At 32.2% G+C, this 72,089-nt stretch overlaps 4 protein-coding genes across 7 annotated transcripts; 3 read left to right on the forward strand and 1 right to left on the reverse strand.

The window, feature by feature from the left end:
- The first annotated feature begins 1,980 nt into the window (after positions 1-1,980).
- LOC143045251 (uncharacterized) lies at positions 1,981-14,903 on the forward strand. 2 transcript variants are annotated; one of them, XM_076217628.1, is made up of 9 exons: positions 1,981-2,079; positions 4,338-4,385; positions 5,735-5,826; positions 6,840-6,911; positions 8,267-8,393; positions 9,576-10,191; positions 10,579-10,675; positions 11,516-11,680; positions 14,646-14,903. In XM_076217628.1, the coding sequence occupies exons 1-6, from the start codon at positions 2,073-2,075 to the stop codon at positions 9,707-9,709; spliced, it is 480 nt and encodes a 159-aa protein (XP_076073743.1). In that variant the 5' UTR covers positions 1,981-2,072; the 3' UTR covers positions 9,710-10,191; positions 10,579-10,675; positions 11,516-11,680; positions 14,646-14,903. The 2 variants fall into 2 exon arrangements, 1 of the variants encoding a protein (XP_076073743.1); XR_012968913.1 differs by lacking the exon at positions 4,338-4,385 and having other exon boundaries at positions 2,029-2,079.
- Positions 14,904-19,028: 4,125 nt separating this feature from the next.
- LOC143045250 (microfibril-associated glycoprotein 4-like) lies at positions 19,029-29,089 on the forward strand. Of its 2 annotated transcripts, none has more exons than XM_076217626.1 (9): positions 19,029-19,116; positions 20,245-20,292; positions 20,735-20,826; positions 22,018-22,089; positions 23,059-23,185; positions 25,500-25,639; positions 25,987-26,086; positions 27,697-27,861; positions 28,795-29,089. In XM_076217626.1, exons 1-9 carry the CDS (start codon positions 19,050-19,052, stop codon positions 29,070-29,072), a joined length of 1,089 nt encoding a protein of 362 aa, XP_076073741.1. In that variant the 5' UTR covers positions 19,029-19,049; the 3' UTR covers positions 29,073-29,089. The 2 variants fall into 2 exon arrangements, with proteins under 2 accessions (XP_076073741.1, XP_076073742.1); XM_076217627.1 differs by having other exon boundaries at positions 25,990-26,086.
- Positions 29,090-32,920: 3,831 nt separating this feature from the next.
- On the forward strand, positions 32,921-44,244 carry LOC143046968 (hairy/enhancer-of-split related with YRPW motif protein 2-like). 2 transcript variants are annotated; one of them, XM_076219997.1, is made up of 4 exons: positions 32,921-33,073; positions 41,050-41,151; positions 41,840-41,936; positions 43,314-44,244. In XM_076219997.1, the coding sequence occupies exons 1-4, from the start codon at positions 32,993-32,995 to the stop codon at positions 43,772-43,774; spliced, it is 741 nt and encodes a 246-aa protein (XP_076076112.1). In that variant the 5' UTR covers positions 32,921-32,992; the 3' UTR covers positions 43,775-44,244. The 2 variants fall into 2 exon arrangements, with proteins under 2 accessions (XP_076076112.1, XP_076076113.1); XM_076219998.1 differs by lacking the exon at positions 32,921-33,073 and adding an exon at positions 39,715-39,910.
- LOC143045252 (uncharacterized) lies at positions 35,728-37,713 on the reverse strand. Its single transcript, XM_076217629.1, has 2 exons — positions 37,595-37,713; positions 35,728-37,425 (listed from the first exon to the last, which is right to left on the reverse strand). Exon 2 carries the CDS (start codon positions 37,216-37,218, stop codon positions 35,905-35,907), a length of 1,314 nt encoding a protein of 437 aa, XP_076073744.1. The 5' UTR covers positions 37,219-37,425; positions 37,595-37,713; the 3' UTR covers positions 35,728-35,904.
- Positions 44,245-72,089: the final 27,845 nt, after the last annotated feature.

The raw sequence follows: 72,089 nt of genomic DNA on the forward strand, positions 1-72,089 counted from the left end.
ATTGATTAGTTGGTTGGTTGGCTGGTTTACTAATAAAACCCATTGATTGGTTGAAAGTCTGCATGGCACTCTCCCTCTCTTAGCGAGGCCTAGGACTTAAAGTCGATATTGTGACCGACGACGTGGCTGCGTACTTATACATCTTGCACTCTCAAACAGACAGCCTAAGGATATCCTAAAGAATAAAAGTCCTTACATCTTCTTTTATTTTAAATTTTACTCTATTTTATATTGGAACTCGTACTTCGTGGTTTCTTTGACATGCTGTTTGCATTTTGTTCGAACTTGTAGGAAAAAACTGAGTAACATTTTGTCTTGGAAGTTTCACATTCTATTTTTGGATATGGAATGTTTTATTCTAAATTTAGGTCCGCGCGCGCGAGGGTGTTTTGAAGTCACGTGATGTTCAAATATATATGTCTGGAGTCATTTATATTAATATTAATTTCTTTTCAGGGGAGACCGTTGAACAGAGCACATGTGTATTGATCGGAGAAACACGATCACTATTGGCTTTATTATTTACAGGTCATTGATGATGGATCATGCATGCATCTTACGTACACATGTTTACGGGAGCATAGGATAGAAATATATTTTACTGCATGTTTGGAAATTTGATTATGGGAATTCAGCTATATTTACGAATTTTGGAGCATTTTTTTACGTCATTGAATTTTATTTCTTAATCAAGCGCACCGCACCTAACGGGAACTTTTTTTCTTGATTCATTTTATATATTTTACAGGTTAACTATTGTCGTTCAATTCAATCATACAAACATACTGCTGTTATTTTAGTATTTTAACAAATCGTTCATCGATTAATTTCAGAAAACACATGAATTGGAGCAGATGTTTGCCGGGATGAATTTCTATTTTAGACGTTTGTTTATAAGAAGGATTGCATTTTTTAAATTAAAATGTACAGGACTGAACTTAAAGGCGAAATTGGATTCCTCCAAAAAGAAAGAAACCAAGAAAAAAAGGGGGGTGTTGGAGGATGGCGAACCTTGGTTGATAAATCACAATAAGATGCATGTATACATCATGATAGCTGCAAAGTTTGAGGCTAAACTTAGTTCATTTTGCTCATTTTGACGTTTCAGTGGCATGGAACCCCTTAAACAAGGACACGTACCATTTCGACAAAAACTTACCACTAATATCATGTTTTGACTAACATTTTGGTCCAATTTTTTTTTACATTTTACGTGTTTCAAAAATAATACTACAAATTTATTTGCTGAAGGCAGATAACTCATTTAAAATATCGACGAATCACTTCAAACCAAATTAGCCAAAAATTTCAGAGGATGTAAAGAATAATTTGTAAAAAGAAAAGTGGAAAGACATAATTACATTTAGAATGGTTTTACTTGATTTTCAACGTGCAACTCGCCGTGTAACTCCTGTAAAATATCATATAAGTCATAAATTCGTGCCGAAGTGAGGATTGTGGTTGCGAGCAGCAAAGATAATTCTCACTATTTACAACAAAGATACTGATACAAAGATATGTTTCTCTTGAGTTTTCTGTTGTTTCGTAGTTTTCCTCTTTATGGTTGATTTGTTTCCGTAGGTTTTAGTTTGTAACTCCGATTTGTTTTCTCTCAATCGATTTTTAACTTTTGAACAGCGATATACTTCTGATGCCTTTATTTACAGTCAACACAATAACGTTATATGCATGGGCCACTTGTCCCAATAGGTTAACCTTAAAGTATTTTCTAGATTTTGCGCGAATTTGAAACTACACCGGAGGCATCCTCTTATCGTATCTTCGAATGTCTTAACACACCTAGAAAAAATGTAAAGAATTTATGCCAGAAAATTCATGATTATATAGTAAGTTGTCTATTTCCTTAAATTGATACGTTTCATTGAATTTCTGTAAACCTCAATGCCAGTTAAAGCAATTATGAACACAAAAATTATAATTCTAATCTGATGATTTCTATCTTTTTGAACGACTTTTAAGCTTTAATGTTAATACGTGTTTACTTGAACAAGAATGCTTATCTTTCATAAGACGAAGATTTTTCGTACCACTATTAATCAATAGAACAAAGAATGTGTGGTAAGTCATGAACATTTATTTCCTTTTTTTGTGTTTCTTTGTTATATACTTGTTTGTTTGTTTTTCTATTGAGATTGTGACACGGTGATGATGGCTGTATCCCTATTTTGACAATTTTATCTGTAATGTCTGTTTTGTTCACGCATCGTTATAAATATAATGGAATTTGATGCGACTGTCATACAAGTGAGAGCTTTATAAAACCAGGTTCAATCCTCAATTTTCTACATTTGAGAATGCCTGTACCAAGTCAGGAGTATAACAGTTGTTTCCATTTGTGTGATGTGTTTTATTGTTTGATTTTGCCATTTGATTAATTAGGGACTTTCCGTTTTGAATTTTCCTCGGAGTTCAGTATTTTTGTTATTTTACTTTTTATATCACCTTGACGTATCTTTTTTAAAACATACATACATATATTCGCCTAATATAGAACAAACTGCCAAGGCTCTGTGTTGAATGCCGTACTTTACTTTGACATATTATGGTTTACTTGGACAGGGAGATGTCTCATTGGCACTGATTCCTTATCTTCCTATATCTATATTCTATTTAAACATTTCAAAATAAATTAAGATTTTGCGATCAATTTTCCATATTATACTTCTTTCATCACATATATTAGTGTACCGTGTTAGTCATATGTGAAATATACCAACTTTGATTTGTTTTTGTGCATTATAAAGTTAAAAGGTACCTACTGTAATGTACATTTTGAAAATCTGAAAATGGGAAGCAGGCAAGCAATGTACATTAACAAAAATATGCATCTATAGACTTCAATTGATGGAACGTATAAGATAAACAGTCGGTCCGTGTGTGATCTATAAGTCCATTTTAATGTCTACCACAATATATGGTTATCATTTAAAATCATAGGTCTAAATTAAGGTACTATTAACATTAGTTACATTGTTCAGATCTCATGAATCGATAAAAAAAAAATAGGGAGAGACAAATCAAGGTCACAATTAGAAATTAAGGGAATCACATGAATTGCAAAAGGAGCGAGACCGTGTGCGTTATCAGGGTAGGTGTTGGTGGCTATTCACGCATCACCGACATGCGAATTAACACTCATTAAAATATGTCATAATCAGATATAGGACACATTCCGTAAAGCTACAGATCAGACCACGTTACTTGTATCTAACGATTTAGAATCGCGATAAATGTTGGTAGTGAGTTTTAGACACCGAAACATTTTATCGGTCAACGAATTGGGGATGGTAATCGTGGACAAATGTAACGTCGGTATCATTCTTTCTTCCTCATAAATCTGTTGGTGCAGTTTGTGTTTATTGATCACATCATTTTTTTAATGAAGTCCGTATAGTTTGAACTTGCAAGATCGTAACGTGCTAACTAAGATATGTGAACGTCATCCGGTGGTACAGAGGGGTACGTTAATGATACGGTACTTTAAACAAATGTCATACAAATAGGAAGTTTATCTAGATACAAAATCTAGTGAAAACCCTCCATTTTCCTCGGAGAATACCTGTACCAAGTTAAGAACATAACAGTTGATTTCCATTACGTTGTTTGATGCAGTCTACCGTTTGATATGTTATCAATCTTCGGTTATTTCGATAATTTATTTTACTGCATAGTCTAGTTTTCGTTGTCCATCTGTGTCAATATCCAGGAAAACAGCAAGATATACAGCAGACCTTTTAATGTAATTATTATTCTTTATTTCAAGTCCACTGGGATATATGATATAAAAGCACACATAGAAATGTTGAATCTGGACATCGACAATATATCTGAACGACGTGAAACAAAAAAAAACTTGGAAAGTGTCTTTTCGTTTTGTCTTTAAAAAAGGTTTTATAGTATGAATTCTCCATTTGAGAACAAAAAGAAGTCGATTAGAAGTGGTGAGTAATCAGTACCCATTGGAATACCAACAGTCCACTGAATCATCATGCCTTCAAATTAACAAACATATTGTCGATCAAAAAGTCCAGCATTTAATTGATCCAGTGTGGTTCTTCACAAAGAAGAATGTTTCATTACCGAAAACGAAGAAGTTGGATCTACGTTCCCCATTTTTGTAGAGACAGCTTTGTTTATAGTAAAAACTCGCCTGTAATACTTATAACGATTGAACGGAGATGTCAGATATATGCAAAGACAGCAACTGAACTAACCAAGAGACATCAAAGTAATCTATGGTCAAAGTATATTTACACGTTTTCGAAATGATTCCTCATTTTTATATTATATCGTACATTCATTTATTTCATATTTAGGATTGGGTTTATTCATAATAGTATGCCTACTCGATACGTTTATTTCTCGTAAGTACGATTTTTGTTAATATTGTCATTTGTTGATTAAAAAAACCAACATAATTTCTGTTTAAAATATTCTTTGAGATTTGCTTTTGAATTTATACAATTATTGGAATTCAGACATCCTCGTTTAACCATTATGTTATTGACGTTGTCTTAACGTATAATGTTTGTTTGTATAGTTATATTTTGTTCAGAGATAACACGGTCGGTTTATGGAACATGTAGTCTGTGATGGATGGCTTAGTAAGCTATCACAATTCATGGGTAATTAACTGTTGTCTAGAAGACAATTTTAAGCATTTCAAAAGACAAAGGCGTCTTGAAATGTGGTAGATATTACAAATATTATAATAGATAAATGAGCTTTATTTAGAGTCGGTATGGATTATTAAAAAATGAATTAAAAATTAAAAAAAAACACAACATATATAAGTTCCTCTTAACTTTTATCCTTCAGTAAAAAAAAAACAATTTATGACATCAATAAAGGCAACAGTAGTATATCTCGATTGAGAGAAAACAAATCCGGGTTACAAACTAAAACCGATGGAAACACATCAACTTTAAGAGGAAAACAACGAAACAACAGAAACACTGAAGTACAACAAAAAAAAAAAACAAACGACAATGCAACACACACAGAAACGAACTATAAGATAACTTTCTTTTTGCTCACTTGGTACAAAATGAATTTCAAACAACAAGAAAAACACATTTCTCCTTAAAAGTGATAGACAGAAGATACTTAGGGACATTCAAAACTAAGAAGTCGGAGTGAAACTGATAAGGATATTTAGTGACTACAACAACCATTTTTGTAAAAATAAATATTGTAGTATTTGTTATAGGTGGACTGCTTCTTTTTATTTTTTTTATTAACGGCCAGTGTCAAATTTATTATGTTTTATCAGGACGAGGTTGTTTTAAGAATATGCTCTTTAAAATTTAGTAAAAGATTCCATTGTCATTGATTTACACTGCAATACATCTTACTTTCAAAAAAGAATAAATCTTGATTCTGATACGATAGTAAATATTTTATTAAGGTTTGTTTTTCTGGGTAAGAAAAATAATAAAATATCTTTTGTATTTTATCTCGCTATTTTAGTTACGTTTTCCTTGATGCATTCTTCATTTTCAAAGTATAAGATGAACTAGTATAATATATATATGAAGATGGGACATGAGTACCAATGAGACAACTCTCCATCCTAGTAACAATTTATAAAAGTAAACCATTATAGGTCAAGGTACGGCCTTCAACACGGAGCCTGGTCTCACACCGAACAGCAAGCTATACAGGGCTTGTTTGCCAGTAATATTGCAAATAATTTGAATATTTTTATACTTAGAAACTGATGGATACGGACAGACATGTGCATCATGTACAGGAGTTGAGGTAGCAGATGAATGTCAACATCATATTAAATGTGATGCCAATGAGGTAAATCCTAAGACAATAGATAATTTTTGATATCTATAAAGTTCATAATGACTATCGTGATAGGAAGAGAGACAACTCTCATTCATTAACGTATAGAGGTTGCAGTCTTGTAATTGACTGCTACATAGGCTTACATGCAAAAAATAAGAAAATAAAAAATACAAAGAAAAAAAATTTCATGTTCATATCATGTATATACTAATATAAAATTGTGATTTAATCGAAAAAAAGGGAGTCATGCTCTCGGTACTGGATGATGGTTCCTTCAAGTTACGATATTTCATCAGCAGCGGAACGGACCAAGTGTAGTGTATTTCTTTATGACAATAATTTCATATAAAAAAAAATCGCACCTGCACTACCTCAAAAACATGTTACAGTGTAATGTAATACTATTGGGACAAATCATATCAAAGTTATAGAAAAATCTACCAGCTCTAACTCAAATTATGGACAATTCTATGTTTAGGGGGTCTAAAATTCAGTTTGACAGTTTCAGGCATACTATATGTTGACCTTTTTTATCTGGACCAAATCAGTACTTAACATAAAAATTTAGCACCTAATTTTTTAACATGTAAATTCACCCGCGTACTTAATTTTTGCTGCATGAAATATCAAGAAAAAAATTGGGAAAGTGTATGATTTTTTTTTATTGGTTATACACTGTTTACTCTAGGGACTATATTCGTGAGAAAGATAAAACCACAGTAGTTTCCCGATGTTCAAATTTCATAAATCAAGTCAATGAAAGGTAGCAAACAAAAAACTTGGGGAATCCCTTTAACTCCAAAAGGACCGGGACCGGGTACGTCGACAGGGCGCCATCATGCAAATTGACACTAAGTCAAATTGTTACATTCGAGAAAAAATGTATTCAGTAAAATATAAGTACTGTTTCATGTTCTGTTTTCATTAGGTGCGTATTCATGTACATGTACTTTATTAATGTAATTAGATATTTCATATTATATTACAAATACATATCTATATAATCTATTTTAAACATACAGGTGTGTTCCATGCATCATTACATTACGGAATCAGGTGCCTCTCTCTTTGATTATGGCTGTGCATTTCCTCAGGTAAGGTCATGTCATTGTTATGAAAATGAGTAATACCTTCAATTTTAAATTGCGGTGCATAACAATTGTGCGCATTACCATTACAATTGCGCGCAAAAATCATTACGTTTGCGCACAGGTTTTGATAACATTTGCGCGCATTTATTTGACAGGTAAACTCTTGTAAACTCAGGTAAAAACAGGTAATAATACTTTTTTATTTATTTATCCATTCAATTATTTACAAGTGGGATTTCAAGCAGGATAAGTCTGTTTTATTATGCACAAGAATCGTGTAAAACAACACAAAACTAAATGGATATGCAGAGTAAAACCGCTCATTATAGTGAGCATTAAATGATTCTGAGCCGTTTGTAGTACGACTAAATTCTGCTGATGGTAGTAATGCACAAAGACTTGAGGGACATATGGTCTATGTTTGTGCATTGACGTACTTTACAAACTAAGTTAAATTGTTTACTTATCTAAACGCACCATTCGTTGAAACACTATTTACTAGCGCGATTTATCATGATCATTTTATATTTTGTTTTAGAATTCAATATAACAAAATATATTTTGAATAAGCAATTGTTTTTCAAAACTAATAATTCATAGTCATATGTATTATGAAAATTAACAAATTGCAGTCATATTTATATATTATAATTTTATTTATGTAATTTTATTTTTACCTGAGTTTACCTGTAAAAAAATGCGCGCAAATGTAATCAAAAGCTGCGCTCAAAAGTAAAACAATTTAATCCCCAAATGCGCACAAACATAATGGGCTCTTAAAAGTGAGGTATGACATTTTTTTAGTCAACAGATTTGTTGTCTATGTGTTGCTTACCTTTTTGAAGCTCTGTTTTGTTTTCCTACTGAATTCATTTATAATTGATGTATTCTAAGTAGAAAGGTCGTAAAATCGGTGAAAAACGCCATTAAAATTGTCTTACAGTCATAAAACCCTCTGATTTTCTTATATGATGATACGTTCATGATGTGTTTGCTACATAATTTTTTGCTTAAACATATGGTTACTGAATTTATTTTTATGCATTAACCAATCTCTTAATGGTAATGCAAATCAAATTTAAATGTTGATTTCGGAAGTATTTTCCACATACTTAACTGATATTCTAAACAAAAGTAATGCTTACTTTTTTTTATTGGTGTGTATTCAATTATGTTTTATAAAATATACATTGCAAGATTTTAATAAAGGATTTTTTTCGATTGTGAGTTTGAGTTTAAGGGGTCCAACTCATAAAAAATCTTTGACACGCCCTTGTTATTGTTCCTTGACTGTAGGAACAGCCTTTCCCTTATTATTCTAAACAATATAGCATTGGAATATTTTGTTTAATTTTCAGGCATGTCTCCAGTCTTTTGGGCTTATTTTTGGGAGAAGGTCAGATGGTCATCATGTGAAGTGCACCGTTTCTTGTAATGGCACAACAGTTTGCAACGAGGATTTAACCTGTCAAAGATATCCGCACAGTAAGATAACTCATATATTTGCAATTTTGACTGTGATATAGGACGTGTTTATGAACAGAAGGCTCACTTATCATTATAGGGCAATTATATAACAAAAGTCATGTAAATTAGGTACATGGTATTTTCCGTCGGTTCTCATTTTCTTAGCCCTACTCACTTCTAACTTTTTAACAGTCTGTTACCATTACAAAATAAAAAAAAAACTGTATAAGTCCTTTTTCATTGCATGTAAATGTAAGACGTCTATAAAACAAAATTGCCGTATATATAGTTCAGTGCAGAAAAAAAGGTAACACATTTTTATCAATTGTTGATCGCTTTAAAAAAGAATAAGGACATGTCTGCTGTGTGAAGTATTGGTATGGTTTGTTAGTACGACAGTACGACTTTTTCCTGGTTCTTTACCTTTGTACATACCAAGACACTCTACTTTTATTTTATTGTTGCATAATGTTACTGAACTCCGAGGAAAATTCAAAAAGGAAAGTCCTTAATCTAATAGCAAAATCAAAATCTCTAACACATCAGTCGAATGAAAAACAACTGTCATATTCCTAACTTGGTGCAGGCATTTTCTTATGTAGAAAATTGTGGATTAAACCTGGTGTTATAGCTAGCTCAACCACCCTCCCAAAAGCAACTCTTCTTTGTAAGTAAGTAAGTAAGTAAGTAAGTAAGAAAGTAAAATAAAAAAGATGGGGTATGAGGGACAATAATACAACCCTCCATCCAAGTCAAAATGTATAAAAAGTTAACAATTATAGGTTAAAGTACTGATTGAGTCACATGGAAAAACTAACTATAAAGGGTCCTTAAACATTTTTTTTTTATTATAGTTACATGTGTATTATTCTATTATTATGAGCGTCACTGAAGAGTTTTATGTAGACGAAACGCGCGTCTGGCGTACTAAATTATAATCCTGGTACCTTTGATAACTATCTGCATCAAAAACAATTAATTTCAAATAGAGTCATCACAACATTTAACTGGATTTACATAAACTGTCAAAAAATATGTAGTATCTATTGGCTTTTCGTTTATTCTATTTTATATGTTAACGTTAAAAAAATTCTTTACAAATAAAGAAATAGGAGAATGGTGTGCAAGTTATACTAGTCTAAGATTTTTTTTTCTTTTTTTATTAAATTAATTGTAATAATTATAATAGATGTATTACAGCTTTGTTATTTCCATCTGAATGTTCAGAAATAAAAGGTAATTATACCCCCGCTTTAAAAAAGGGGGGGTATACTGTTTTACCTCTGTCTGTCCGTCCATCAGTCCATCCGTCCGTCAGTCAGTCCGTCCCATGAAACTTTCGTCACATTTTTCTCAGGAACTACACATCCACCCTTTCTGTAATTTGGTATCAACATTTATATATGTCAGCCATACCGTGTGATGCGTTTTCAGATTCATCACTTGACAACTTCCTGTTTACCGAACACTTGTCTGATTTTACACATGATAGCCAAGTTGAAAATTTTCGTCACATTTTTCTCAGGAACTACAATACAAGGATTTCTGAAATTTGGTTTCAGGATTTATATAAGTCAGCTATACCGTGTGATGCGTTTTCAGATTCATCACTCGACAACTTCCTGTTTACCGAACACTTGCATATTTTTACACTATTAATATTATCCACTTGCGGCGGGGGTATCATCAGTGAGCAGTAGCTCGCAGTTTCACTTGTTATTTAAAAAGTGGTATCTACACTATATACCCAACCAGTAGACCAACACCGTTCGTGTCTGTATTCTGCGAAACTGATAGTAATGGAAGTTTATGGACGGTAAGTACACAATATGTATCGATGATAATCTCGCTTGAAGTCAGTTTCAATTTACAGAATTTCTTATTTAAATCAATTTAGTTGGTACCCAACACCTTGAATAATATTGATTTGGCTCGTTTAATATTCATAAAATTTTGACAAAATGTTTAGTTTGACCGTTTGACAAAAATAAAAAAAAATAAAAAAATTTGAACCAACCACTTTATAAGAAAAATTCCATTGATTATATAGCAGTTTGACATACACTAATTTTTATCATTGATAAGCTTAATATTTTATTAACAATATAACGTGATAAAAACGTGTACCTGATTTTTACAGAGGTATCTCTCTGTAGCGTTAGGTACCACCTTAAATGAAGAACATGATTTCTCTGTAATGTAGGTTATACAAAGGAGATACAATGGTTCCATAGATTTCTATAAAAACTGGGTAGACTATAAAAATGGTTTCGGAAGTCCAGCTGGCGAATATTGGATGGGTTTGTATTCGAGTTTCTAAGATTTAAAATTGTTCAAATGTTTATTTTTCACTTTTATGTCTTGCACTATTTTGTTTCACAGACAGAATCGGACATAAACTAATAATTGTGACAAAATATTATAGTAAGCTTTTAGTTCTTTGTTCAGCAATATCACAAAGCACCTATATATGAGGAACATATCTTCTACTAAAATGAGTGATATAGTATTTTTAAAACAGAGTGTATGCTTACAAGGAAGCTATTAAGATAAGTAGACCTTCTGTTATTGTGGTAATCTTTATTCCAGGTCTGAAATTAATCTTCATTTTCCCTGAATCTTTACAAATAAGTTGTGAGCTTGTACGATTTTTGATGAGTATGAAACGAGTGCCACCAGTGGAACAGGTATTAATAATCATTCCTATTCATCTGACTTAAAGACGTTGCTTTTCCTTTTAGTTTTCATTGTTAATTTTGTGTTACTTAATTTTTAATGTCTGTTCACTCTATTCCTTGACAAGAAAAACAGGGGGTTCTATTGCGAACATGTAAATTGAGCGATGTATAAGTGTGAGAATGCACATTTTGTTTATAATTTAAATTTTTAACAATGGAAATTCTTTACGGAATTTCATTGCAATGAGCAACTTGACAAGCTTTTAACTCGGGATTAAACAAAAGACTTCGCTCGTGTGTGGTGTATTATAATCAGAAACGTCTTATAAATATATGTTATTATATGTGTAGCAAGATGGAACTGCTGACTCCTCCGAAGTACCCTAGATATTCCCCGATTTACATTATGTTTATATTGTTCAATCTATGGTTTATGCTATTAAAAATGTGTTTTATTTCAAGGAAATGATTTAATACACCAAATAACATCAAATGGAGACCATAGTTTACAATTCATCATGACTGACTATGAAGACGTTACAAAGTATGCCAAATACCAAAGTTTCAGCATATCAAATGAGACGAGTGACTATAAACTATCTGTTGGAAATTTCTCTGGCAATGCAGGTATAAAATGAAACTTCTTGAATATCTACGTTCTACCTTTAATGGTTTAAGTGCGGATCAAATTGTATTGTCGAAACAAAAGACTTGAAAGTTGGTATGTGCTACTTTCCCAATTTTAATGACTGGTTGGCTTGGATTCCAATGTATTCTATTGCCATGCCATGTCAAGTGGCTATGTTTTCTAGTTGAGTTGAGTTGAGAATCTAGCTCAGTGTGTCCTGACATATATGCGATTCTTTTTCACTTAGTGTATAACACCAGTCCAGGTACCAGTCTTGTATTACAACTCCAGTTTCCGGTGCATGTCAAAACATGGAGGGAAACAAAATAGTGCATTTTTTCTGAATTTTTTTCTGAACTCAATTTTTTCTGTTTGATTATAGGTTTATGCTAAATTGAAACATATATATAGACTTTAAAAAAAATCTTGCATCTCTTGGGGATATCAATCCAGGAAAGTGGAAGGATATCATGTTTACTTGAAGTGGTGCGGCCTAGTAAAAATAGCAAACAGAAAGTAGAAAAAAAATGTTTTGACTTCAGGATTGCGTAACTTTTTATTCTTCGTGGCATGACTCCCTTTTTTTCGATTTAATCACAATTTCACATTAGTACATACATGATATGAACATGACATTTTTTTTCTATGTAGCATTTTTTATTGTTTTATTTTCAAAGATCAGCTGTTTTGCATGTAAGCCTATGGAGCAGTCAATTACAAGACTGAAGCCTGCATAGGGTAATTTTTTCATATGTTTACTGCAAGGAAGTAGCTCATGTGGACTTTTGTGTGCCCAGAATGATAAAACATCATGATTTAAGAACTTTTTGAGAGAAAAAAGTCGTGGGGTATCAAGTTACACTGAAAAAACTGAAATTATGTAATAATTATGCATTTTTATACTAGACACCATTCAAAAGTATTAATAGATATAAAGCACAACAGTTTGAGGCAAATTGAGATTTTGATGGTATTACATACATGATTTTCAATTAAAAAGAACATAGAAAGATTTTTTTTCTCAATGAAATCTTCTTATGATGAAAATTCTAGTTGCACAGTTTTATTGAAAATTAGAGCAAAGTTGAAGAGACAGCTACATACAAAAGTAATGTTTTTCTTTAGGGTTATTATTTTCATGGCTCAATTGTTGACATTTAGGTAGAATATGTATGAAATGAACTTTTGGTGAAAAGATTTTCACAAAATGTTCATTTTACATGAGTCTATACTTCTTTTCCTGTCTGCGGCACTGCATGGTTAATTGAAATTTCCATCTTTGGGTTAAAAATTTGTTTAAAAGCTAGATTTTTTCTAAAACTATCCATCATGACAAGGATTTTTGTGATTAGGTGTGACAAATAATCTATATTCTTACCAAAAACACCAACTTGAGTATTCATTTTGTTTTTTCTTGAATTTTATTTCAAATTGTATATGCATTGGTGGGTCAAGTACAGTCTAAACACCATGATATAGTAGGCATGTATAAAGACCAGTATAGTCAAAAAAGAGAAAGGTATGGTCTTTTTTGTGTCCAGATAGTTGTATTGTAGCATATTCTTCAATATGAAAAAGTTTTTGGTAGGTTTTCAATTTCGACTTGAACAAGAGGCCCACATGGGTAGATTTTATTGAAAAAAGGGGGAGGGGTAAACTATTGAATGTGGTTCAATTAAACAAGAGGGAAAAAATAAAAATAATAGATAAGAATACTCTTCTAGCTCCACAGTATTCAAATTATAGGAAAACATTCATAAAGATAGACTAGAATTAGATTTACAGATCATTTAGTAGACATGACTGATTTCCAAATTTTGCCTGTTTTCAGAAAGGGGTACTGCTTTAATAGTGGGGTTATTTTTTATTAAAACAGCCAAACAGTTCTTATAATGGCATTGTTTATGTTCAAATATGGCTACTTAATGAAACTATGTAAATAATTTATTTTTTTAAGACATGTCATTATTGTTATAGCTACCAGTCTTGTATTACAACTCCAGTTTCCGGTGCATGTCAAAACATGGAGGGAAACAAAATAGTGCATTTTTTTTCTGAATTTTTTTCTGAACTCAATTTTTTCTGTTTGATTATAGGTTTATGCTGAATTGAAACATATATATAAACTTTAAAAAAAATCTTGCATCTTTTGGGGATACCAATCCAGTAGAGTGGAAGGATATCATGTTTACTGGAAGTGGTGCGGCCTAGTAAAAATAGCAAACAGAAAGTAGAAAAAAAATGTTTTGACTTCAGGATTGCGTAACTTTTTATTCTTCGTGGCATGACCCCCTTTTTTTCGATTTACTCACAATTTCACATTAGTACATACATGATATGAACATGAAATTTTTTTCTATGTAGCATTTTTTATTTTTTTTATTTTCAAAGATCAGCTGTTTTGCATGTAAGCCTATGGAGCAGTCAATTACAAGACTGCAACCTGCACCACCCATCAAATTATTTATATTAAACATTCGAAACCTAATATTTTAGAATAAGATAGTACGTGTTCCGGTTGTATTAAACAGTTATATATACTTTACATTCTATACACTTGAGATGTTTGAATACACCAAATATGTAAATAGTTGTATATGACGAAACAATAGTTGAGACTACTTTCATGCGTTCCTTCATAATATTGTATAAAAGTATACTGAAAATAAAACAAAATATAAACTAATGATATCTTCATACAAAAAAAATCTATATAAAATTTTCGTTTTCCGTAGGAAAGGCAACCATTTAAAATAACGCAATAATGACGTCAATCCTGATTTCCCCCCGGATAAACTGCGTAGTATATAAAACATTCCATTTAGAAATATAAAAAATGTGGTTATTTACCTATACATATTGCATATATTAACCAGAGAAGATTGCAGAGCTGGTTGCATCTTGAAATCCATCTAATTAAATAGTATGCCAATAGTTACATTTTAAAAGCTGTTTGCATTTCAGGAGATTCTTTTACGGGACACAGCGGATATAAATTCACGACAAAAGACCGAGATAATGATCTGTATAGTGGAAACTGCGCAACTCTTTACATCGGGGCATGGTGGTACAGCAGTTGTCATTCATCCAATCTTAACGGGAAATATTATCACGTGTCCAATAGTTCGTATGCAAAAGGAATAGATTGGGTTACATGGCACGGTCATTACTACTCACTGAAGGCAACAACTATGATGATAAGAAAGAATACAAAATAGATTTTTTTTAAAAATAAAACGATAAAGTTTGAAAAAATAGGTTACTTCGTTCTATGTTTTCTGGTCTGCATACAATTTAAAAAAACAAATGTATATTCACAGTTCCTAAAACGTCACAACGGTGTAAAGTTGATAGCGGCTGATATACTAAAAGACTAAATTATGACATTTAATTCACATTTTCTCGTTTATTCATGATATTTACACACTCGTTTTATATCTTCTGTGTTCCATTAAATGCAATATACGTATTGTTTTGCTGACCAGTGTTCGTATTAACGTTAAGGAACTGTAAATCAAAGTCGTTGCAATAATATTGCATAAACTCATCGTAGATGTTAGGATTGAAATTTTGTATTTGCGCCAGATGCGTGTTTCGTCTTCAAGAAACTCATTAGTGACGCTCGAATAAAAAAAAGTTAAAAAGGCCAAATAAAGTACGAAGTTGAAGAGCATTGAGTTTTAAAAATATTTGCCAAATACAGCTAATGTTATCTATTCCTGAGGTAAAAAAGCCGGTATTGAAAAAAAATCGAAGTTTTGTAATCAGTTAATTTATAATGATGACCTTATCAATAATAATTCATGTCAACACGGAAGTGCGGACTACTATGCTGTGATACCACTGTGACAGTGTTAGCTATATATAGAATTGTATGATTTAAGTGAAGAAAAGTAACATTTTTATTTTTAAACTGGATGTGGTTCCGGAATAAAAGAATAGAACATACAAATATACTTTTCGAACCACTGCTAGTACTAGCAATCTGGCAGATGGAAACCACTCAGGCTTCAAAAAACGTAAACATTCGAAATATTTTATTATAGAAAATTCGTTGTTCTTATTTGTTATATCTCAAAGGGTTGACTAGGGTATTGATATAATAATCAAAGGGACTTCTCCTGCTCATTATAGTATATTCCATTCTGAAATGACCACCGTTGAACTGCGCGGGATGTATAAATGGGACAATATCCCTAATGGGGCTCCAATTGAGGCAAAAGTTGTGTGTAAACAAAAAATCTCTGTGTAGTGATATTACACATGTTTCAATTTTTAACAAGTGACTGAGCTTAACCATTTGTGTTGATCTGGAAAGTATAGGACCTTAGAATAAATGACTTTTTTGTGTAAAAACAATGGAGTTATTATATGTATTCAAAGTATTAAATTTTCAAAGGAATTATTTTGCGAAAAAAGGGACTTTTTACCAAATAAGAGCCGCATCATAAAAGGATTTTCGGGGTATGCTTATTTACGGAAAAATGAATCACACTTTACGAAATTTAACCACATATGTGAAAATGTCTCAGCTTCGAAACAAGCCATCATACATATACAAGTTTACAATATGGGCTGAGCTACAGAAGAAAACGTGACCATTACCGCCTATGGAGAAACAATTGCGCATAATGTCCCAAATACGCATCCCTCTCCGCTTTGAATGTGGACGTTAATTCCGATGACTCGTGTAGAAAGCTTGTCACGCTGTTTAAGTAATAATCAATGAAATAAATATTATGTAAAGGTCAATTAAGTCATTGTAGCGTATATACAAAAGTTTCATAACAGTACCAACTACAATTGCAGGATTAGGTATCACGGTACTTTTCCACTCGACCCAAGTTGTTTAAAATATTTAGTTGTACCATCTTTTTCAAATGCTTTTTTTTTATTAGACCAGATCTTTCAGGTAAGCAACTACTGAAAAGTAGATCTATTATGTTTTATTTTTATTTGTGATATCCTTGGGCGCATAAAGTACTTTAGTCTAAAAATATCTTTATAGAACTGGACCAACGTACTCTTCTGCGATCCTTTATTACTGAGATCAACTAATGATATCAGTCTTTTTTAAAAGATACCCTGTCTTCAGATACCTAGTCAAGAGTAAAATGAATTAACCTTTTGCTATTATTGTAGATTTGGTTTGGTCATGTCACAGTTGCCTTTAATTGTTTACATCAACCTCATCTGAACATTTGTGGATAGTTGTTTCATCATACCACATCTTCTTATTTTGCTTTTTTTTTATTATAAAAGATATAAGAAGCTACGCAAACACTTAGGAAGCAATTAAATCCCGAAATAAAATAATCATGAAATGCCGGGAATAGTTGAAAGCCACTTGTTCACCAAACATTTTGATTCGTTTTTACTTGATGTTTATGTGCACTTATAATGCCTTGTGTTACTTCTAGAAGCTTCATATGATTGAGACTCAAACGACAATTACTAAAATGGAATATGCTGAATTACCATTAAGTTGGATCAACTAAAATTTATCGCAGAAATGCCTGTAGTAGAGCCAATTTACATTTTCCCCAAAAGTTATAATGTCGGTTAAAACCACCAATTCAACCAATCACTGCACACAAAGCAGTAAAACATGAACATTACCAACGACCGAAATAAAAACACCAGGAGACTAACTCGCTTGCTCTTGAAGGGCACGGCAGTCCCTCTTGTGGTGTTGAGTTGTCATTTTAATGTTATATTTCACATGGCTATAAAAGAGGGAGGTTTGGCATGCCACAAAACCAGGTTCAACCCACCATTTTTTCCTTTAAAAATGTCCTGTACCAAGTCAGGAATATGGCCATTGTTATATTATAGTTCGTTTCTGTGTGTGTTACATTTTAACGTTGCGTCGTTTGTTTTCTCTGATTTTTGAGTGTAAATTCACATTGCGATAAGACGTGTCACGGTACTTGTCTATCCCAAATTCATGTATTTAGTTTTGATGTTATATTTGTTATTCTCGTGGGATTTTGTCTGATGCTTGGTCCGTTTCTGTGTGTGTTACATTGTAGTGTTGTGTCGTTGTTCTCCTCTTATATTTAATACGTTTTCCTCAGTTTTAGTTTGTTACCCCGATTTTGTTTTTTGTCCATGGATTTATGAGTTTGAACAGCGGTATACTACCGTTGCCTTTATTTGTACAAGTTTCCCCCGTCGTAAAAATCAGATAGGAAGTCATACTCGATGATAAGTCTTCACCGAATAGGGAAATATGGTTGCGAAAAAAAAGGAATATAATTTTCCCCATCTGAAACAAAGATATTCTGTAGGGGTGAAATAAGTCAGAGTTGCTTTAGAGACATATACCGATTTTCCCCCCAAAAAATAAAAAATGAATAAAGGTAACATTATTATAAAGCTGTTCAAAAGTCATACATCAATTTAGAGAAAATAAATCCAGGTTACAAACTAAAACCGGGGGAAACACATCAACATTAACAGAAAACCAACGGAAACCAACGGAAAAACAGAAACACTGAAGTGCAACAAAATCAAACGCCAATATACATATAATCGAACTATTTGATAACCACTGCCAAATTCCTGGCAAATAATGGTGGGTTGAACTTGGTTGTATGGCTAGCCAAACCGCCTGCTTATATGGCAATGCTAAAAAATATATCGCTGAAATGACAAAACTACATGCCAGAAATACAACACAAACATACACAAGAACACTCAGCAGAGAAACGCACAAATATATAATAGTCTTAACAACATGTAAACCGCTGAATAAGAACGAACATCTTCCATTAACAGCAGCACAGGAAATCACAAACAGGAACTTTTTTGTAACGAATATATAATCTTGAAATTCATACAATTATTTTCACAATACAAGTCCAAACAATTGTCATGACTATGACGGTATTTATCCTCAATACTATTAAAATTTGTACTTTTTGTTTCGGCTTCAAACTTTTTTTTTTATTCTGATCGTCAATGATGAGTCTTATGTAGACGAAACGCGTGTCTGGAGTATGGAATTATAAGTTTTGTACCTTTAATAAATATTGAAATGCTATTTGAAATAAATGCTGTAACGACGTTAAGTGCAAAGAATTCGCTGATTTTTACTTTCGATTTTTGAAACTAACCGGAGTTGTTCTCTTATCATATCTTCGAATGTAATGACACTACCAGTTAATTAAGGATTTATGTCAGAAAAAACACGACCGACATTTTCATATTGTTAGCTATCTAAATAACTAAATTAACACTTTTCATTGAATATCTTAATTTCATAGACAATGTAGCAATTATGAACACATCTGTCTGATTTTTTAATCTATTAAATCCACCTTTATGCAAGACTTTAAAACTGTTAATACACGTTCACTTGAACAAATGTGCTTATCTTTCACAAGACAAGAATTTTCATACCACTGTTTATCAATAGAACAAAGAATGTGTGGTAAGTCATGTAAGTTTAAGTAAAACTTCTGTAATGTCGGTTTCAGTCGTTCTTTTTCATAACGCTGGTGGTGTAGCTTGTGTATAAGGAACACAGTCCTGTTTATTAAGTACGTAAAGTGTGACAATGCATGAGCGAAACGTTTAACTGAGATATGTAACGCCATTCCATGAACAATGAGTACACTACTGTTACTTTACTATAAAAATCTGCCATACATGTGGGAGGTTACGCTAGCGGTAGCACCAGCTTTAACACACACTGCTCTTCAAAAAGTACATGTGCCAAGTCAGGAATATGAAACTTGTTTTCCGTTCGTTCCGTTGTTTGATAGATGAAGTCTTATATCTGATTTTGTCATATTGTTGGTTTCCCCTTTTTTAATTTACCTTAGTGTTCGATAGTTATATTTATACCGTTTTTGACATTTGGAAAACTGAAATCAGCAAGTGTGTCATTGATTCTAGTTTGAAGTCTAGTGTCTGTGTCAATATCGAGGAAAAGACCAAAACATGAAGCAGACCTTTTACTATAGTTAATATCCTCATTTCAAGGCAAGTTCACTAGGATATATGGGAGGTAAGCCCTCATTTAAATGTGGGTTATTGAGTGACAAAACTTCATCAATATATCTGAAAGTGAAATGAAAGAACCTAGCAAGATGATTGTTCTTTTTGTCTTTGAGAAGGTTCAGTATGAATTCTGCTTCATTTTTGTTCAAAATAAATCGGCCAGTTTTAATGCACAATCAGTACTTATTAAAATGTCAACTTTCTGCTGACATATTATTTAACCAATTTAATAAATATGTTGTCGATAAAAACAAAAGTCCAGTATTTTGATGGATCAGTGTTGCTCGTCACAAATTAAGAACTTTTCATTTCCTAAAACAAATAATTTGGATCTAGTTTTCCAATTTTTGAAAAGAGAACTATGTCATATCTGAAATCGCCAATAATATGTATCATAGTACGAAACAAAAGGAGGTGTTCTATATATGTAAAGAAAGCAACTCAACGGGAAAAAAACCCAAAAGATACCTAGGGTATTCCTTATATATTCCTTAAAGAAATAATCCTTATATTCCTATTATGTAATGTATTTTCTAGACATTTGTTTTATATTTAGAATTGGTTGTATTCGTAGCATTATGCCTTTTTAATGCGCATATTACCCGTAAGTATGATTCTTGTTGATATTAACATTAGTTGATTCAAATACAAGCAAACATTTGTATAATAACTGTTCATAACTATATTTGCATTTGTATCGGAATTTAAAAATTGAAATTTACACATCTCCTCTGGAACCATTATGCTTATAGTGTAATGTAAGTTGGGATTGTCACAATTATTTGAGAGATGAAAAACATAAATACTCCATTGTCAGTGCTTTACGCTGCATAAATGTAACTAAACAATAATCTCGATCCTGATACGATAGTTCATATTTATTGAGCTTTTCCTAGTAAAACATACTGAAACATTTTTGTACTTTACTTCACAATTTTAGTAATGTTTTCTTGGATACATTTTTCATTTTGAAAGTAAAAAATGAACAATCAAGTTGCCTTGTTTGCAATATACATTACAATTATTTTGAATATTTCTCTACTTAGAAACTGATGGATATGGACAGACATGTGCATCATGTACAGGAGTTGAGGTAGCAGAGGAATGTCAACATCATATTGTATGTGATAGCAATGAGGTAACTTTTCAACAATAAACAATTCTGATATCTAAAGTTCGTATTGGCTATTGTTATAGAAAGAGATACAACCAACGTATAGATTATATCTTTTCTTACGTATCATGTACAAAAAATATGTCTATAATGTTTTTATTTCAATATGGTGTGTTAGGGGACACTCAATGGAGTTGACCGTTAAAAGTAATGAATATGAAAAAAAATCTAAAGTATTCAATCATATGAGTTTCTTGAGAGATGAAAAAGCCCCAAACATCGTAATGTCAATGGTTTGATAAAAACGCAAAATATATCTTTATATGCAATACCAGTTGTTCAATGACTCAACGTTAAACTATTCATAAGCTAGTTATTTTGCAACTGAAATATAGTCAGCACATTATGTTCATTTCTTCAGCAGCTTCTGTTGTTCGTTTTCCTTGGCTGAATTGAAATTGGCTAATTTACATTTTTTGTATATACATATTAGAGTCTAAAAATAAATCAATATAGGTCGGTGAAAAACTACGCAAATATATCAGGCTTGGAAATGACGATGCTACACAAATATAACTCGAATACCTGTGCAAAAATATGATCGATCATATAATTTTTCGTCACAACAAAAAACCTTGGATTTTTTTTAATCAAATACATTGTATGTCCATTTCCATAGGTAGAGTTGCAGCTTTACTCTCATCCAAGTTACATGATAAATACCAAAGTAATAGGTACTGGGAAGATGGTTCCGTCAGGTTCATATTTCATCAACCGCAGTACCGGCCAAGTGTAATAAAATCCAGTCGTATTACACATTTATAATTGGCGATGAAATATGGTTCAAATTCATATTTGATTATCTCCCGTTTATCAGAATAAAATAAGCTTATTATAACAACTGCGTTATATGTTTGTGAGCTAGATAAAGGCCACACTAGTTTAACCGATATTAAAATTTCATAAACATCATTCAAGGTAGCAAACCAAAACTGATGGATCTCTAAAACATTTAGACTGGGAACGTCGACTGGTCAAATGTTTGACAGTGTCATCATGCAAAACCCCACTTAACAGTCAAAATGCCGAAAAAAAGTCGAGGAATGAGTATCTAGTCCAAAAAAAAGTAAAGTCGCAACTCATTTCTCTATTAGGTACAAATTTCATGTATTTCAGTAATGCATAATGGAATACATACATTTTTTTAAAATACAGGTTTGTTCTATGCATCATTATATAACGGAATCCGGTGTCTCTCTCTATGATTATGGCTGTGCATATCCACAGGTAATATCATTTTCGTGTTATTAATGTCGTTAATACCTTTATTTCTACTAGTGGAGTATGATATTTCTCAAGTAAACAGATTTCTTTTCTAGGTGCTCCTTGTCTGATTGAATCTCTGTTTAGCTTTATTACTGGAAACATTTATAATTGATGTACATCTCTATAGAATGCACGTTAAATCCGTGAAAAAATGCCCCTAAAATTGTTTTCAATTCTAAAAATCCTAAGACTTTCCTTCATAATGATATTTTTATAATGTTGTTGCTACAAAAATTTATGCATAACCATATGATTACTGAACTTATTTTTCATGCATTAAGCTATCTATTTATTTGTTGCAAAACATTAAACCAAAAATTTTACGAACATCATTTTGACTTTTCTGTATCTATAGTGACTAGGTTTTTAGAAAGAAGTTTTTAACGATGACTAGGAAAATATTTTCCATATATTTTACTTATATTGTACAGAAATGTTTTATATTTGATCGATGTCCACTCAATAATGCTTTTGCAAGTGTATATACATTTAAATAATTACTTTTTATCGATTTTCAGTTTGAAATGCAAGTTGGCCGACTTATATAAAAAAAAATCTACTAAAATCATTGACATAGCCTATTTACTGTACCTTTAATGTGTGATCCATTGATCTCTTTTTTTCCTAAAACAATATAAGTTATATGGTTTGCTGTTGACCCCTACGGATCCATAGAGGGTGAGTAAAATCCATAGGGACGAGGACAGACTTTTCCTGATGCGTGTTTTAGAAAAATAAACAATGAAATACAACAACATCAATAAATGACGTCACATTAACATAAGACGTGACGTCATGAACCCCCTATGAAATTTACCACCCCCTCCGGATCCATAGGTGGTCACCACGTGACGGCGTTTAACCAATTACAACGTGATAATTTACCCGCGGTGCGATGATATTAAAAAAGTACAATTTGTTAACTTTCAGGCCTGTCTTCAGTCTTTTGGACCTATTTTTGGAAGACGATCAGAGGGTCATCATGTAAAGTGCACCGTTTGCTGTAATGACACAAAAGTTTGTAACGAGAATTTGACCTGTCAAACATATCCACACAGTAAGAAATTAATATATTGTCATTGTTATTTGTTATATAACAAGATTTTATAAAATAGAAGGAGAACCTCACTTATTAGTACATGTCTAGTATTTAAAACAAACCAACGTTATGTAACGTAAGCTAAATGCTTTTTCCTAAAGTACTCACTAATCTTCTTGTTTTAATGGCGGTTAGGTGGCTGAATGGTCGAAGTAGTTCAAATATTGTATCAGTAGACTATTCTACTTTTTTTCTTTTCTTTTTTTATTTAATTTAGACTAGAGGCTCTAAAGAGCCTGTGTCGCTCACCTTGGTCTATGTGACTATTAAACAAAGGAAGCAGATGGATTCATGACAAAATTGTATTTTGGTGATGGTGATGTGTTCGTACATCTTACTTTACTGAACATCCTTGCTGCTTACAATTATCTCTATCTATAATGAACTTGGACCAGTAGTTTCAGTGAAAAATGTTAGTAAAAATTTACAAATTTTATAAAAATTGTTGAAAATTGACTATAAAGGACAATAACTCCTTAGGGGGTCAATTGACCATTTCGGTCATGTTGACTTATTTGTAAATCTTACTTTGCTGAACATTATTGCTGTTTACAGTTTATCTCTATCTATAATAATATTCAAGACAATAACCAAAAACAGCAAAATTTCCTTAAAATTACCAATTCAGGGGCAGGAACCCAACAACGGGTTGTCCGATTCATCTGAAAATTTCGGGGCAGATAGATCTTGACCTGATAAACAATTTAACCCCATTCAGATTTGCACTAAACGCTTTGGTTTTTGAGTTATAAGCCAAAAACTGCATTTTAACCCTATGTTCTATTTTTAGCCATGGCGCCCATCTTGGTTGGACACATTTTTAAAACTAGATACCCCAAAGATGATTGTGGATAAGTTTGGATTAATTTGGCCCAGTAGTTTCAGAGGAGAAGATTTTTGTAAAAGATTACTAAGATTTACGAAAAATGGTTAAAAATTGACTATAAAGGGCAATAACTCCTATATGGGTCAACTGACCATTTCGGTCATGTTGACTTATTTGTAAATCTTACTTTGCTGAACATTATTGCTGTTTACAGTTTATTTCTATCTATAATAATTTTCAAGATAATAACCAAAAACAGTAAAATTTCCTTAAAATTACCAATTCAGGGGCAGCAACCCAACAACGGGTTGTCCGATTCATCTCAAAATTCGAGGGCAGAAAGATCTTGACCTGATAAACAATTTTACACCATGTCAAATTTGCTCTAAATGCTTTGGTTTTTGAGTTATAAGCCAAAAACTGCATTTTACCCCTATGTTCTATTTTTAGCCATGGCGGCCATCTTGGTTGGTTGGCCGGGTCACACCACACATTTTTTAAACTAGATACCCCAAAGATGATTGTGGCCAAGTTTGGATTAATTTGGCCCAGTAGTTTCAGAGGAGAAGATTTTTGTAAAAGATTTCTAAGATTTACGAAAAATGGTTAAAAATTGACTATAAAGGTCAATTACTCCTAAAGGGGTCAACTGACCATTTTGGTCCTGTTGACTTATTTGTAAATCTAACTTTGCTGAACATTATTGCTGTTTACAGTTTATCTCTATCTATAATAATATTCAAGATAATAACCCAAAACAGCAAAAAATCCCTAAAATTACCAATTCAGGGGCAGCAACCCAACAACGGGTTGTCGGATTCATCTGAAAATTTGTAGGCAGAAAGATTTTGACCTGATAAACAATTTTACCCCTGTCAGATTTGCTCTAAATGCTTTGGTTTTTGAGTTATAAGCCAAAAACTGCATTTTACCCCTATGTTCTATTTTTAGCCATGGCGGCCATCTTAGTTGGTTGGCCGGGTCACGCCACACATTTTTTAAACTAGATACCCCAATGATGATTGTGGCCAAGTTTGGTTTAATTTGGCCCAGTAGTTTCAGAGGAGAAGATTTTTGTAAAAGTTAACGACGACGGACGACGACGACGACGACGACGACGACGACGACGACGGACGACGGACGCCAAGTGATGGGAAAAGCTCACTTGGCCCTTCGGGCCAGGTGAGCTAAAAAACAACTTCAGCCCAAGATTTGATTAATTAGCAATATGAAGAGAAGGGATAAAGACCATGGCACCAGTAAAAATAAATATCAGAAACAAGTGAAGAACTTTTTTTTTGGCATTACGCTTATTCTAGTTGTCTGGGTATATTGAGTTTTTTTCAATAAATAAAATCTATATGAATAAGGAATAGGCAGAATGATGTGGCAGTCATGCTTAGAATATTTTTCTTGTTTTTATTTATAACAAAAATTGTATTACAGCTCTGTTGTTTCCGACCGAATGTTCGGAAATTAAAGGTAACTATTTGAAAAGTGGTATTTACACCATCTACCCAGCCAGTAAACCAACACCGGTTGTGTCTGTATTCTGTGAAGCTGATAGTAATAGGATTTTGTGGACAGTAAGTACACATTACATTGCAGAAGTATTTTTCAAGGGGACATTTGTACTTGAGTAAAATGTGTGTCTTTAATCATTCTTAAGATTTTAATACTGATGATTAGTTTCTTAGGGACAATCTATTAATAAGAATAAATCTATGTTATAACTTTACACCAAACTGTAGGCATTTGCAGATAGTATGATAGTGTTCTCTTATTAGCTGGCTGCTAGTTTTGAGATATTTGACAAAGCACAATACAAATAAAAAAACTTGCTTGTACCGATAATGAATTCTTTAAAATAAGTTTCAATTTACAAAATTAATTATTTAAATCAGTTAAATGAAGAACATTATTTCTCCGTAAGCAGGTTATACAAAGGAGATACAATGGTTCGATTGATTTTTATAGAAACTGGACAGACTATAAAAATGGTTTTGGAAGTCCAGCTGGCGAGTATTGGATGGGTTTGTATTAGAATGTTTAGGATTTAAAACTTGTTCAAATAATTTTTTCATTTCGATTTCTCACAATTTTCAGGTTTGCTTCATAACCTGATTTTCATTTATAGATTAACAGACTTGTTATTTTTGTCCATCGGATGAGTTAAGCCTTTTTTAACTGATTCGTTCTTATGTTGTACTGTTATACCCCTGTTTCAGGTTAGGGGGAGGATTGGGATCCCGCTAACATGTTTAACCCCGCCACATTAATTATGCATGTGCCTGTCCCAAGTCAGGAGCCTGTAATTCTGTGGTTGTCGTTTGTTTATGTGTTACATATTTGTTTTTCGTTCACTTTTTTTTTTATATTTAAATAAGGTCGTTAGTTTTCTCGTTTAAATTGTTTTACATTGTTTTACATATCGGGGCCTTTTATAGCTGACTATGCGGTATGGGCTTTGCTCATTGTTGAAGACCGTACGGTGACCTATCGTTGTTATCTCTTGTGGAGAATTGTCTCATTTGCAATCATACCACATTTTCTTTTTTATATTGGTAGGGAGAAAACTATTAATTGTGACAAAAATCACGATTCTGGTAAGTTAAGCTTTTTAAAATTCTTTATTGAGCAATATCCCAGACGAACCTCCATGCATATCTTCTTATTAAAAGTACTATATACTTTTCATAACAGAGATGATATGCCTACAAGGAAGCTATTGTAGTAAGGATTCTCAATGCTATTATTGACGTCATTCTCTCTTTTTGTAACCATCGTCAAGGAGTGTTTGTTTGATTGATTGTTGGTTGTTTAACATCCTGTGGCAAATATTTCATGCATGTTCAGGACGAAGGAGTGTTTGAATATTGTGTAATATCTGTAAAATATGGAAGTCAGGATATGAAGCAGACCTCATGTTAGAAATTAATGTGCATTTCCCCTGAATCTGTTCGAATTAGTAAGGAGCTTAAATAATTTTTTTACTTGCCTTGAGCAACACAACGAGTGCCACCAGTGAGGCAGAAAATAATAATTATTCCAATGCACCTGATTGAAAGGAATTTATTTTTCTTTTCTCTTTTAATTTTTGTTTTGTTAATTTATGCTTCCTAATTTTTAATATCAATAACAACAACAACAATAACAACAACAATATTTTTTATTGTCAATCAAGGACGCCCTAAGAGAGCAGTATAATTTTAAACAATTTATTACAATGATTATTATTAATTCTTAATGATATATAATGACAAAATATAAAATAGAGAATGCAGTTTGTAGTAATTACTATTTTGTTTATTCCTTTACAAGACAAAAGGGTTTTTTATTTCGAACTTCTATATTTAGCAATGTATAAGAGTGAGAATTCCATGCACATGCTAATTTCATAATTGAAATCAGATATTCACATTTTGAATGGTACGTCATTTTCCTGAGCAACTTTACTACTCGGGATTTAACTTGAGGCCAAGCTCATGTGTGAATTATTATCATTAGAAATGTTTTATAAGCAGATTGTCTAGCATGATGGGTATCACAAGAGCAAAGAATAAGACTTGCTAGCTCGTCCGAAGCAACCAAGTTTGTATTCTCCACTGTGATATTATGCTTTAAAAATATGTTTCAATTTAAGGAAATGATTTAATACACCAGATAACATCAAATGGAGACCATAGTTTACAATTTATCATGACTGACTATGAAGGCGTAACAAAGTATGCCAACTACAAAAGATTCATTATATCAAATGAGACCAGTGGCTATAAACTCTCTGTTGGGAATTACTCTGGCGATGCAGGTATAATATAAAACAACTATGAAGATAACAAAAAAATCAATTGGAATCATAATAAAGAATGTTCACGATGCCACTTCTTGAGTACCCAAGTTCCACTTTGATATTAAGCGCGTATCAAATCCAGCTGGGTCGAACCAGAAAACTTGAAATTGATTTGTGATGGTTTACAGATCTTAATACGCTGTTTTCGGGTGTTGTATAAAGCAAATGACATGGTGGATCAGAGAAAGATTAAAGTATTCAATTGACTTAAAGGGAGAAAAAAGGATAGTCATAGAAATAAATGGCAAACAATGTGACAAAACCATGGCAAAAAAGAACAAACAACAGTACTGTACATAGAAGACTAAAAACTAAGCAACACGAACCCCACTAAAAACGGGGGTGATATCATAAACCCTGGACCTGGCTCCCATATATTTGCGTAATATTTGCCGTAATTAATATTTTATTGTTACGATGAGATTTATTTTCTCATTTTAGGTAAATTTTGTTTAAAACTTCTTGTTATTAGACGGTATAAACATACAACACTCCTGCGCATTGGTTCCTATGGATTATGTAACATTTGAGAAAAAAAACAATTGCAAAATATTAAGACAGCTTTTAGGGATTTGCAATGTACCGTCAATCGCAGTAACAAAACCCTGTCCTCTTTGTCAATTATAACTTTTTGGATAGGATGTAGTGCAAAATATGTAAACAGATATAAGATACGGTATGAGTGCCAATGAGACAACTATCAATCCAAGTCACTATTAATAAAGTAGAAGCATATATACAGCTTCATATTACGTAATACTTAATATTAAGTTATTTAACTATACAAATAAAGTATATAAGCTAGAAGATTCAAGACTGGGTTTTATTTTCAAATTCCTATAATGAAAAAGTTTGCTAATAGCTAAATCGTAATAATTTACTGCATTTCAGGAGATTCCTTCGCGACGCAAAATGGACAAAAATTTACCACAAAAGACAGAGATAATGATCCGTTTAGTGGCAACTGTGCAACTCTTTACATCGGGGCATGGTGGTACGGCGCATGTCATTCGTCGAATCTCAACGGGAAATATTATCACGTGTCAAAGAGCCCGTATGCAACAGGGATCAATTGGTTTACATGGCACGGTCATTACTACTCCCTCAAATCAACAACTATGATGATCAGAAAGAATACAACAAAGATATGTATTTTAATAAAACAATAAAACAAGGAAAAATCTTAGCTCAACACTTCATTCGTCTACACACAGATTTACACAATTGAATAGTACATGCAAAGAAAAAAAAAGTTTAAAAAAAGAAAGGACAGTATAAAGATCCAAAGCTAACATGCACTTTACTTTTTCTCAGTAATTCATTATCATGAATCAATTCTTTGTATGTCTGTATTTCATTAGATGCTCTGTTCACTGCAACTAGATCCCTTCATTATTGTCTTTAACTACTAAATGCTGTGATAAAGGGTCACGTAATTTTTCTTAAAATTTTCAGGTTCGTGTAGTGCTGCATGCTACTGTTATTGTTAAAATCCGAAGAGAAACCGGGTAAAAAAGTATCTAGTTGCGTACGCATAGAGCAACAAGTCAAAGATATTTTTTTCATACAGAAGAAAAGAAAATCTTAACATGTTTACCTGCTGAAGTTTCCGAGAAAAGGAGAGACTATACAAATTAACGTTTGACCGCCGTCAAGTACAGGCTAATTGGTGGATGGCCCCAAAAACTTAAACACTGAATAAAATACAGAAATCTACAGTGTATTGAAATAGTCGACAACGGGTGGGAATAAATTCATAATAAAGAAAAATAGCCGTTTATGAATAGTGCTTAACCCTCTTGGCTTGAAGAAGAACCTCATGATGACGTTGTTTATGATGATTGGTTATCCTTATTTGCAATAAAAAGGTGTCAATACAACTTGATCTGAAAAGTTCGTTGACAAATTCCAATGTTATAGATTTTTAACTTTTGAGGAACCGAATTACTACACTGAAATAAAACATTAGTGTATCACTGGTTGGAGCATAGTTATTGATAACAATACAAAGATACCTAACATGATGAAGTCGTATAACGAAATCGTTGTGCAGAAACTTTTCAATCCTGGTATCCATGAGGAGTTTATTACCAGTTGTTAAACAACTACAAATTAACAGTTTACTCAGAGTTTTATGAGAGAAAAAACGCCGATTTATTTCTAATCTAGTATAACAATACGTCTGCTTCATATCTTTTCCTTAATGAAGAAATGGACAGTAAAGGTCGATTGAGAACTGAACTTTATGACAAATGGCATTAACATCGGTCTATTATTTATTCAGTAATATATCAAAAGCATTTGCATTTGGTGTATATGACTCACTAATTGGTGCAATACATCAAGGACATACTACAAAGGACCTTTATTAAAACAAGAGTTCTCAATAATAAAGTTGAAGCCACTTCCTCGTTTTGGTGTCGCCATCACGTTTTGTTGACTGTTATTGAACATTTGTGTCAAAGATGACAAAAGATATATTCGTTATTTGTCGTAGCATAAGTCTAGTTTCAACATTTAGGAAATTAACGTATGCAACATATTTCTACTTTCCACGAATAATACAACAGGTGCCACAAGTGCAACAAGAAACTGATTACCGTTCTGAGATTCTTTTTAAAAGTTTAAAAGGGATTAGTAATATTTTCTTAATGCTTATAGTTTTTTTTCAATATACTCTGAATTACAGGCTCACGACTTTGGACAGGCACATACATATATAATGTGGCGGGGTTAAACATGTTAGCGGGATCCTAACACTTCCCCATACCTGGGACAACGGTATAACAGAACAACATAAGAACGAACTATGAAAATCAGGCTTATCTCATCAGATGGACAAAATTACAAGTGGACGTAGCCGGGTACTTGTACATCCCAACAACAAAAAGACACTAGGAACAGATCTGAGAGTACTTGCAGTTAACTGACAGCTAGTTCAAAGCCACTAACAACTAATAAAAAAATCATGCACCTAAGACAAAATTATCAATCCGTTCACATCCAACATCCAATGGCTTTAGTGTAAAGACGTCATAAGCTGTCAAGAGAAAAACATGACCTTGTGCAATGCTAAGATACAGGTATCATGGATTGTAGATTCATGAATATTTATATGTACTATATAACATACTAGTAATATTTAGTGTGCTTTTAATTTACTGATAAGAAAATCAATATTTATACCAATAAAAAAGAATATTCAATGATCTTATTACAGTGTTGAATTGGTAACCCATTAGAATAAGTTTATTTAAAGGAGCGATAAGTTAACCAGGATAATTTCTAAATTTCCGGGCACAGTTAACAACATTTCCGATAAAAAGAGGATGTTAGTTTAAACTATATTTATAGTGGATTGGGAAACAAGTTTTGCAACTTAAATTAATCCCTTTCCACTTTGCGGATGTGCTATCCCGTTCGAATTAAGTTATCTACAGGTACAACCAGACTTCGTTTGTTTATGTGTTGCATATTTGTTTTTCGTTCACTTTTTTTTACATAAATAAGGCCGTTAGTTTTCTCGTTTGAATTGTTTTACATTGTCTTATCGGGGCCTATTATAGCTGACTATGCGGTATGGGATTTGCTCATTGTTGAAGGCCGTACAGTGACCTATAGTTGTTAATGTCTGTGTCATTTTGGTCTTTTGTGGATAGGTGTCTCATTGGCAATCATACCACATCTTCTTTTTTATATTCAAAACCAAATCTTTATATCTATGGACAAATTTAGTAAAGGTTTTAAATAATTTATGATAACGATATCCCTGGTTTAATAATTTACCAGTAATACATTGATTCCGTCCGTTAAAATCAAAAACGTCACAACAGACACGGGCGTGGCGAACGAGCTTTGAGATATAAACACCGTAAGATGATGCCAAGGGAACATCACCATCTAAAAATGGAAAATTAACCATAGGGAACGAAAAATCGTCCCTTTTGTCGAAATTTAAGTGTGGAGTTCACCGTTTAAAACCGAAATATCTGAATCTAGGAAAGACAGTTATTACCGTTTATCCTGCAATTAAGTGTTCTACTATACAGATACAGCCCTATAGATATCGCTTGATATATATTATACAGATATCGCTTTAAAGCTCCGCCCACTGTCGAACTGAGTATTGTATGAACCTGCGTGACCTCAGAATGTGTATTGCAGTCGCATTCCATTGACGTATTAATTGCGAATTAACGATTACTTTTATATGTTCGGTTTGTTTTCAAACATTTCTTTAGAGCAATAAGAATCACAATTTTTTGATAACATACACACATGAAAAGCAGTCTTTTTTACGATGACAACTATCGATTTCAAAAATTGAATGTGTATGATTGTGTAACAAAAATAACCATGTCAATTTTAGCATGCATGTTTAGTGAATGTCGAGTCTGAAGCGTAGGACAACTCGTACTCTCCTGTTTCAAGTTGGACAATGTTTTATTACTTGTTTTTACTGTTGAAATTAGTTGTTATGTTAAAATAGATAATTATTCACCTTGAGCGATGTATTATTGTTGACCATTTGAGATTCTTTTTTTGCGAACCCGTCTTCAGCTGAATGTGTGATTACTGTATTGTATATAACTACATGGGCCTCAAGGGATTTCAAATCGAAAATAAATGAAAAACGTGTGTTTTTGTGTCTTTCAAAACACAAATAATATACAGAATTAATTGCAGGATAAAGACAATAACTGTTTAGTGTCTTTAAATATCAGCTGTATTTGTACGAGGCTTGAAACAGGTGTAATAGCTCGCTAAAAGCTCGCATACACCTTGTTTCCTAGCCTCGTACAAATACAGCTAATATTTAAAGACACTAAATAGTTATTGTCTATTTAAATTTGATTTATTTAAGGTAAGTTCATTGTCGTTTTTTTTTGGTGTTTATGGTCTTGTAGATCTATATTTTAAAAAGAATAAGAAAAAGTATTTTTGTCATTTCAAAACTGTCCTGCCCAATCTGTTTAAGTTTTCTTTTTGCTTATAATTTGGTTTTTATTTTAAGCAAATGACTTGATTCATCAAATGAAGACCATAGCTTACAATTTATCTTGACTTGACTTTGAAGGCGATACAAAATATGCCGACTACAAGACTTACAGCATATCAAACGAAACGAATGGCTGTACACTTTTTGTCGGGAATTATTCTGGCGATGCAGGTATATAGAATATATAATTTTATTTCATTTAAGAATATAACTAGTAGTTGTATTCCTCATGATAGCCTCCTTAAATTGATTCCTTAAAAAAAATCGTGGAAACACTTGCTTCCTTTCCGTTCTGTTAATTATACTGTAAAAACTCTTTCTTTTTCCACAATAACCCTGCTATTTAAAATAATCTTAGTAATTGAGCAACCGAACCACAGGGGATAAAAACAAGACATCTAATCGATCGTTCCTGAACATGATCAAACTATTTTTGTACTTGTCTAGTTCATTTATATCAAACCCCGTCTACTGTAAACCCAACTTATTTTTGCTTTTTACCCGTTCTTGACCACATTGCGGCTACTTAATTTTGCGATTACTAGTAATGTAGTTTAATAAGGAAAGATCGAAGTTTACATACTAGTATTCGCGACGATTTATATTCGCGGTATTTTCTACTCGCGAAGGTCGCGAAAATAAATATCTCGCGAACATAAGTTGGTTTACAGTTTGGGGTCTTTTACCTAGCGTACTCGACTCGAGTGTGAGGTTGGGGTATCAAATCAGGAGAACCTTGTTTAGTACATTTATATCAAATACCGTATATGTGGTCTTTTGAGTTGCGTGCTCGTCTCGAGTGCAAGGGGTTGGGGACTACAAAAGACTTGAACATTGTGGTATGAGTGCCTATGTAACAACTCTCCATCCAAGAAACAATTTATAAAAGTAAACCATCATAGGTCAAAGTACGGCCTTAACACGGAGCCTTTGCTAACACCGAACAGCAAGCTATAATGGGCCCCAAAAAATACTAGTGTAAAACCATTTAAAAGAGAAAACCAACGGTCTAATCTATATAAAAACGAGAAAAGAGAAATACTTATGAACCACATAAACAGACGACAACCACTGAACATAAGATTCCTGACTTAGGACAGGTTAAACAATTGCAGCGGGATTAAACATTTTAATGGTACCAAACCTTCCCCCTTTTCTGAAACAATAGTATAACATCACAACATAAGAAAGACACACTATGAAATATCAATTGGAAGGCTTAACTCAATTAAAAAATGTAGTAACACAAATTAACACACAATGAACGAATAAATTTGATCTGTGATACAATGAGCAATAGTTCAGAATAGTTATGTTGTGCAAGAAATAATAATTCTTGGAGAAGCAACACTCTTTTGTCCGACGTATTTTTACTATTTGAAAAATAAAAAATTTTAGTATATTCACATAGGTATTCACATGATAAAAAAACCAAATTGTATACACGCAACATAGTGAACACTTTAAATGTATTTCAAATACTCTACATCATTACTTATAAAAGACATATGTTAACAAAATCTCATTTTTTATAGTTTGTCTAGCAAAAAGTTGAAACGCAAAATTAAATATGCCATACATGGTTTATGTAATAACTATGAAGTATATAGTTACTATGGAATCATACCAAATTGTTTAACCTAGATATATAGATTATTAATATACATAAATTGACATTGAAAAGAAGCCTGTGGTTAAGTTCAACTGGAAAAAGAAAAAGCAAACACAGTTCATGTATTCTAATTTTTTAAAAATTATCACCTCATACCAGAAATAAGGGAAACAATTGTCAATTTTCTCTATTGAGGTGAAACATTACGAAATGCCGTTTCTTAAAAACTGCAGTCCACATCTCTCTAATACTTTTAAGTATTGTTGTGTATATATAGGTACATTTAGCATATACATTTTTTATTATGGATTTGGACCCAAAATTGCATGGCTGGTCACATGTTCAGTTGAAAATTGAGAGGAAAGGTGAGGTGACAAAAAATGACTACCCCTGTGATCCTCCTATATCGGTGTTCATGTGTGATGTGTTAGAAATATCAAGATAATATGATATGGGAAATATTTTAGATATATAACAGCATAATATGCCCACAATACCGTAAACAAATTTCTATTGATTTCATAATAAAAAATATAGAGAACCCTCATAGGTTCACCTCATATTTAAGAAAATCCGTAGGTATTTTCTCAATTTAAAATGTGTCATACGCATATCAGCGGTTTGCTTTCACTCTCAAATCGTTGTTCCAATAAGGAAACAGTTAAAGATGATTTAAGTATATCACTTAAGAAAAAAGGGCGTAAGTTTCCTTATCTTCAACATTTTCCTGGGTAGATCTTAGTATAATTAGCTTTCAAAATACATATTCTGTCAATTTAATTAAAATATTGATCTCTGATTTCGAAATCAGAGATCAATATTTTAATTTGATTGCATATTCTGTTATCCGAATAACAATTATAAACATAAATAGAGGTAGTACGATTGCCAATGAGACACTGGAATGTAAGAATAGAAGTCACCTTAAGGAATTCATCTGGTGTGACAAAATTGAAATCAATTCAAAATAAGACCAACAGTTTATGGTTTATGTTAAAACAATAAATGAAAAACAAACAACTATAATTATTCTGTACTTCTTCATACAAAACACATTACTACTGGGTGTTTCGTGACCTTGACTCCCCATTAACGAGTGTCCCGTATGTTTGGCCTTAGTTTGTTTGCTATGCTTTGATATTATTTTAATTTACTTTCACCAAAAATTTGAGAAATCTCTTAAAAGACGACGCATTAACTTGAAACAAAGACAACACGCCTAGAATTTTATTACAAATGTAAAAAGAAAGCTTGAACAATAAGAAAACTAAACTCAACTAAAGATATTCGTCAACAATTTTCAATTAAACCTGCTGTTAGAAATGCAGAACTTTGATGGTCAAGAACCACAGTATATAATAAAAACCTCGGAGGATATATAAATAATACATCATTCCTTAAATAAACGATAGAATGTCAAAAAGCATTCAAAATGGTAGAAAATAACAAAAGGAAACCAAAAATGTTTAACTCCTAATATTGTTTGTCTGTCAAACATTTGATGTCTATGTCTGTGGAAAAACTCGTGTTGTGCAGATATAAATGTGTAGTAAAACCAAATCCCAAAATTTAAGATACACACAAGCGAAAACACATTACGTATTGTAAAATACGAATTCACATTCCCGCATTTCCGATATTGCTTCATCTGTAATATGAATGTAGTTTGAAGTATTGTTGCAGCTAATCGTATAACATAATTCAAATCTTCCCAGGTATCGCGGTATTTTGCACCAATTAACTGAACGATGAAGAAACCGCATGTGGCTAGAGATGTGGTCAATATAATAAAATGTTTCATATTCATAGTGGCTCTTGGTGTTTTCTTTGGCTGTAACTGACCGGACAATTCATAAAAACATTTGATTAGCAAAGAAATTGCTACGAGATTTCCAAAAAGAGCGTAAACACTGTTTACCAGTTGATATGGTTTAAGTTTATCTACATAAAGAAACACGCATTGTATTATACTATACGAAAGTGTATACAGAATAACAAAAACTACGCAACACATCGATTTTTTATTTGTGGGGTGGTGTTGTGTTGATACTGTTAACGGTCTACTGGACAGAAGCGGCTGATTTTCAAAGCTTTGCTGGTATGATGCTGAATCATATATATGTAAATCTTGCTGATCTTTTGTTTCTGTTATATGTCTAGGCCACATCTCGGAGATGAAAATCATACACAGTAAACAATATTCTAGCAACAATGGTTCTAAGAACGGCTTAAGGATGGTAAATGTCTGATGAAGTGTTGTTTTATTGTTACATGTATCATCTGTTTGATTTTGTTCTAGTATAGTCAGCATTTGATCATCATTATACATGTCAATAGTTCGGTGTGTCCATGCAGATATATTGGCAACAAACATAAACATAAGTATGTAGTAAAAATAAGTCATACTAGCGAATCTAAATCTGGAAAAATAATGAATAAATGCGGTTTGGCTGATATCAAATACCCAAATGAAAATGTAGTATAATATTGGTTCAACAAGCGACGGGTATTGGTCACACTGGATATTTACTGCCAATTTCGTTGCTAGGTATACAATATTTCCAATGCAAAACCCCCACAGAAATATTATTTTTAACTTGTCTGTTACTCTTGGTTTCCTTGAATATTTCCAATGGCTACGAAAGTATACCAACACACGACAGAAAATTAAACTGAATATAGCAAGAAATAACAATCCAATCATTAGATATCTAGAATTGTTAATTGGAAGAGCAATACTTGTGACAACAACAATTATAACTATAGTTGTTAATAAAACGACACCGGATATACTGCCATCATGTACTGTATAATTGCCATTTCTTCGGTCCTTAACAAGTCCCGCAGTAAACGGAAGTACAATTGTTGCTCTCAAAATTTTGTGGAGACACCCGGTAATGATGTATTTTTTCTACAATATAAAAAAAATGATTATTTTTGAAAATGAACTTTTCAAACACAAAGATTTATACAAATTTGTTTCTTGTTTGCAATTTGAAATGGTACTCAATTAAAGATAATTAAAATTAAATACCTAAATGATTGAACATGCTACTGTAACAGTAATAAATGTAACAAACCCAGATAGTGATTCTCCAATGTAATCAAATTGTGGAAAATGTGTATTCTCCTCACCGATGTGTAATCTGACTAGGTTGTATCAGGACTAAAGTGGAAAACAATTATGAATTCGGTGCATGTGTATTCTAAATGTAATGAAAGTCTTCCCTTAACACAGTTTGTTGATGGTTATGATATTAAATATTTCCATAAAAGGTGAATCATACGACTCGAAACTATTACTAAATCAGTTTAATCAGAATAGAGGAAATAATACAATGTGATAATAGTTAAATGAAATGAAAAAGTGTTATATCAATGAACGACAAATCAAATTTCCTATCGTAATGAATTTGTCTATCATTGGTAAGCTTATTTATCAAATACATATCTTAAAAAGAAAAAAATATTCGGCTGCCTCACCGCTTCCATTTTGCAAAATCCGTAGACAATCAGTCTCATCTAATAAGATTCAGTATCGTTAATCAAAAGGTTAAAAGTATTGATAGTACATATTGAATTTTTAACAAGGAGATGCATGAGCGAATGAAAAAACTACCATTAAAATTTAAAATTACATTATTTAGCTGCTCTAGAATGACACACCATTCAACATGAGTCAATTTGTTGTTTATAAATTTGGTACCGTTAAAAACTGGGTCCAAAATTGGCGTTGCCACTGATGGCATAAATTTTGGCTATATGTACCGTACGCAGTTCGATGGTGCTTGACTATTTTTTTAGGAGATACTAGCTTTTGTTGAATGGAAGGGGCTGGTGTACTATTTTGTCTTTATGGTAATTCCTACTATCCTTGTATGAAAGACACTGTCCGAGAAAGCATGTTAACTTCAGTTTATACAGTAAGAAAGTCAGCTTGAGCAGGTTCAACAGTCATATCTTACGTATAAAAAATATGGTCTTATTGTTCTTAAAATGATTTATCAGTAACCCCCCCTCCTTTGACAAAATGTTCTCCCCCAGTTTAAAAATTATATCAAAAGATCAATACTACAGCTAAAGTAGGACATCAAGCAATAATGATAGTAGAACTGCCTTTCTTATTTGAAACAAGACAAGTTTGAATTGTTCTACATTTGTCTTTTCGGAGTCTTTTACAGCTAGCTGACTATGTGGTATGGACTTTGCTTATTGTTTAAGACCGTAAGGTAACCTTTAGTTGTTAATTTCTTTGTCATTAGGTCCCTGATGGATAGTTGTTTTATTGGCAATCATGCCACATCTTCTTATTTTTAAAAGAGTTTACAGCTTTAATAAACTGACCTTTTGAAAGAAAAAGTATTGTTTTAAATTGACATAGAATATAGTTTGAATCGACTGTATTGTTTTTTTAACTAATGTACAGGACAAATTTAATTAAGTAATATAAAATGATGAGAAAATTTTCAAATAAACTATAATTTGATCTTCTTTTTCTAGGCGAGTACAATTACACAATACATTTTTTGACAATCCATGCATTTTTATATTCATAGGCCCCCTTATATTTTTTCCAAAAAAAACCCACCACATCTGACATTGTTTACAAAAAAACAAATTTGCTTTTTGTAGACGCAAAACAAAAAGAATGACACAGAAATATACTAAAATAAAATCAGTACTTTTTTTTTATATATAATATTTGTTCATGATAGTTACAGTATCCAAGAAGACGAAATTAATTTAGTAAACTGATTGTAGGTTGTCGGATAAAATGCAGATTCATATTTTGCAACATGACAACACAAGTAAAGACCGAAATGGAAACATGTGTGCATAATTCAATATTATTTTCATGTTTTTCACAAGCTAAACTTGACATATTCCAATAATTAAAAAAATCAGCTGTTACGTGGTTTTTCGATCAATCAACCCATCTCTCTAATTAAAGTATCCACCAGTCGCATTATAAACCTTGTGACCAAGTGTTCCGGATCATCCGGGCACGTGAACCCATTAGGCAATTCGCGTGCCGATACTGTTGGTTAGCTGTGTCCAGCACGTGACAGAACTGTCGGCTGTTGCGAAATCTCGCGTGCGTAAAATATATCGGCACGCGCTCCTCCGTGGTATAGGTTATTCCCAAATCATATAGTTTATAACATTAAGAGGCTTCTGTGATTTAACCATTTTAATATCCGTCAATGCACGTGTAAAATGAATTAATTGCATGTGGGATAATCTTGCTATACTGCATTAATTAGATCGTTCTCGTAACATTTAAATCCTGGACATCAATATTTTTTTTGCATTCTGGAAGAGCATTCACTGCAGGGAAATTATTAAAATTCATTCTCAGAAGTTGAAATAACATGGAAGCGAATAATTCAGATGCGGTTAGTAAAATTTATTTGTTTATTCGTTTCTGAAATTAAATATTTTAGAACACAAATACGTGAGAGTATCTTTTGAAAGATTGCATATAAATATAATGGGGAAAAAAGAAATATAAGTATAATAAAAGTCCTTCTTAAAAATGAAATTCTTACTTTTTGATTTCAAAAATTACATTAGAAAAATTGTTTATAAGGAAATAAGATGGAAAAGTATATATAAATATACGCCGAGAATTCTTCTCATCTAGGAACATAGAAATAACAAAAAAATGTTATTGTTAATCAATATTGTCACTTTCAGGTTTCAGGTTGTAAAACTGCAAGATTAAAGGAATATCTTGTTTTCTGGCATCCCCGAAGCCTCGCTTTGAATATTTTTTAAAACTTAAAATGCATATAATGGTTCTCCCGTAATCTGTTAATTATAACGTTGAATTGTATAAGTCAAATGGGAATTTCCATCTTCTAATGTGAATTTTCAAGTTCTGTTCGAAACAGCATGTTTTTTTTAAAGGAGTAGGCCCAGTACGAACCCTTTTTGACCACAAAATATAGCAGTTTTACAAAAAATTACTTTTACCTATTTATTGGAAAGTAGAATACTTCTGTTACAAAAAAATGAGGTGCATTTGATAATACAATTTATCGGGTACTAGCATTATTAAGTCATACTCAATTACTGAAATCGTAGAAATTTAGCTTTTTGGTTAAATTTTAGACGGTTTCCATCTAAAATGAAAATGGCCGCATTTGTATTCATTTTTAATATTTGAAAGTAAGTTGTATTTGATGATAATACAAACCATGTATAAATGTTGAGAATAAACACGGATACGGCACTTTCATTTTTCAATTGACAAAAACCATCTGAAAATATAATGGCATATTTGATAGATTTTCAGTCATACTTAAGCTTGAATTTGAGCGTCTTCAATGATTAAATCAGTTTAAATCATTCACATAGACTAATTGAATCGACTGAAGTAAACACTTAAGTGTTTAAGATACGCTTTTTAATCTATTGAAACCTTTATTAAAATAATTCACGAATTATAAAAAAAGAGTTTATATATGTTCTACTCATCTTAAATATAAATGATAGTTACGTGTAATAGAAAACGAATTTTATTTTTGAACAGGATCAAACTTCTCACAAAGTTATAGAAAAGAAAAGACGGGACAGAATAAACTCGTGTCTGTCTGAACTTAGTCAGACTGTTCCAGCAGCATTTTCTAAGCAGGTAAGGATGATACTAACACGATTAATAAATACTCAGTTTCATTGGGTCTCTTGTGAAGAGTTGACAGCCATAATCTCCCTTTTTTCTTTTTCTTATTTTTTCTTATCTAGGCGTTATTTGAAGTAACAGAAATCAAGTGTTACGTTATATGCACGTGTGACTTTGTCACGTTATTTTACGGAAGGAATCTAAAAATCTCATTCCTCATTTTTTTTTTTATCAAAATGAAATAGTCTACAAAGTTTAATGGTAAATAATATTAACATCTAGGAATATAAAAGAGAAAATAAGGGATAATGTTCAATTATCTCGTAAAATTCAGATTAATACATATTCAATTTAATCCATTACTCAAATTGTATAATGAACTCATTAAGATTTTCTTGAATGTATAACAAAAGTAAGAACACCGTCGGATCGCTCCTTTTCGCCACATATATACATTCTTCAATCTTCTTTGAATATTTAAAGTATAATTCACTATTCCATAAGAATAGAAGCATAGTTTAGTAAATATCAAGAAATGCAAAATTCTTTGAAAAATTATATCAAACAGTCAAATAGAATATATATTGCTTGGACAATTTGTACGGTAACGAAAATTTATTAAAAAGTTTGCGGAGACAAGTTATATGGCATAAGACATTTTTTGTACAGTGATGTTGTTTATTTATTAAATATATTTCAGACATCTGGAAAGCTAGAAAAAGCAGAAATATTAGAAATGACAGTTGAATATCTAAGAGCTATTCAAGCAACAGAATTAGGAATCAGAGTTGAAAACGGTAAATATTTAAAAAGCTAAAATAAGTATGATCTATATAAAACAGTTAAAACCATGAACGAATACAAAAAGAAAATTGAGTCTTGCACAGTCTGATTAAAACCAGTCCCTACTATCAACTAATACTTGCGTTTGTAGTGGACACTGGGAATTGTTTTAAATCAAAACGAGTTTTACTTAAAATCAGTTATTGGCCAAAAAAGTTATAATTATAAAAAAAAACCACCACCATTTAAATACCTAAATTATATTCAAAATATGAATTATTCACCGAAGATTAAATACATTGCATAATATTAAACTGTAGTAAAAAGCAGGGTTCATAATCAATTATCATGTTTTGTTCTTTCCATTAACTATCAGACATTAAACACAATTTCACTATCATGATCATGATCATAACCATCCTCATCATCTTGCAAGAAGCGACACGTACTTAGAATTTGCATTAATTTAAATACTCACAAAATTTTTCCATAAAAACAAGACTGCCTATAAAAAGACTGGAGAATTTTGTATTCTGTAAATATTAAGGACAGTTATGTAGAATCCGCCTCCTCCCAAAAGACAACACAAAACAAAACAAACAAACCGGGATGAATGACAGATGTAGTAATCACTGTGTCGTACTTCATGCCAGCACATAATTTGTCTCGCTCAATCTACACGTGCCAGTCGCGTTCCAGGAACGTGTCTGTGACAGCATATCCGGATCAAAACCATTTACTTTGAGAGAATAGTGAACTTTCAAACTTAACCAACGGCTATAACTAATGTATACTACACTGGTTACGTGTTAAAACGTGTTTTATCAATGTTACGCGTGCATTGCTCGTTTATTAATACCCGTATAAATGTTGCATATGAATGTGAAAGATCGATAAATTGTAAAACGCTTCATCTAATATTTCGTCAAAAGTGTAACATGTTTGACAGTTTGGAGTAGAGCGTACTCGAAATTATCGAACCAATGAAACGTAACGAGATGATTATACATTCATCTGTTCGTGTCTTTGTACATTTACACATGTCTATAGGCAGGTGTCCTTTCAAAAATGTGTCTTTTGAAATAAAACTTTCAATAACATCGACTTATAGTATCACATTGTCAATGTAGCAGTTAAATTATAATAATGTAAGCCGATAGGATACGCTCAATATAAAAGCTAAACTGTTTACAAAAACTATTATGCTATCTGGTACAAACGTTTGTTAATAAATTAAAAAAAAATAAATAAAGCAAATTTACATTGGTAGGTATGTAACATGAGTATCAGGGAAGTAATTCAATTTGAAGTTTACTTTATTTACTTCCTTAATATATTTTAATGATGTTTCAAGGTGAAGTATACTAATAAAATAATTTAAAATTTTCAAGGTGACTGGTATAACTCTGAAATTTGGACAGATTTTATGCAACACTACCAAACAGGTTACAACGATTGTATTCGTGAAATCATGCATTATATGATGGATGTTGAAGGCCTGAATGTCCATGACCACAGATGCACAAGAATGATGTCGTACTTACAAACAAGATTTAAGCCTGACGCGTCCATTGCAAGTGGAATAGCACACAGACAAAGTATATCTATAAATAACGCATCCTTCAAAAGTCTATCATCTTACAAAGGTGGCACTTCTCCTCCCACAAGTTCCCGATTCAATCCTTATGCTGTTAATCAACGTATCAGTTCATACGACTTTCGTTTAAATGGAGAATCAAGGAACAGCTCCATGGCGAAGGCAACAAACTTTACATCACCATTTCAATTAATGCCATCATTCACTGGGCTACTTTGTTTTGCAGATCGAAATCCTTTATTAAAAAGAGACTGAAATGTTCTAGACTTTCTTATTAAAACAATGTAACTATAAAAAGGCGGAGAATTGTGTTAAATTCCAAATGCATCCTAAAGAAGTGCACCTATTTCATTCTTTTTATATATACTTTCAAAGATTTATAAGAAAATAAATACTTCAAAGAATTAAGCAGAGTTCTCGAAAAGTGGGTGTCCGAAGACTTTGTGACCAAAATTTTGCAAAGCAAGCACCGACAAAATTGTGGTGTTTTGCAATACAAATAATTGTGAGGACCAGCAGATTTTCTTAGGACTACAAAGGGGAAAAAAATTCAAGAACTCTAATTGCGACGGAATATAATGTAGGCATTAAGAAAGTGTCTGTGTGTTGGTGTAATGTTGATGTTTGGTTATGAGTGTCCGAAACACACATATGTGCGAGAATATATAGATCTTATAATGCAATATGTGAAACGTTTCTAGAAATAAATATTAAGATATGATGTGTATTCGTTTTATATATTTAAAGATCATTTCGTTAATACTAAATTTCTTGCTATGTACTAAGATTTCATTCTGACTTTAGAAAAGATGAAATTAAAAATTGTTAGTTTTGATATTTGGTTTTAAACCTTCTCATATATTAAGAAAATTAATTTATTCATGGTAATTAAGTACATGTATCTATTAACTTCTTCAGGGGTTTAAAAATGATAATGTCATTCATACGTTTACGATTTCAAGGAACTTGGAGAATATTTCCAACAAAATTAAACCAGCATCAATCTAATATCACAGAACGCCCTTTTTTGTATTGATTTTTTATTACTCTATCTATTGTGTCACGACTATTGTAGTTTAAACAAAGCTGCTTCTCTTTTAGATGTAAGTAGGTGACAAAACGGATAAACTACAAAGAGCGCTTGAAATAAAAGAAATAATAAAGAAATTTAAATTTTGATATACTAAAATGGGGGAATTGAAAATCGAAGGGTGTCATACCCCGATGGCCTGTATCCGATATTTGGAACAACAAGCCTTGTGTGCGTAGATTATATATATATTAATCCCGTGTTCTTACGTTTCAAACTTGCATTATAAATCCATTATCAACTTCTGTATCTAAAAACGTTTCAGAAATATTTGATGCAAGTTATGCTTTATTGTAGCTTGAACAAGGGTTGGAGTTACATAATCATTCGTGATTATTTTTGCGCACACGATAGCGAGGGATAAAATACCACGAATCTAATGCCTACCCATGTTAATCCTACATTTAATTAAGTAAGCTTACATGAAATACGTTTTTTTTTGTGTTATTAAAATTTGCTGTTACAAAATGATAGAAATTATTATAAATTAAAGAATGTATCTCCCTCATGCAAAGCTCTGATTCCTTCCACGGATCTGGCTATACTTTTTGAACCTTTTGGATTATAGCTCTTCATCTTTTATATATACTTTGAAGTTCAAATATTCACTGAAGAGACATGTATTGTCGAAATGCGCATCTGGTGCAAGAAAATTGGTACCGTTAATTTTATTTATGTCATCAATTATTTCGATTCTGATTAAGACAATTACGGTAATTTCTATGTCCGATGTGTGAAGAGCGTTTTTGGAAGAATTTCCTTGTACCTCCCCCTTTTATTGTAAAAAGCAGTTAAAACATGCAATTTGCTTTTCAGAGGGAGGGGTTTTGAACGGCCAGCATGACGTTGCCGTATCTAGGTCAAATATGTAAACTGCGAATTGTAACACATTGTATATGTTATTGTATTAGTAACAAGATGTGCATCATTTAAGAGTTAGAAAGTATTTTAAGTTAATGAAATAAATTAAATGCATGCCAATTTGATAAAATTCATATACGCATGTGCCAACACATTTTATTGGATTTCGAACATGGGTTTGTTTACAAAGCGAAAGAAGCACGTCATTTAAGAATTATCTTTTAAAGATTAGCGTGCTATTGGATGTGTTATATTCATGACAATGTAAATACCAAATCAAACGTACTCGATAAATAAAAAAAAAAAAAAACAAACTATAAATGTAACGACGGTTATTTAAATTAACATTTTTAAAAATTTAAATTAAGAATATTATTTGTACAACAATAATGCATTTCCTTGGGGAAATTCAAAAAAATTAATCTAACTTCCTCAATATTTTTATCAACACGCATCACTGTTCAAGGGAAAAATAAAAGTTATTTGTTAAAACGTAACTTTTACATTTAAAACTTCACAGAACAGATACAATCGAATATCGTTTGAAGTTATTATCATATAAGGAAACATTTGAATTTAATGGTATATAAAGAAGCTTACCTTTGTTTATCGTCAAAGTTGAGCTTAAAAACGCAAACTGTTTTTGCTAACAATGTCCGATTTAAAAGGGATCTTATTGCTGTTTTCTGCCGGAGTTCCATCAACAAGCAGGTTCCATAGGAATGATGGTAGCATTTCCGGTCTTATTTTTCTGGTTGCTTTTATATCGTTTTCATGTTGTGCCGTGTTCGTATCATCATATCGGGGGCGAAATGTCACGTCTTCGATGACACCACCTGGTAGTGCATACCTCATAGTCTTGTGTGCTTTGGCATTTTTAGCGTGCATGGTGATCATTTATATAAATACAAAAAGAATAACAAGAAATGGAAGCGATACATTGTATAAACGGGACAACACAGCCTGGTTAAAACTGAAATTTCTTTACCTTTTCGGAGTTGGTGGAATAGCATATCAAATTATTGCGTATATTTACAGGAGAGAGTGTTCTCCACCTCACGTTGATCTTGATAATAATTTAGCAGCACACATTGCACTTATCTTATTTTTTCTAACTCAGACAGCTTTTATACGGATAATGTATAAGTTTGTACTTAAAAACAGTATTGTTATATTCTACACCGTAAGCTTCATCTTGGTAACCAACGTTGCTGTCTGGACTTATTATACTGTTACCGGATATTACATCACGAGGGACTATTACTTCGAGCCAAATATAAGTGACTGTAATTGTAATTAAACATTAATCTCTAAAGTGTATTGGAGATCCAGAGTAATTGTTGATCCGATGATAATGGAGTATGCACTCCTTGCCAGTATATTCGTGTTTGAAATGTGGCCACTGAACTTACAGAAGGAGCAGTGTGACGGACAAAACACTGAAAGGAATATTGAAGAACTTAATGACAGATCGGAGATTTGCAATATCAATGTTTGTGATCAAATAACCGAGACTTCTCCGCTCATTCAAAGCAAAATCGAGAAAACCAAATATTGCTTTAAGGTAAAAGGCGTACTCGTCAGCCTATTGACACGGTTGAAAATGCAGTTCAATGTTTTCGTTGGAATTTTAGTAGTTGTTCCAACAGCATTGCTAGATATTCTAGATATTTTCGTTTCGAAAGGCACATACACGTTTCCCTTGATTATAAGTTTCTGTTTCTGTAACTCGTTAATGATAGGACTTATTCTTAGATGTTTCTTTTTACTATATAGAGATTGTTGTACTTCTACATTCAATAATTTTAGAACTGTTAGCCATTGTTTACTTATATTGTCTTTGTTTGGATTTACATTTTTCATGACTTTATCTCTGTTTGCTAATATTTTTCGAGATGATGACGTTTCTCCAAGTTTTAGAGGTTTCGCGATATATCACGAAATAAGCATTATTATTGCATCATACCTGCATACTATATTTATACTACAGATGTCATACTGTAGGTCATATACACAATCGGGACCACACACATGTCTGCAATTACACAATATATGTTTGACCCTTGCTGTAATGCATCTTGGGTATTGGGCAAAAAATTCGTTCATTTCAGCATCTTTCAGGTGGCATAAGGGTTTTGAATCTCAATATTTTGGAAATAAAACCTATGATATCTTATTCCACGTCTTTTTTCCTTTTGGAATTTTCTTCCATTTCAAATGTTTTATATTATTCTATAGCATCTTTAAGAGATTTGCGCCATAGTCATACACACCGGTTGAATGTGTTGTTGTTTATTGATGAGATATTTACAATAAAGGGACTGTATCAATATTCATTACCAGTATTTATCTTTTTTTTAGTATGTTAACACTCCCCTCTGGGTGCGGATATTTTCCCGTTGTGTTCAAGACCCATTCGTGGTCTAGGGCTGCTTTCTGTACTTTGGACTGGTTGTTGTCTCTTTGACTCATTCCCCATTCCATTCTCAATTTTACTCGAATTAATCAGTATGGAGAATTAAAAAACATGAGTAAGTCATATTCATGGACCCGATTCCGTAGCTTTTTTATATAGAAATGAGCAACAGTAAATTCAAAGTATGAGAACTACCGTCAGCTTCCTTTTAAGTTATTCTAGTTGACCTTTTTTACTAAATGTAATGTGCCGCATTGGGTTGGAGATTTCGTATCTCATTGGATCAAGATAGGATATTTCTTTAAATAAGCTACTTCTGCCTGTAAGTATGTCTTAACATAACAAAACATTACAAAGACATTATATCAAAGTATTTCGTTTTGTTCAAAAAGAAAATTGAGAACAGAAAGTAATATTTCAAAAATAATCCAAGGAAAATTCAAAACTGAAATCCCTAATCAAATGGCAAAATCTAAAGTTCAATCAAATTCAACGAATGGATAACAACTGTCACATTTCTGATTTAAGCTTTTGGCGAATGGTCTTATAAAAAAAAGGTGTTTTTGTCCAGTACCAAACGAATAGACACGTCGCCCTTGAAGGAGAATTCTATCATCATAATGTAAAGTAAATGAGCGAAGTTTATATTATACTGAAGACTAATGATTTAAATGAATTAACCATATGCAGTTTAAAAAATGATTTTATTTCATCCAAAAAGGACATTTGTAAAAAACATCATCGATAGATAATCAACAGAATACAAATATTGAAGAATCATACTTTTGATATAGGACTGTTGATATGATATGATAGAACAATTCAACTGAATCATTCTCAAGAGTAACACTATACATTTGAGAAAAGAAATGGGGAATGGGTCAAATAGACAACAACCCGACCAAAGAGGAGAAAGGTCATCAATGGGTCTTTCACACAACAAGAAAGACCCGCACCGAAGGCGGGCTTCAGTTGGCCTCTTAACAACTATGTGTATCAGTTCAGTGAAAATTGACGTCACGCTAAACTCCGAAACATCTAAATGAACAAAACAAAGTAAAAAAAAAAAAATACAACACGAACATAGGCCAGGGCTCCTGACTTGGAACAGGCCCAAAAATTCGGCGGGGTTAAAAGGTTTTGTGATATCTCAACCCTACCCTAAAGTCATACCAATAGCCAATGTATATTAAACAAACAAACAGTTATACGCACAGTAAAACTCAGTTTAAAAGAAGTCAGAATAGGTTACCGAAGAAGCTTAGCAAAATTAAATGATATATACATTCACAAAGGACTAGTAGCAGTAACTGGCATGTCAACTCCGGACCCCATATTCAAACGGATTGAAAAATTATGTCTTCATCATATGAAAATCAAGTACAATCCCTCCCGTTAGATCGTTAGCTTTTTTATGTTGTGTCATGTGTACTATTATTTTTCTGTTTGTCTTTTTCATTTTCAGCCATGACGTTGTCAGTTTATTTTCGATTTATGAGGTTGACTGTCCCTCTGGTATCTTTCGTCCCTCTTTTAGTATCATACCATCATAGAATAAATGAGAAGAACATAAACTGTATTATGCCAACAACTGGTTTTTGAATAATTGTGTTTGTTTCCGACGCAAAGAAACTATGAGCAATGAGACAATCAATATTAATTCCAAATTATGCCATCTTTAATGACCTGACAGCAGTATCGTAACTATATTCCTTCTGAATAAGTCTGTTTTAAGGTTTGCTTATCTTTTTAAATGAATGACGACATTTTTTTGCTTTTATATATAGAATATTACCATTAAAGACTGGAGGTAAAATACCTAAGCGTATAAGATGTTTGTATGTTTATTGATATTTACGAATGCTGTCCTTGTACCGATGATAACATTTAGTAAATGTGTTGACTAGTTTGTGATATCGAAAACTCTGGCGTAATAATTTTTCTGTTATACGGAGATTTCTTTCGCTAAGATCAAACACATTGTTTCATACACGAGTGAATCGAAAACGTTTTGACAATAAACACCATAAGTTGGTGACAAGAAAATGTCACCATTTAAAAATGATAATTCACAGAAGAAAAGGAAAAATCATTTCTTTTATTGTAAATTTAGTTATTAAGTTTCCCATAAAATATACAGATATTAAAATCCATGAAAGTGTTTTTTGTTAGTATTAGCTTTATCTAAAGTATCAAACATATAAAATACATAATACTCATTAATTCTAATTAGTCATAGGGCATTTAACGTTAACAGACTGAAATTACTAAAATCTTTAAAATAAAGTATGTATTTTATCCTCAAAAAGCAACTTCTTTACAGCAGTTTGCACTCAGACGACATATATTTAACTCAATAGTACTTTATTTTGATACTTTGTATAATGTACGTTAAAAGTTCTTGTACCATTTTCAAGATTTCTACAGGTTCCTATATCTTTTCTTAGTGTATCATGTTAAGAGATTAGATTTCTATTTTTAAACGTTATGACACATAAAAATTCAAATATCATTTTCCTAGTGAAATAATATCCTCAAATACATAATATAACAATAAAACATTGAATCTTACTTGGAAGTCCTACAATGTTCAACAGAGTAAAGATACTGTAACCAAACTTTTGCACAGCACGCACCGACACAATTGTGGTATTCTGCAATACAAATAATTGTGAGGACCAGCAGATTTTGTAAGGACTACAAAGTGAAAAAAATCAAGAACTCTAATTGACGGAATATAATGTAGGCATTAAGAAAGTGTCTGTGTTTTGGTGTAATGTTGATGTTTGGTTATGCGTGTCCGAAATACAAATATGTGCGAGGATATATAGATCTTATAATGCAATATGTCAAACGTTTCTGGAAATAAATATTAAGATGTGATGTGTATTCGTTTTATATATTTAAAGATCATTTCGCTAATACTAAATTTCTTGCTATGTACTAAGATTTTAATCTGACTGTAGAAAAGATGAAATTAAAAATTGTTAGTTTTGATATTTGCCATAATTTAGTTTTAAATCTTCTCATATATTAAGACCACTAAATTCATTCATGGTAATTACGTACATGTATCTATTAACCTCTTCAGGGGTTTAAAAAGGATAAGTACATTCATTCGATTACGATGTAAAAAAAGAGAATATTTTAAATAAAATTACATCAACATCAATCTAATATCACAGGCGTTTGAGTCACGCCCCTTTTTGTATTGATTTATTTTTTATTACTCTATCTATTGTATACGATTACTGTAGTATAAACGAAGCTGCTTCTCTTTAAGATGTAAGTAGGTGACAAAACGGATAAACTACAAAGAGCACTTGAAATAAGGTGAAATAATAAAGAAATTTAAATTTTGATATACTTAAATGGGGGAATTGAAATCGAAGGGTGAACGTCATACCCCGATGGCCTGTATCCGATATTTGGAACAACAAGCCTTGTGTGCGTAGATGCTATATATTAATCCCGTGTTCTTACGTTTCAAACTTGCATTATAAATCCTGTATCAACTTCCTTATCCAAAAACGTTTCAGAAATAATTGATGCAAGCTATACTTTACTATAGTTTGAACATGGGTAGGAATTACGTAATCATTCGGGATAATTTTTGCCCACGTGATCGCGAGGGATGAAATACCACGAATATAATGCCTACCCATGTTAAAACTACATTTAATTAAGTATAGCTTACATCAATTATTTCTATTTCTGATTAAGACAACTACGGTAATTTCTATGTCCGATGTAGGAAGAGCGTTTGTGTATGCTTTTCCTTGTACTTCCCCCTTTTATTGTTCCGGACCATATGAGTATTTGGACCACACGCGTATGGTCATGACCATATGCGTATACTCATATGGTCGGACCATATGAGTATAATACTCGTTTGGTTATTAACGGGCCTGACCATATGAGTATTTGGACCATATAGGTATTTTTTTGAAAAAATACATTATAAAAGTTTCAATAGTACAAAAATTTTATCTAAAAAACAATGATGGTTACATGACAATGTACTATTTTCATAATTCAAATACTACGTAAAAATTAAATATTGATGCTATAGTTACTTTTCATCGCTAGTTATGATTATTGAAGGCTTGGGTAACATTTACTTCCACACAATATCATAGCTTTGTTGAGCATTTGCAAGTCTTGGTTGTGCACGATCCTTTTCATTTACACCTTTTGCTTGCGAGTGAAAAGCTATCCTAGCTAGACTAGCTGCGTACAGTAATACCGAGGTCTTGGGCCATTCCGATATGTCTACGGTGTTTTTAAGAAGCTTTAGATCTCAAATATCGTAGCATGACTGCAATACACCATACTCACAAGATAACGTGAATAAACTATGTTACTTTCCAGTGACTTCTTGTGTAACAGTTCATTAAGAAATGTTTGGAATTTAAGTTTTTAAGTCGACATATTGTTATTCACTCGTAATAAAAAAAAAGTCGGTAATATCCATCGGTAATGACCATCGGTATAAAATGTTTTTATTATAGTTTTGACAAGTAAGTAAAATTAACTGTGTGAAATTTCTAATTTTATTGAGCTAATCGTTTTATTATAATATAATAATAAAATTACCTATATGATAGCGTTTTTTTAATGAACGGTCATACCATATGGAGAGTTTAGAAGTATTAAAGGTAAACTGTAACAGAGTGTTAATTACCCTGACCATACGCATACGGTCGGACCATACGCGTATGGTCGGACCATATGAGTATATACCCATGTGGTCATGACCATACGCGTATATATACAAATATGGTCCGGAACATAAGCAGCAGATGACATGCGATTTGTACATGTTATTGTATTAGTAACACGATGTGCATCATTTAAAAGTTAAAGTTTGAAAATGTTTTTAAGTTAATGAAAAAAATTAAATGCATGCCAATTTGGTAAAATTAATTTTTCTGCAGTAGTCAATAGTTATCAAAGGTACCAGGATTATAATTTAGTACGCCAGACGCGCGTTTCGTCTACATAAGACTTATCAGTGACGCGCATATCAAAATATTTATAAAGCCAAACAAGTACAAAATTGAAGAGCATTGAGGATCCAAAATTCCAAAAAGTTGTGCCAAATACGGCTGAGGTAATCTATGCCTGGGCTAAGATAATCCTTAGTTTTTCGAAAAGTTCAAAGTTTTGTAAACAGGAAATTCATAAAAATGACCACATTATTGATATTCATGTCAACACCGAAGTGTTGACTACTGGGCCAGTGATGCGCTATATATATCCATGACAATGTTAATACCAAATGAAACGTACTCGAGAAAGCAAAAAAAAAATCATAAATGTAACGACGATTATTTAAATTAATCTTTTTTTAAATTTAAAGTAAGAATATTATTTGTACAAAAATAATGCACTTCCTTGGGAAAATTCAAAAATTTAAATCTAACGTCCTCAATATTTTTATCAACACGCATCACCGTTCAATAGAAGAATAAACAATACTTGTTAAAACGAAGCTTTACATTTAAACCTTCACTGAACAGATACAATCGAATAGCATTTAAAGTTATTATTAAATAAGGAAACATTTGAATTTAATGGTATATAAAGAAGCCTACCAATGTTTAAAATCAAAGTTGAGCTTAACAACTCAAACTGTTTTTGTTAACAATGTCCGATTTAAAAGGGATCTTATTGCTGTTTTCATCCGGTGTTCCATCAACTAACAGGTTCCATAGGAATGATGGTAGTATTTCCGGTCTTATTTTTCTGGTTGCTTTTATATCATTTTCATGTTGTGCCGTGTTCGTATCATCATATCGAGGGCGAAATGTCACGGCTTCGATGACACCACCTGGTAATGCATACCTCATAGTCTTGTGTGCTTTGGCATTTTTAGCGTGCATGGTGATCATTTATATAAATGCAAAAAGAATAACAAGAAATGGAAGCGACACCTTGTATAGACGGGACAACACCGCCTGGTTAAAACTAAAATTTCTTTACCTTTTCGGAGCTGGTGGAATAGCATACCAAATAATAGCGTATATTTACAGAAGAGAGTGTTCTCCACCACACGCCCATCTTGATAATATTTTAGCAGTACACATAACATTGATTTTATTTTTTCTAACACAAACGGCTTTTATACGGATAATGTATAAGTTTGTACTTAAAAACAGTATTGTTATATTCTACACCGTGAGCTTCATCTTGGTAACCAACGTTGCTGTCTGGACTTATTATACTGTAACCGGATATTACATCACAAAGGACTATTACTCTGTGTCAAATGTATGTGACTGTAATTATAATACAACACTAATCTCTAAAGTGTATTGGAGATCCAGAGTAATTGTTGATCCGATGATAATGGAGTATGCACTGCTTGCCAGTATATTCGTGTTTGAAATGTGGCCACTGAACTTGCAAAAGCAGCAGTTTGACGAACAAAATACTAGAAGGTCAATCGAAGAACCTGAAGACAGATTAGAGATATGCAATATCAATGTTTGTGATCAAATAACTGAGACTTCTCCGCTCATTCAAAACAAAAGCGAGGAAACCCAATGTTGTATTAAGGTAAAAGGCGTACTCGTCAGCATATTGAAACGAATGAAAATGCATTGCAATGTTTTCGTTGGAATAGTAGTAGTTTTCCCACCAGCATTGCTAGATATTCTAGATATTTTTGTTTCGAAAGGAACATACACTTTTCCACTGCTAGTAAGTTTCTGTGTCTCTACTTCGGTTATGATAGGACTTATTCTAAGATGTTTCTTTTTACTGTATAGAGATTGCTGTCCTACTACATCAAATAATTTTAGAACTGTTAGCCATTGTTTACTTATATTGTCTTTGTCTGGATTTACATTTTTCATGACTTTATCTCTTTTTGCAAACATTTTTCGAGATGATGATGTTCCTCCAAGTTTTAGAGGTTTTGCTATCTATCACGAAATAAGCATTATTATTGCATCATACCTGCATACTATATTTATATTACAGATGTCCTATTGTAGGTCGTATACACGAGCGGGATCACACGCCTGTCTGCGTTTACACAATATATGTTTAACCCTTGCTGTGATGCATCTTGGGTATTGGGCAAAAAATTCGTTCATTTCAGCATCCTTCAGGTGGCAGAAGGGTTTTGAATCTCAATATTTTGGACATAAAACCTATGATATCTTATTCCACGTCTTTTTTCCTTTTGGAGTTTTCTTTCATTTCAAATGTTTTATATTATTCTATGGAATCTTTAAGAGATTTTCGTTCTAGCCATACGCACCGTTTAATTTTTTTATGTGTGTTGTTGTTTGTTGATTAGCTACACTGTATTTACAATAAAGTAACTATATCAATATGAATTACCAGTTATTGTGTTCAAAACCAGTCGGTGGCCTTGGACTATTTTCTGCTCTTTGGTCGAGTTGTTGTATCTCTGACACATAACCCATTTCCTTTTCAAGTTTACTCGAAAAACTGAGAATGGAAAATTTCAAAACCATGGGTCAATAGAAAATATTATTCTCAAACAGAATGAAGATTTTACAACAAACTCCTTGTCACCGTAAACAACGCTCATTTCTTTATATAAAATAAGGTTGTGGTTTCGACACGAAGAAAAACCAGAAGAGCAAAACTCCTAATATGCACCAAGGTTCCTATCAATTACCAATCTTCCCCGGTGAATAGCAGACGTCCCTAGTACTCCTTTTTCTCAAATACTTCGCCCTAGTTTGTATCGTCACAGTTATTGATCCTTGTAGGCAATAATATTGATTAAAGCCATGTTCATAAACCGATTCGGTAGATTTATAGACTTGAGCAACAGTTAAATCAAAGTATAAGAACTATTGTCAGCTATCTTTTAAGCAAGCAATTCTGCCACATGGGGTTGGAGATTTTGTATCTCACGGGATCAAGATAGACTATTTCTTAAAAAAAAAAGATACGTTTGCCTGTTAGTCTGTGTTAGCCCGAACAACATTTCACAAAACATTACAAAGACATGATATCAAAGTATTTCATTTAAGATTAAGAGCAATATAGCGTATGGCATATAGTAGTACACACAAATGATGTTTCGGTCAAAATACCAAACGAAAAGATACACATCGACCTTGAAAGAGTAGTCTATTATTACAATGCTAATTAAAGAACATGGGGGACTTTATATTTTACTGGAGATTAATAATTTTAATGAATTAACCATACAGTTAAAAAGGGATTTTTCATCCAAAGGACATTCGTAAAAAAAATATCATAGATAAAAATTCAATAGAATAAACATTGAAAAATCAGCCCTTTGATATAGTACTGTTGATATGAAAGAATTTAATCTAGTCATACTCAATAACACTTTAAATTTGACAATGGATATGGAACCAGAGAGACAACAAATCAACCGAAGAGCAGAACACAGTCGAAGGCCAACAACAGGTCTTCAACACATCAAAAAAGGCCCGCACCCGACGGCGGGCTTCTGTTGGCCTCTAAAAATAATGTGTACTAGTACAATGAAAATGGACGTCAAACTAATTTCGGAAACATATAAATGAAATAAAATTAGAAAAAAATACTAGACGAACAATGCTCAGAGGCTCATGACTTCGGACAGGCGCAAAAATGCGGCGTGTTTAAACAAGATCTAAACCCTCCCCTTATATCCTTAGCAAATGCAGAATAAACAAACAAAGAGAAATTTAGTTGAAAGAAGTCTGAGTCCGATGTCAAAATAGGTAACAGAAGGTAACAGAAGAAACTAATTGAAATTCAAAGAATACATAAATCCACAAAGGACTAGTATCAGTTCCAAACTGATTGAAATATTATGTCTTCATTATATGAAAATCAAGTACAATCCCTCTCGTTTGGGGTTTAGTTTCATACCGTCATAAATTGTACGAGAAGAATGCCAACAACTGGATTTGGAATAAATGTGTTTGTTTCCGATGCAAAGACCCTCAATCATTATTAAATCTAAAATATGCCATATTTAAATACCTGACAACAGTTTCGTAATTATATCCCGTCTGAATACGTCTGTTTAAGGTTTACTAGTATTTATCCTTGATTTGGATGACGTTTATGTGTATTGTATAGAATATTACCAGAAAAGATTGGATGTGAAATACCTAAAGGTATGATATGTCTGTATGTTGATTTATAACTACAAAATCTGTTCTTGTACCGATGATAAAAATTGGGATACTAGTATAAAAACAAAGGTGTTATAACTTTTCATTATACATCGTTAAATACGCCAGGGTATAGAAGAAGTTGAGACATATACATATAAACACCATAAAATGGTGACAAGGGAAGGTCACCTTCTAAAGAATGCAAAAAAAACAAAAAACAATAGGAAATAAAAAAATCATCTCTTTTCTCATAAATTTTGGTGTTTAAGCTTCCTGTTAAAGATATAGATATCAAGATCCAGGAAAGGGCAGTGTTGATGGTTAGGATCAGCTTTATTCAAAACCAGTTCAGAAGGATAAATATCTTTAATTTAACTACCGAAATCGTTATTATTGAAAGCAAACATACATGTATCGTCCAAATATCTAAAAGTGTGAATGAACATTATATTTGTATCAGATGTTGATTCGAATATGAATACTTTTCAGGAAAAGTTTATCTTGACAAACTATTGACTTTAAATATTATTACCTCAATTGTAATAGGTTCAACTGTGACTTTTAATTTAGAAATGGGCATACAATATCAATTAAGGCTCTAAACATTTTTTTTGTTTTTTTGCTGTTTACAGAGTGAGGTTGTGTCGTCGATTGATATAACTTATGCCTTGTTTTAATTGTTTACGTGATCCTTTTTCATTAGGTATACTAATTTTGTAATGGCTTGCTTGTTTTGGAAGTGTATTGTAGAATACTATAAACTTCCCTCTGGACGTCTTTGTGTGTAACTGTGTTATAAGGCTGTTATTTTAATAAGATGTATACACACATTTATTCATTTCTATCAATATACGGGTTCATATAAAACAAATAAAATACATTATACTCATTATCAAGGCTTCCTTAAAATAATGTGTCATAGGATATTCAACGTCAACAGACTTGCATTACTAAAATTGATATCTTTAAAATAAAGAATGATTTTTTTGGCACAGATATCACCTTATTTACAGCCGTGTATAGTCAGAGGACACAAAATAAACTCAATGACACTGTAGTTTGATACTTTGTATATTAAAAATATGCATGGGTACCAGTTTTAAAATTTCAACTTGATTTTCGTAGTATATCATTTTAAGAGATGGGATTTCCATTCTTAAATGTTACGACACATAAAAATTAAAATATCATTTTTCTAGTGAAATAGTGTCCTGAAATGCATAATATAACAATAAATCATTGAATCTTACTAGGAAGTCCTTCAGTGTTTAAGGTAGTAAATATACTGTTGATATATACTAGGACGTCCTACAATGTTTAAGATAGTAACGATACTGTTGATGTATACTAGAAAGTACAACAGTATTTATGTCAGTGAATGTATTGTTGATAAAGACTACACAAGTGTAAAATGCGTTTTTGTGCCAAAAATATACTCTTTCTTGTATTTGGAGTTATTTCAGCATCATGCTTGTGTTGTATTATGTTTGTGACATCAGCAGAATATAATGGGAAGAACAAATACACTTTAAATGGTTGGATTTCATTAATTGTGTTATGTATTGTATCGATACTTACAACTGCCATTGTTGTTGTCTTGTCTGCGCGAGGACAGCATGTTATTTCAAGAAATGTATCGGACCATACACATAACATGAAATTAAGATTCATATACCTTTTTGGTGTTGGAAGTATTGCCAATCAAATAATTCTATATATTTATAACTCGGTTTGTCGTAAACAAACAAGACATATGGTTTTAAACAGGATAGTTTTAATTGTATATTTTATAACGCAAACACTGTTCTTTAAACTCATATCACATCAGCAATACAACCGATGGACATTGCTCTATTTTACTTTGTCGTTGTTATTCATAACAAATATTTCAGTCTGGACACATTACAGCATTGGTAATAGTGTCTTGCATGCTGCTAGTAGTAACTCGTCAAACATTTCGTGCTTTGCTTCAAATCTGTATAGAAAATCAAGACTAATGATGGAGCCGATGGTCCTAGAGTACTCATTACTTGCAAACCTTTTAATACTTGGTATGTGGCCAAAAGAGCAAACTCGGGAACATAGTATGAACGATTCACATACAGAATACGAAACAATAGAAATGTCACCACTTTTACTTCAATACAGGTCTAAAAGATCAGGAATAATGTTTTCAGTTCTTTGTGCCTTAATTGGAATCTTAATACTGTGTCCTGTCATAGTGTTTAGGATTCTTCACATCCATCGGGAGAACGGTAAATCAATAGAAGTCCTTGCCAGTTATTCTTTTTCAAATACAGCTTTGATATGTTTAACAATTAAGTGCTTACATTTATTATCGATTGAATGTCGTCGTATCAACAATAACATTTCCCATTCATCTGGACATACTGTTTTGTTATTCGGATCAAGTGGATATATGTTCTTTGTGACTTTATCCCTCTTTAATGACATCCATAGAAATGACAACGCGGGACTATCAACACGAGTTTTAGCTATTTATATGGAGTTGACATTCATAGTATCTTGTTTTTTACAGTGTATTCTCATTTTAGAGGCAGATAAATGTGTAAAGTTTTATAAAACAGACAAAATATTTTTCATCTCAGTAGAAAATATATGTTTAATGTTAGGGTTTATACATTTAGGAAGCTGGCTTGACAGTACATTTCTTTCAGAATCTTACAGTATGCCTGGAGGTAACGAAGCTGTATTTTATAGTAAGAAGATGTATTCAATGCTTTTTACCATTTTCTTTCCGTTTAGAGTTTTCTTTCATTTCAAATGTTTCATATTCTTTTACGACATGTATAGAAGGTTGAAAGAATAACAATAATCAAGAAATATGTGTGGAAAGGCATTTTCTACTACGGCAATTAAAAATGGGAATAAAAAAATAAAATAATAATGAACACGCCCAAATTCTATTAATTGCACACGCATACAAAATTAATTTGTAAAGGTTCACACAAACTGATGGGACAGAATATGTTTTTGTCTAATTCGTGCATATAAACGTTTGGGGTATTAGAATATTACTATCGATAATAACCAGACAATCTGAATTAATTATACGGTATCAGCTGTGAGGTGTTATCCCAATCAAATTCATTTTAGATTAATGATATTCAATGATAAACGAGGATATAACTATTTACACCACTGATCGATGCCACTGCACGTTTCGTCCCCGAGGGTAACACCAGCCCAGTAGTCAGAACTTCGGTGTTGACATGAATATCAATTATATAGTCATTTAAATAAATTTCCTGTTTACAAAACTTTGAATATTTCGAAAAAACTAAGGATTTTCTTATCCCAGGAATAGATTACCATAGCTGTATTTAACACAACTGTTTTGCATTTTTTATACTAAATGCTCTTCATAGCTGTACTTGTTTGGCTTGATAACTATTTTGATCTGAGCGTCACTGGTGAATCTTATGTAGACGAAACGCTCGTCTGGCGTATAAAATTATAATCCTGGTACCTTTGATAACTATATATATACATTTAAAAAGTATAATGACTTCAAACAGAAGTTGTTAGTCAGCAAGAACGAAGTACATGTATATCATGTTGAAGACGAAATATGAAATCGATATACTGCTTTAGGTTGGTTATCCTCGTACTGACAAAGGCTTTCATTGTTATAATACTATTGTCAGTTCGCGTGAAATAAAGGAGAAACTAATTTGATTGGTTGTTATAAGATATTTATCTGTGTAAAATCAATTTTCTATCTTCCGTTTTTAGTCTACCTTTTAAAACTTTACAGCTGAACATGTGACTTGTTCTGGACGAATCAAGTTCGTTCGATTATACAAATGATGCAATGCAATAATATTAATATGAATCTGTTAATCATAATTGTTATGAACTCAGCAATCTGTATCTGATAATAATATTGTGTTCATTATGTTGTGCTTAACACCACTGTCCCATGTTAGGGGAGGTTTTAGCGCTTCCAAACATGTTTAACCCTGTAATTTCTTAATGTGCTGGACCAAAGTCACAGCAGTTTTTTTCTCTATGAAAACTGTAAACTGCAAATGTTTTAGTAATACAAGCGCTACACGAAAGCTGATATGACCGAAACAATCAGGTAAATCCCAATAGTAGTTGTTCAACAGTTTTGTGAACATTCTTTATGATTTTACAAGTTATTATGAATACTATAAAAGTAGAAACTTTAACTATTTGACGACTTCTTACGGAGATATTGCTCTAAAATCATTAGTTTTGACTTATTTTTACCTTGAACTACATAAAGGGTAATGCGAGCTTTTGCAAGCATCAGGCGTGTGTAATGCATTGTAAACTTTACAACACTCTTTATAATTGAAAATTCAGAACCAGTTTCAATCAAACTTTGAATTAATGATCCCTATAAGGTATCTAGTATAAAGTTTTTGTTTTTACTCATACAGTTAACTATACAAGAGGTGATAGATACCATATATAGGAACATACAAACTCATAAGTCGAAATCAAAGTGACTAAGACATTGCAAAAACGAAAACAAATGCAAAAAGACAAAATAACAACACAGAAATCAAAAGACTGAGCAACAAGAACCTCAACAAAGACTGGAGTGATCTTGGGTTCTCCGGAAGGGTAAGCAGATCCTGCTCCTCGTGTGGCACCCATACAATGTCAAAATCGACATACTTCTATTTGTACTAAACTATCAGATGATCCGTCAGGAGCTGTTGTCTATATAGGTATTATCTCAAAAAAATATATAAGATACGTAGAACATTGTAAAAGCAAAAATATCGGCAATATATTATCTACAGAAATGGCAATATGATCGAAACTAAGAACTATAGCTGGTAAAATCAAATAGGACAAAAGGTATAAGACAAAATTTCGGAAAGGACCAGAGCTATGCGCGAAAGAATATATTCCTTAGTTTGACATAATTTCCAAATTTAAAAAAAAATCTAAAAACTGAATGTATCGATATTTATTTAAATTTGCTTATTTTATAAAAAGAATTATATATAGGGATATTATGATACAACGGTAATGCCTTTTGCGTAGAAAAAATACACAATAGAATGGTAGTGATAAGTTGTATAGACGGAACAAGACACCATAGTTGAAACAAAAATTCCTTTACTTTCTCGGAGCTAGAGGAATCAAATGCATTCTAGATAAAAGCGGATATTTACAGAAAAAGTAAAATCACAAAAATACTGAACTCAGAGGAAAATCAAATCGGAAAGTCCATAATCACATGGTAAAATCAAATGACAAAACACATCAAAAACGAATGGACAAGAACTGTCATATTCTTGACTTGGTACAGGCATTTTTAAATGTAGAAAATGGTGGATTGAAACTGGTTTTATGGCGTTCTCCGCCTCACATCCATCGTCGTTGCAGTGTGAACTTAATATACATTAGATTGTCGAATTTGAATTTCATGGGATTAAGACAATTTATGTGAGTCTGTCCTAAGCTCAACAACAGTTAAAAACATATTGCAAGGACATCATATAAGTGTATTGTTTTGTTTAAATAGAGGATTGAGAGCAGAAGTTTGATAGTTTCTGTTCACTTGTCTAGAATATCAGCAATTTAGCGTTTGGCATATGGTCTTGTACAAAAATCTGCCTTTCACAATATGTGTTCAGGGCAAGTACCAAACAAAAAGATACACATCGCCCTTGAAGTAATATCCTATCATTGCAATAGAAATTAAGGTAGATGAACTCATGGCGTTGTCAGTTTATTTTCTATTTTTAAGTTTGGATGTCCCTCTGGTATCTTTCGTCCCTCTTTTGTATTATACTGAAGAATGATATTGTAAATGAATAAGCAAATAAAGTTAAAAATCGGATTATTTCTTTTCATTAAAAGGGCACTATTGGACTTTTCTGAGAACGTTAATTATGACAAACCATTCACTATATAATAGTGTTGTCTCAATTATAGATACAACCATGACTTTCAATTAAAAAATATGCATAAAATAGTGATTAAAGTGATATTGTGCATTGTCTGTTTGCCGTTTTGTGCTTCTTTGTTACATATTTGATTGTTTTATAGTGATTAAGGTTACAAAACAATGTTGACTGCTGTGCCCTTAATTTTGACGTTTTACATGTTATGTCTGTTTGTTTTGTTCAGTCATTGTTTTAAATATATTGAAATTGATGCAACTGTCATACAAGTGAGAGGTGTAGCTAGCTACATAAGAAAATGCCTGTACCAAGTCAGGAATATAACAGTTGATGTTTGATGTGTTTGACCTTTTAATTTTGTCATTTGATTAGGGACTTTCCTTTTTGAATTTACCTCGGAGTTCAGTATTTTTGTATTTTACTTTTTCATATGTTTTCTGTGTTTGTTTGCTGCGCATCTTCGGCTTTGTGTCATAGATAGGTATCCAATATCCGTTCCTTTCAATGGTTTCGTTTACTTGATCCATTATTTTTGTGATTTTACTTTTTGGTCGTTTATATTGGGTATAATAATTTTACATGTTTTATAAAAGCCAATTTATTTTAAATAGTTTTGTACAAGACAATGATGCGCTCTGGAAGTCACTTCTTTTCTTACAGCCTTGTTCGACTGTTAATTTGATAAGAAGTACCCATTTTAAATGGATATATAAAACAAATGAAATACATAATAAAAGGGTTTTTAAAGTCTTGAATAAAAAGAGAATGTATATTTTGTACGAATAGAACTACTATAGTTTACCCCATCGATAAAGATTGACATACATATAATATTAGTGATACTGTATTTAAGTACTTTTGTAAATTAAAGGTTTTCAAATCGTTTTCAAAATTTAATTCAGGTCAACGTATATGTATCATGTTTTGAGGTGGGATTTCCGTTGATAAATGTTACAACACAACAATTTTAAATTTTATTTTTTTCAGGTGAAATAGTGTTATCCATTGCATAATATATCAATGATCCATTGAATTTAACTAGGAAGTCCTACAATTTGTATGTCAGTAAATGTATTTAAATCGGATTATGGGTGATATACATAATAGCAGTGTTTTAAAGTCTTAAGTAAAATTAGAGAACACTTTTATTGTACGGATTGGACTACTATAGTTTTCTCCGTCGACAGAATACTGCATTTAGGTAATTTGTAATATAGGACTAGACAAGAGTAAAATGCGTTTTTGTGAGAAAAACGTACTTTTTCTCGTGTTTGGAGTTATTTCAGCATCAAGCTTGTGTTGTATTATGTTTGTGACATCAGTAGAGTATAACGGGAAGAACAAATATACTTTAATTGGTTTGATATCTTTAATTGTGTTGTGCATTATATCAATACTTTCATCTTTCGCTGTTATAGTTTTGTCTGTGCGCGGACACCATGTTATTTACAGAAATATAACGGACCACACCCATGGCATGAAATTAAAATTCATATACTTGTTTGGTGTTGGAAGTATTGCCAATCAAATTATTCTATATATTCATGAGTCGGTTTGTCATAAATATATAAGACATAGAGTTTTATACAGGATAGTTTTAATTGTGTATTTTATTACGCAAACACTTTTTATTCGACTAATATCACATCAGAGATACTACCAATGGTCCTTGCTTTATTTTACTTTGTCTGTGCTATTTATAACAAACATATCAGTCTGGACACATTACAGCATTTTTAACTTGCATGATGCTAGTAGTAACTCGTCAAACATTTCGTGCCTTGTTTCAAGTTTGTATAGAAGATCAAGACTTATAATGGAACCAATGGTACTAGAGTACTCATTACTTGCAAACCTGTTATTACTTGGCATGTGACCAAAGCAACAGAATGACGAATATACTCAAATTAGTCTCGAGGATTCACATACCGAATACGAAACAATGGAAACGTTACCGCTCTTATTTCAATACAGGTCTACAAGATCAGGAATAAAGTTTTCGGTTATTTATGCCTTAACTGGAATCATTGTTTTGTGTCCCGTCATAGTGTTTAGAATCCTTCAAATATACGTGGAATTTGAAAGATCTTCTGGAGTCCTTGCTGGTTATTCTTTTTCAAATACAGTTCTAATTTGTTTGACAATTAAGTGTTTGCATTTATTATCGATTGAATGTCGTCATAGTAGCAAAAGCATTTCTCATTCATCTGGACATTTCTTTCTGTTATTTGGATCAAGTGGATATATGTTCTTTGTGACTTTATCCCTGTTTAATGACCTTCATAGAAATGATAACGTGGAATCATCAACACAAATTTTATTCATTTATATGGAGTTGTCGTTCATTTTGTGTTGCTTTTTACAGTGTATTCTCATTTTACAGGCAGATAAATGTGTTAAGTTTAATAGAACAGACAAATTGTTTTTCATCTCTGTAGAAAATTTATGTTTAATGCTAGGCTTTATACATTTAGGAAGCTGGATTGACGGTTAATTTCTTTCAGAATCACACAGCATGCCTGGAGGTAACGAAATTGTTTTCTATAGCAAGAGAACGTATGCATTACTTTATTATATTTTTTTTCCTTTTAAAGTTTTCTTTCATTTTAAATGTTTTATTTTCTATTACGAAATGTACCGAAGGTTTAAAGATTTACGATAATCGAGAACTTTGTAAAAATGTCTTGCGCTAAATGCACCAATAACATTTGTTGATAAACAAATTTAAATATTATTCAGTACGCCCAAATTTTATGGTTATTCATTCCCCAGCTGATTATGCATGAAATATTTGCAACAGGACTTAAAGCAAGTAAAAATCAATCAATCGACGAGTGAAACTGCTGAACTAACAACAGTTAATGTTTTAAAATATGGCATTAATGTACAAGATGATGACTTTGATGAAAAAGTGTGGCAAAAAAGAAATATTTTGAAATTCAAAGAAATTATGAGTTGTACAAACAAGTTCAAATTCGAATAAAACTATGTAGATTTATACGCAAAATAAATAATTAATTTGATCTATAGGCAATTTCAAACCTCAATTTTGTTTTTATTGTAGATAGTGATCATAACTGTGTATGTGGGTACTAAATTTGTGTATGTTTGTGTGTATGTTTGTATGTATCGTGTTATTATAAATAAGTTTGTTTTCGTAGTTATATGTATGTACATCACTGTACCGTTGTAACTTTTTGAGGATAAAGATCATTATTATTATTTAGAGTTCAAAGTAAAGACTTAGTAATCTTATTTTGTCATTGTGCATCAACCAACCTGTGCATAATTTTTAATAATCGAGTAAACAAGTTTACTGCAGCTTTGTTCTGCACTTCATTATATTACCAGTATGACAGAAACAAAAACTACTAGTTTCAAAGCATGTTGTGTTTGTGTTCGGTCAAAAAGTGTATGTCAAAAGGTTGCACTAACTGTTAAGCCTTTAACTGTTGGTTTAAATTTTAGCTGCAAGTTACGTAACTATTGATTAAAAATCCGTTGCACAACAGTTAGTTACGTTTGAGTTTACTAATTTACGTTTAAGGTAACACGATACCGAATGGCATATCTCCCGATTTCCAAAATTTTTGGCATACGTGTACTTTGAATCGAGTAACATCGGAATATGTAATATAAATGGGGGTCACCATTTTTGTTTTTTTTGTAATTTTCATAGGAAAACGTCAATTTTGGCGACAAATTTACTTAGGTATATAGGGGAAATGCCTTTTTTTCGGCTTACCTTTTTAGATTTTCGAATGGATGGCTATTTTCTTATATACGGAGAAAAACAAAAAACTAACATAATCTCCAGGATTGCATAGTGAATCCATACACGTATAGAAACTCATATGTCACCATCCTTGTTTTTGAAATAAATGGTTTCAAAGTTGATCGATAGGCCTAGAATTTGACCAAAAACGTGTGACGTTATGGTGTACGGAATATAACGTTATTCCTTCTCAGAGAAATGGAGAAAAAAATATGTGTCGGGATCTGAATGAGTATATTTTATTTTCATTTCCCCTGTCGACTGTCGTAAAGTTCCTAGTAATGCAATATAAAATTCTACTGAATCAGATATAATTTTATTTCGTCCTGCACATGGAATTTCACTCATATGAATTAATATCAATATCGTCCGATTTTCACATCATGACTTGAAACTTGCGTGAACAGGTTCCATGTGAATCTTATGATAATAGTTCATGCATAAATCACCGGAATTTTGTACACCTTAAATATACGTAAATATTTGAAATAAAATTATTTAAATAATATCTTTGTTCTAAAATTTGATTAAAACCATAAAAAATACCTTCAGATTTTTGTTAAGTTTACGTGAAAATTAAATGAAACATTTCACGTGAGATTCATCCGAATTACTGATTTTTAACTCCATCATATTAGACAATGGTGGTATCATCAATGCATCCCGTGATGCAGAAATATAGTACTTTAAAAAAAATGATTCATTTAACAGTTTTTTAATCGCTAGGTTTGAAGGTTGTTTAACGTTCAGTGGCAAATAGTTCATGCATGTTCGGGACGATACAATACAATTTTGAAAACAGTTGTTTATAAAAGACACATTTGATGCACCAGTCAAAAAAGATTTTGTGAAAATTATGAGGAAAAATAATGATCATGATAAAATACACATTCCAATAAATAAAATAACAAAACTCCAGGAAAAAATCAAAACGAAAAAATCCCTTATCAAATGACGAAATCAAAAGCTGAAGAACATCAAAAGAATGATAATCAGCTGTCATATTCTTGACTTGGTACATACAATACATGTAGTATAGTGTACTCTGTGTTGTGTAAATGTGTTACTTGTTTGCTCAGCAAGTCGAACAAACCTTGCAAACTGTTAACCCGAATAATTCAGTCGTTATATTCCGCTTACTACTACATTAAGGAAGTAGGAGAGATCGATTACGGGGAGGGACTGAATTATTCGGGTTAGCAAACTATGCAAAATTTCACAAATTTCAACATTCTGTCATTTGTGAAAAATTATTTACATAACAAATCTTGAGATCATATATGCATTCTGTATATCAGTAAAACAACTGCGAAATTTAAAAGTTCCAGCTTGAAATTCAACCTGTATCAGATGTAAGCCGGAGTCTGTACTCTGTGTGCCTTTGTATTTTTATCAAAATGCCTAATCCAGCAGCCTGTCATGAAACAAAAAAGAAACTCCAGACGATATGCGCACCTATAATATGAGTAGTAACACCAGGTACATAGCTTTAAAGCTGAAGCAAAACTACTGTAGTTCTAAATAATTAGCCGAATCTATAATACTAAAATTACGAGGTCCAATTTGTCAGCCGTCATCACGTAAAAACGACGAATCACAGAATTCAACTTTATATATAACTAATATAGTACAAAGGTGTAGATTAAAAATTACACCACTCCAGGCCCTTTTGTTTTCCACGTAATTAATATTGCCAATAATTAAGAAGTTCCGGGTCGAGTCCGCTACCGATACCAATAGTATATTCACCTGTTACCTATTACCTTATCTGTACGTTCCGCATCTGACAGGCGCACCACCAAACGTTGTATTCAGGACTAATATGCTATATACACGGGTCATAACCACAGGGTTAATTTGACACTACTTAATTGTAAAATTGTTATCTATTGTAGTATTTTAATCAGTAAGACTTTCTAAGATAACAATACGAATACTAAAAATCTGGACTAAAAATAAGGCGTATAGGTACAGTTTTCAATTTGTTAGTGGGCATGACGTAAAACAGCAAAGCAAAGAATTCAACTTTATTTATAACTTATATAGGACAATGCTGTTGATTAAAAAATACTCCATTCCAGGACCTTTTGTTTTCCAAATAATTAATATTACCAATAACTGATAAGTTCCAGTTCAACGGGTTCAAACAGAAAGACTTGAAAGCAGAGAAAAACTGTGTATCTTATAATCGACATGATTTTATCAGATGACAATACTAATACTAAAATAAGGCTTGCGCATAGTTATATACTTTAATTCAGTCACGGACCCGTGATATCACGGGTGTGTTCTAGTTAACTCTATATATACTAAGTGCGGGATTAACGGTCGAACGGACAAATGTATTTACAATATGATGATACGTGCTCTATAAGTAATTTGGTGACAATGCATATTTTTGAATATGCAGTTCATATAATGGAATGGTAATTTGGAGATCTGAAATGTAGTAGCAATGTAAGAAGGATAGCATTTCCGTCATTTCGTCTTTGGTGGAAACTTGACTGATTGGAAATTTTACCGCATCTCCTTATATTTCATAATGGTTTGAATTTTCTAGAGAAGAGCAAAAGTCTTAAGAGTTAAACTAATATTTACCAAGAGACTGGAATGTTACTGTGACAATTATACTACACATACTCAAAATTTTCCAACGTTTACTAAAACTACAAATAAAAAGTGTAAAGATACTATTCCAATTAGCATTAGTCACGATTTTCTTGATGTCTTCAAGATGTCAGTTAATTAATGCCCAGCTGTTGCTATCTTATAAATTGCATATCACATATCTCCATTTATCATTCTATCAGCCAACTTTTGTACAAATAACATGTACATGTACACAATTTTTTTTTTATTTGTACTTGTACTTTTACAAATAAAGTCTCATGTTACCCCACTTCCAAAATGAGCAAGCGGTAACGTAGATATTTAGTTTTGCGTAACTGTTCAGTTTTGGTCTTCCTCGCGGTCTGCGTTTAAACTTTGTCGAATTTTTTGAAAAAATTAGAGGCAATGATTTAAATTTTAACAACTAAAGTTCCAAGTGACGGGGGTAAATTGTAGGATTGATTGCTTTGATTATTGGTTGGTTAACGTCCAGTGGAAAATAGTTCATGCATGTTCAGGACGAGAACAAGTTAACAATAAATACAATATGTAGGTTTTGCAATAGAGGCAGGGCATTCGCGATGATGGTCGGGAAAATTTAAACTGACGCTATACATGTATATATATACTTGTATACGTGTTCTAAAAACTAATTTTAAGAAAGAAACTTTCCGGGCCTTTTCCGACGCCTATTATGCGAGCAATATAGCCCTCAGAGCCCTAAAAGGTAACTTTGTTAATTTTCTTTCAGTCGTTTTGTCTCCCAACTTGTACATGTACATTATTTCCAACTCAAAACTAAAAAAACACCGAATACCCATGCAAGCGTAAATTAACACGAATATAAAATCTAAATGATTTCAAGATCTAGCTTTTTTACAGTCTCTTGCCGTTTGAATAATAAAAAGTCAGCCGTTTGCATGTAAATTTCGAGAGAAAAAATTATAACGGAATCAGGGAACACGGAACCGGTCTGACTACAGCCAGCCCCAACTATCAACTTGCGTTTGTAGACGCAAGTGGATACTCGGGGCTGGCTTTATTCAGACTGTAACGGAACCTGAATTTTGTTATTTTATTTCTGCCGAATCAAGTGCCCATGTATTTCTCAGCCTTCGTTAACTTTCTAATGCTTCATTCCGATGTTGCTGTCCGTCCTGAGTAGACGTGGTTTATACGATTACAAAGCTGGCACTGTATTTTAAAATATTTCCAAAACTATATCGAATTTACTCTGTACAGACCAATGAATTTCAGAGACTGTTTACACATGGAACACAGGAAAAGTTATTCGGCTAAATAACCACTTTTTTTACATTCCATACAAACAAACTATTTTCTGTATGATTTTCAACGTCTGCTTGTATTGTGCTTTCCCCCCTAATTATATCCGTATTCTCATCCAAATAAATTTCAATTTTGTCCGAGCGGTGTTTTTGATGACCATTTTAAAACGAATTAATAGTTGTAAAATTCCCCGTTTTTTTTCACACATCATCCTAAGCTTCTATAAATTAGATTTCTACTTTCAAAACAAAATTTCATGGGGATACGGCGTGAATCATGAATAAGTACTTATTGCAAAAATAAACCAAGGTTTACTTTTATAAATTGTTATTTGGATGGAGAGTTGTCTCATTGGCACTCACACCACATCTTCCTATATCTATACCAAGAATAAAAATAAAGTGATAAAACTGTGCCTGTTATGCATAAGAACATATATAGATAAAGCGTGCAGATGCTTAAATATCAAAGAAACAGAATATTTAAAAAGTAAAGTAATACTTTTTAAAGATTAACAATGAGCAGAATGATTGCCGGAAAACGATAAAACAATCTATGTCAAATAACCGCTACGTATTGCATCAAAACTCTCGGCACTCTGCATATAGGGAAAGTTACCGTTAAAAAATGCTACACAAAACCCGCTGCATTGGCTTATATGTGTGAACTTATTCGATAACGTCAGGAACGATAACTCATGGCGTAACGTCATTCGGTATCGTGTTACCTTAACTAGTAAAATGTAGTTTGGTATTAAAACAATCAGTTATGTTCGACCTCGCGCAATTTCGCGTACTTTTGGCAGACATGGCGTCTAAGAGAGAAAGGCAACCAAACTGGAGCATCTGAGAAATAACTCTATTACAAGAACTTGTAGAAAAGGATGAGTTCGTGTTAAAATCAAAGCAAACAAACACCATATTAACAAATAACAAAAAAAAAAATGAAAAGTGGGCAGAAATATGTTCTAAAATTAACGCAATGGGACTTCAAAAAAGAACGATGAAGCAAGTAATATATAAATGGGGAAACTTACAACAGAATGCAAAAGTAAAAAAACAGAGGAAATTGACTGGAGGAGGGCCGGCACCAAAGCCACCATCAGCCGTGGAAGAAAAATCATTGAAATGATGAAGGACAGGCCAAATTTTAGTGGAATATCCTGTGGTTTTGAGTCCACTATGCCTCCAGTGTTTGAGAGTACGATTATTTTATTATGCATATGCTAAATAACTTTATATGAAATATACAGATACATGTATTACCTAGCCAATCTTTCTTTATTGTCATGTATCTATTTGTTTTGTTCACAAACGCTGGGGTTACAGTCATTTTAATGACGTCACAAAATGCAAAATAACCACATTTTTTACGATTTCGAAAAAAAAAAAGAACTTACCTTTCAAATACTGGTTATTCCTTCTCTTTATATGTACTCAATCTAACAGAGCAAGCGATTATTGAACACACTAAATCCTTTTTTTTCCTTTAGAT

Source organism: Mytilus galloprovincialis, chromosome 9, assembly GCF_965363235.1.
Source record: "Mytilus galloprovincialis chromosome 9, xbMytGall1.hap1.1, whole genome shotgun sequence".
In the NCBI taxonomy this organism is placed as follows: Eukaryota; Metazoa; Mollusca; class Bivalvia; order Mytilida; family Mytilidae; genus Mytilus; species Mytilus galloprovincialis.

Excerpts from the sequence above, each read along its gene's own strand:
- LOC143046968 (XM_076219997.1), top strand. The coding sequence starts at position 32,993 with ATGCCGACTACAAGACTTACAGCATATCAAACGAAACGAATGGCTGTA. Across the intron at positions 33,074-41,049 it reads GAATTATTCTGGCGATGCAG|GATCAAACTTCTCACAAAGT; the intron begins GTATATAGAATA and ends ATTTTTGAACAG. Across the intron at positions 41,152-41,839 it reads CAGCAGCATTTTCTAAGCAG|ACATCTGGAAAGCTAGAAAA; the intron begins GTAAGGATGATA and ends AATATATTTCAG.
- LOC143045250 (XM_076217626.1), top strand. The coding sequence starts at position 19,050 with ATGTGCTTATCTTTCACAAGACAAGAATTTTCATACCACTGTTTATCA. Across the intron at positions 20,827-22,017 it reads TTGTATGTGATAGCAATGAG|GTTTGTTCTATGCATCATTA; the intron begins GTAACTTTTCAA and ends TTTAAAATACAG. Across the intron at positions 22,090-23,058 it reads ATGGCTGTGCATATCCACAG|GCCTGTCTTCAGTCTTTTGG; the intron begins GTAATATCATTT and ends GTTAACTTTCAG.
- LOC143045252 (XM_076217629.1), bottom strand. The coding sequence starts at position 37,218 with ATGATTGGATTGTTATTTCTTGCTATATTCAGTTTAATTTTCTGTCGT.
- LOC143045251 (XM_076217628.1), top strand. Across the intron at positions 6,912-8,266 it reads ATGGCTGTGCATTTCCTCAG|GCATGTCTCCAGTCTTTTGG; the intron begins GTAAGGTCATGT and ends TTTAATTTTCAG. Across the intron at positions 8,394-9,575 it reads CTGTCAAAGATATCCGCACA|CTTTGTTATTTCCATCTGAA; the intron begins GTAAGATAACTC and ends GATGTATTACAG.